Genomic DNA, 72,089 nt, shown 5'->3' on the forward strand with positions numbered 1-72,089 from the left:
ATGAACTTTAGTAAATTGTCATCAAACACATGGTGCCAGATGGCATGTGTACAACAGAGAAAAGATTAGAACCATGAGCAATAATCTGTCCTGGTTTCATTTTGGCCAAAATGCTTTTTGGCATGAAGATTTTTTTGTTAGCTAAATGCTCATCTCACTTTATAGGATTTTCAGCAATGAATTTAAAATAAAATCTGATATGCATCAACAATGCCTGGGAAGTTGTTACTCATTTTTAGTTTCCCCCACTGATCACTCTTCCTGACCTGTTTTCCATATATAAATTCTTGAGTCTGTTTGGGCTCAGAGCAGCTATCTACATGCTTAGCTTCAAATAATCCTATCAAAAGATGAAGTAAAACACGAAACCCCTAAAGATGACAGAAACAATACGTGATCATATTTCCATTTTTCTCTCTCCATTCCACCACTCAAACATAACATTCCCCATCTACACCCCTAATGCGGTACATCTCTCTACACCCCCACCGCCAATGCAAATTCACTCCACAGTCCCACCTCTAGTGGAGCATCTCTCCATTCATAGCTCCAGTACAGCATCCCTCTTCACAACTCCACAGTGCAGCATCCCTCTTCACACCACAGTGCAGCATCCCTCTTCACACCACAGTACAGCATCCCTCTTCACAACTCCACAGTACAGCATCCCTCTTCACACCACAGTGCAGCATCCCTCTTCACACACCCAGTGCAGCATCCCTCTTCACAACTCCACAGTACAGCATCCATCTTCACACCACAGTACAGCATCCCTCTTCACAACTCCACAGTACAGCATCCATCTTCACACCACAGTACAGCATCCCTCTTCACAACTCCACAGTACAGCATCCCTCTTCACACACCCAGTGCAGCATCCCTCTTCACACACCCAATACAGCATCCCTCTTCACACACCCAATACAGCATCCCTCTTCACACACCCAGTGCAGCATCCCTCTTCACACACCCAATACAGCATCCATCTTCACACACCCAATACAGCATCCCTCTTCACACACCCAGTGCAGCATCCCTCTTCACACACCCAATACAGCATCCCTCTTCACACACCCAATACAGCATCCCTCTTCACACACCCAATACAGCATCCCTCTTCACACACCCAATACAGCATCCCTCTTCACACACCCAATACAGCATCCCTCTTCACACACCACAGTGCAGCATCCCTCTTCACACACCCAATACAGCATCCCTCTTCACACACCCAATACAGCATCCCTCTTCACACACCCAATGCAGCATCCCTCTTCACACCACAGTGCAGCATCCCTCTTCACACACCCAATGCAGCATCCCTCTTCACACCACAGTGCAGCATCCCTCTTCACACCACAGTGCAGCATCCCTCTTCACACCACAGTACAGCATCCCTCTTCACACCACAGTGCAGCATCCCTCTTCACACACCCAGTGCAGCATCTCTCTTCACACACCCAGTGCAGCATCCCACTTCCCACTCCTAGTGCAGCATCTCTCTTCACACCCCAGTGCAGCATCTCTCTTCACACCCCAGTGCAGCATCCCTCTTCACAACCACAATGTGGTATCCTCTGCACATCCCATTGCAGCACCCTCTGCACACACCCAGTGCAGCACCCTCTGCACACACCCAGTGCAGCACCCTCTCCACACTCCCAATGCAGCATCCTCATCACACCCCCAGTGCAGCATCCTCTTCACATGTCCAGTGCAGCATTCCTCTTCATAACCCCAGTGCAGCATCCCCTGCAACTCCCTAGTGCAGCATCCTCTGCACACGCCTAGTGCAGCACCCTCTTCACACTCCCAGTGCAGCACCCTCTTCACACCCCCAGTGCAGCATCCTCTTCACATCCACAGTGTAGTATCTCTCCCTTCAACCCAAATTGCAGCATCCCTCTTCACACCCTCGGTGCAGCATTCTCTTCACAAGTCCAATACAGCATCCTCTTCACACCCCCAGTGCAGCATCCCTCTTTATTCTCCCAGTGCAGTATCTGTATTCACCCCAGTGCAGAATCCCTCTACTCACCCCCAGTGCAACATCCCTCTACACATCTCCAGTGCAGCATCTCTCTATACATCTCCAGTGCAGCATCCCTCTACACACCCCCAGTGCAGCATCCCTCTACTCACCCCCAGTGCAGCATCCCTCTACACATCTCCAGTGCAGCATTTCTCTACACATCCCCAGTGCAGCATCCTCTTCACCCGCCCAGGGCAGCATCCTCTGCACATCCCCAGTGCAGCATCCTCTGCACATTCCCAGTGCAGTGTCCTCTGCATACACCCAGTGCAGAATCCTCTTAACACCCACAGTGCAGGATCGCTCCCTTCACACCCCCAGTGCATCACCTCTGCACACCCCCAGTGCAGCATCCTCTGCACACTCCCAGTGCTGCATCCTCTGCACACCCCGAGCACAGCATCCTCTGCACACCCGCAGCGTAGCATTCTCTGCACACCCCCAGTGCTGTATCCTCTGCACACCCTGAGCACAACATCCTCTGCACACCCCCAGCGCAGCATCATCTGCATACCCCCAGTGCAGCATCCTCCGCACACCCCCAGTGCAGGATTCTCTCAGCCCTTAGTGCAGAATCCTTTGCACACCCCCAGTGCTGAATCCTCTGCACGTCCCGAGCACAGCATCCTCTGCACACCCCCAGTGCAGGATCCCTCTACAGACCCAGAGTGAAATACAGCCCCATTGCAACATCCTCATAACACCCCACAGTGCAGCTTCCACGGCACACCCCCATTGCAGCTTCCCCTGCACACCCCCAGTGCAGCATACTCTGCACACTCGCAGTGCTGCATCCTCTGCACGCCCCGAGTGCAGCATCCTCTGCACACCCGCAGCGCAGCATCCTCTGCACACCCCCAGTGCAGAATCCTCTGCACACCCCCAGTGCTGCATCCTCTGCACACCTCCAGTGCAGCATCATCTGCACACCCCCAGTGCAGCATCCCTCTGCACAACCCCAGTGCAAGATCCCTCTACACATCCAGAGTGCAGCACAGCCCCATTGCAGCATCCTCATAACAGCCCACAGTGCAGCTTCCACTGCACACCCCCAGTGCAGCATCCTCTGCACACCCCCAGTGCAGCACCTTCTGCACACCCCCAGTGCAGCATCCTCTGCACACCTCCAGTGCGACATCCTCTGCACACCCCCAGTGCGGCATCCTCTGCACACCCCCAGTACGGCATCTTCTGCACAAGCCAAGTGCGGCACCCTCTTCACACCCCAATGCAGCACCTTATGCTCATCCCCAGTGCAGAATCCTCTCAACATCCTCTGTGCAGGATCGTTCCCTTCACACCCCCAGTGCAGCACCTCTGCACACCCCCAGTGAGGCATTCTCTTCACGCTCCCAGTGCAGCATCCTCTGCACTCCCCCATTGCAGCATCCTCTTCACACTGCCAGTGCGGCATCCTCTGCACACCCCCAGTGCAGCATCCTAAGCACACCCCCAGTGCGGCATCATCTGCACACCCCCATTGCAGCATCCTCTTCACACCTCCAGTGCGGCATCCTCTGCACACATCCAGTGCAGCATCCTCTGCACACCTCCAGTGCGACATCCTCTGCACACCCCCAGTGCGGCATCTTCTGCACAAGCCCAGTCCGGCACCCTCTTCACACCCCAATGCAGCACCTTATGATCACCCCCAGTGCAGAATCCTCTCAACACCCTCTGTGCAGGATCGCTCCCTTCACACCCCCAGTGCAGCACCTCTGCACACCCCCAGTGAGGCATTCTCTTCACGCTCTCAGTGCAGCACCCTCTCCACACCCCCAGTGCAGCATCCTCTGGACAAACCCAGCAGCATCCTCATAACACTCTCAGTGCAGCACCCTCTTCATACCCCCAGTGCAGAATCCTCTCAACACCCTCAGTGCAGGATCACTCCATTCACACCCCCAGTGCAGCATCCTCTGCACACCCCAAGTGCAGCATTATCTCCACACCCCCCAGTGCAGCATCCTCTCCACACCCCAATGCAGCATCGTATGCACACCCGCAGCGCAGAATGCTTCTCGACACCATCTGTGCAGGGTCACTCCCTTCACACCCCCAGTGCGACATCCTCTTCACACACTCAATGCAGAATCCTCTCGACACTCTCGGTGCAGTTTCGCTCCCTCCAACCCCCAGTGCAGCATCTCTCACCACAACACTTACACAAACAGGGTGCAGAATCTCTTCGCACGTCTGCAACCTCACCCCTCCTCGCCCTCACATTCGCCTTCCTTCTCCTTTTCACCTTATTTACAAATGCCACGGTACAAATGGAATTGGGAAAAACCACAAATATGTAACGTGATCCTCTACAAACAACGTGGTGACTGCAAAGCAGCTTCCTCGGCTTTATGTCCCGCACGATTTGCAAAGGGTCTGTTACAAAGTAGATGATTTTAGAAAAATCAGCGATCAAGTTGAGACAATTCCTTTATTTTAAAGGCGGGTGCCCTGAACAGCATTGAGAAGAAACATGTCTCTTGTATTGAAACACTGACGAGACAGACGGTTGTGATTTATTTAAGGAAGCCTGTTATTGAGAGGGGGGGGGGAATGAAAGCGGGAAAAGGGCCATAATCACCCCACCCCACCCCTCAACACCACAGATCAATGAAAGTTTTCTTAAAGTGAGATATGTGCGGACAAAATAAATTTTGTCTAAAAAGGAAATATTTTTTTCGCTGCCTCTCTCTGGGACAGTGTGAGGAGGGCGGGGAATCCTAAAGCGTTGTCATGACAGAGGGCAGCGGTGGGAAATCTGTATCTGAACCCGCAAAGCTCCTTCTCCCAATAAGGAACGAGTCAGCCGTAGTCACAAAATATTTTAAAGCGAGACCCCTTAAAGCGGATTCACTATTTAGACCGATTCATCCAAGCTGCAAACATCTGCAGTACTATTCTTGGGTTGATTCGGATCATTTTAAATGTGACTTTTTGTTTGCGATCCACAGTATGCCCCTTTCACCAAAAGAAAAGTGTCGAAGAGTTGAATGTAGGAGGCAATTACTCAGGATAACATGTTCTTATTTTCTAAGAGTAATGTGCAAATTCAGAATGTTATAAAACCGGGGGGAAATACAAATATTTGCTTGCAATATTTTTTCAAATGTTTTTGTCACTTAAATGTACTGTGATTTTATAGACGGATGTTATAAGCAGATGTAGAGGGTTACATTGCATATAAAACCGTGATTTATCTGCACTTGAGATTCATTCAGGGTGTATATACTCCGCTTTAAAAATCTTTACATCTCAGTGTCCCTGATGGACAAGGGGAATAACAGCGGTTAAAAAGAGACAACAGAATATGTGTATGCTTGCAAAGCGAAGAGTATGTTATAAGGAGATTTCTGTGTACTTAGATCCGAAAGGCGTCCCCAGAACGGGACGCCCCGTCCCTTCTCAAAATAAACTCATCCTCCAGAATGCTTCCGCTCGGTCCTAACGCCCGCACACCTGAGGATGTCGAGTCAATCAATGGTCGTGGAAAAGTCATGATGTCCCAATACGAGCTGCAAACCCCTCAGTTTTAATGTGGGTACAAAATGTGACGAGATTAAAGACACTTTACTTTCATATTATCCAACAAATGAATAATATTAAGGGATTGTCATAAATTGGCATCATATACAAGCAACATCACCCAAGGGCATGTTTATTTATGTTAAAAAAAATCTTCTCTATGGATCAGAAGGGTGTCCCCTCCCCCCCACAACGAATCCATTCTCTTTTTTTTCGGAGAGCTGGAATATTGAATCCGCCTATTTCTCGCTAGATCGAATCGAACGGATTAATACAATATTCTGCAGTGACCCCAATGAAAATGGATGGGCTGAAGGGAGAACTGTTCGTTTCTCTACTAACTGTGCGTGGAATGCCCTGAATAACACTGCTCCGATTTAGCGACATGTGACTGAAAGTGGGCCAGTTGTGGAGGAGAAGCGGCCAGTGTGGACTGCACGGGCTCCGACTCAACATGGATCGCATCAAGTTGACGCTGGTGGAGAGTTTCAGAGGGTGGCAGAATAGCAAAAACCGCTCGATTGGGAAACAATTAGACATTGGCTGGACTGGAACCGGGTTGTCGGACTCAGGTCTTGACAGGATTGTCTGGACAGGATTTCCACGCCCTTCCTGACTGATGGTATACGGAGTGAGGCTGAATCAATTCTGTCTGGGGTGGGAGGGGGGTTGCAATGTCGTGTACAAACTGGAATCAAAAAAGTGCTCTGCACCGTTCCAGATTGGACTGGAGCCCGAAGTGAAAGTGAAGCGATTTGCCCAACGGAACGGCGACCAAAGGAAAGCCGCTGACACCTTGATGTAGGGAGGAGCGCTGTGAAGCTCTGGACCTGGCTGTTAATACTGTTATGGTTTATGTAAGAAGCCTGAGCGCAGCAGTTTACCTGAATCTATCCCTCTGATTGCACGTGGACTGGAACCAGAGTAGCTTGCCTGCTCTTACTTTAATCGGATTACATTGGGAGCGGTGCTGGAGCAGTCTGTCTGACATTCTGCCGCTCCGAATGTATGGGGTTGAGCTGCCAACCTCTGATCCGATTGTGAATTCTTTAATCTCATCGAGATCTGCTGTCCCCGCTTCTCAGCTCCAATAACACTAATGGATAGCTCTTATTGGCTGCATTAGACAGATGTCTCCTCTCAAATCGGATTGCTAGTAATACTTTCACTCGTATTAAATGCAAACACCTCAATTTTCTCTCCCCGCCCCCTCCCCAGTATCATCCACACAGTGGCACAACCACTTGGATGTTGGTTTTTATTAAAGTGCGGAGAGCAGTTCCATACAGCTGACTCCCTAGGTCCAGTTCATAATACCGCAACTGCTAAACATCCACACGCTGCGATAGTTGTGTTTTTTAAACCACTATGGATTTATTGGTAGGATAATCGTTCAACCTTTCAAATCTAAACTTTTTTCTTCATTGGGTTCCACGGCATATTCTATGAATTATTTGGCTCTCATATGCATTGTTTTGTATAAAATTTATGATCGAAAAATTGTCAAACCTGTTATATTTTAACCGGACCTAATCTAAATTTACTCCAATACAAACAGGTTTACATTAAACTAATATCTATAGTAAATCGTAAACGGACTCGGCACCGACTAAGCAAGCGGACGATTCAGGAATGGTTTTATTCAGCTAAAGTCTTCCCGGGTTTTGTCAGTTTTAGTACACGGGTAACTAGATATTTCAAACATGATTTTCTTTCTCTTGTCCTTTCCTGTTGTTACGTTTGATGGAATCGTTTTCTGAAACGCACACATGTACCAGAAGAATGATGACAAGAATAATGAACTGCCCTCAGTTAGACATTCTGCGCTGCACGGTGACTCTTTGTGTGTTGCCCCTTTCCAAACCGCGCCCGTTAATGATCATCCAGAACTCTCCCAGTTCAATCACCAGTGTCTTTCCCTCTTTTAAAGTCCATCACACGTTACACATTACACATTGCACATACAGACCAGCAAATCCCTTTTATCTCCCCATTGGGCTGCAAAATGTCCAATTAAAATGAGATGACAATAAACTGAGATATCTTTTTTTTTGAATTTCAATTGATTACATTTCATCAGCAATTAGTTATTTAGCATGTACTGCAAAGAAAGCTTCAGGCATTTAATGGATACAGAGAATGGGGGATCCGGTAAACCAGCGGGGATTGTGTTTCTTTACATCTTTTTTCTCTAACTAGAAGTTAGTAAGGTTTCATTTATCATTTCCATGTGAATAGTTAACAGGGTGAAATCAATATCAAACGAATCCATAAATCACCCATTATGTCAGCACAGATCAAAATATCGCGTCTGTTATTACAATCAATAAACTATTTTCAAACAACAGAAAATATGACAAACACACTGTAACCGATTGGGATTTTTACAAGTTCATTCCCTTCCGCCAGTTACAAACAAACCACAATCTGTACAATGACCTGTTAGAATTATCAGTAATAACAACGGTATCTCAGATAAAATAACAGCGTCTACAACAGCCTAATGCCAGTTACTTCTATTCATAATACTGTCGTGTTTTCTGCCTGTTCGGATTTGTAAGTAAAATATACCTAAAAATTATAATTATAATTATTATTCACAAATACATTCGTTAAATAGAATGTCCTCTTCTTTGTTTCTGGTTGTACTTTATAACCGAGTATCTGATTCCATCACTAATGTGGAATATACCACATGTACAATACAGAAGCAAAATATTAAAGGTAAATTTTAATCTTCATAGATATAAACGCGAGCCATCTTAGATCTGGCGAATTTACAGCAGAGAAGTGACAGATATTAACAAGGGAAAAAAAAGGTCAGTGCAGGACAATACAACTTATATACACAAATGCATTTTCCATCTATTCTTAAAGGAGTAGACACGCGTCTTGCACGTGGACGAGTGTATATGTGTGTTTGTGAGGGTGTGTGTGAATGTGCATGTGTCTGTTTGAGTGTGTATGTATGTGCAAGTGTGTGTGTGGGGAGGCAGGTGGGCTGTGTTTCTGTGCATGTGTGAGGTTGTGTATGTATGGGCGCGAGTGTATGTATGTGTGTATGTATATATGTATGTGTGTGTATATGTATGTGCACGTATGCATGTGTGTGTGTGCATGTATGTGTGCGTGCATGTGTGATATGTGTAAATGCATATATGTGTGTCTGTGATATGTATATGTGTGTGTGAATATGTATGTGTATGTGTGTGAGAGAGAGATTGTGTATATTTGGGGGCGGGTGATGGGGGTTGATATTCCTGCTCTAGATATCTGCAAACAATCTGAATAACTCCCCAGTATTCCGTGATCACATACACCCTGATAAACATTCCTGATATATCTTCAGATTAAATCGTTCCGGCATGAGTTACTCTTAATCGTGTATTATGCGTGTCGCCTTATTTCGGATTATTGAAATTCGCCTTTTATTTAATATTTGGCATTCGTTCTAATGCTCTCCGTCTTTTAAACAAGCTCCATACAAAGCTCTTGAAATTGAAATTACCCCGAATCTTTCATCATGACGCAAACCTGTCGTACGTCTGAACATAAATACATCTTACTGAACATCTCATCTTGACCTTGCAACATTTAAAATATATTTTGCTGAAATTGTCTGTTGGAACACGGATGGGGCTCTGACAAGTTTTGTTGTGAGGAGGCTGCCAACCCTCCCGAGTATTTCCATCATTTTCTGTTCTGTTTTGTCCTTGTTTTGTTAGAGCGGGGAACTGTAAACATCAGCCTAAACCCGCCCGCCATAAGATCTGATAAAGACAGTAGAACTGAAATTAAGTATTATGATAAATCTAATCCCTCCCTTTATTATCAGCTAATTAAAAATCTACTGTCCATCAATAATTGATAAGGGACTGAAAATAACAGGTTTGAAGGCTGCTGAACAATGACTTTACGCTATGGACAATGTATAGATTCGCTCAGTGTTTCCCTGGCCACACCAATAAAGCGAAATGCTGACGCATTACCTCAGCACGGCTAGTATTAGATCGGAATCATTTTACCTTGTAATGTTTATGTTTCTTCATTAGATTAATTCCAATAGTGGCTGTACTTTTCTGTTTTGAGTTCACTACGACATGTAAACAACGGCGACTTGTGCAGTTTCACAAACAACACTGGTATGTAGGTTCATTTAAAGAATAACATCAGATTAAGTGCCGTAAATATTTCACAAACTCTATAAGTTTTTGTTTAGACTTTCCCCCTGATATTTATAGCGATATCAAAAATACAATTTATAATCTAAGGGCTCTGGGATTTTGACTAATCGATGTTTACTTTCTGCTTTAAATAACAGTCTATAGTGGGAAATTTACCATGAAGAAACCGTTTCGTGACAAAATCGCAAGGAGTACAGCCATGTTTAAATTCTATTTGATTTCAGGTGAAAAGAAACAGAAAAAATTTCCAACTACATAAAATCCCCCCAAATTCCCCCAATTGCTTCCACAGTTCTGTTACTTAAGAGGGAAGGGATTTGTGTGACCCTGGATATTAATTTTAAAAGCCGTATGTAAAACACGTTTGAAAAATGTACTCAGTGTAATCTATCCTGTGACATTTGAGATTAGGTTCTACAGTATTTTATTCCATTTATGTGACCAGGACGGTAAAATAGCGCTCAAACGAGTTATTTCCCGTCCTTTCTATTAATATAGTATTAATAACCCGCAAAGCTTCTCCTCATGTTTAAAGCCAACGGTTTTTTTTTCCCCTCAGAGTTCCCTTGTAGCTCTTTTGGTGGAGGTTTGAAAAATTGCTTTCAGATTAGCCAATTATCTGTCATTAATCACTGATATATCCAGGTATAAATCACACAAAATGCTGTAACTCGTATATCCTCCTATAACTATCTAAACTAGCGATTGTTACTGTTTCTGTTACCATGTAGCGGATCATCTTACCGTCAGATCTGAAGAGTTTAGATTAAATGAGCACGATAAGGATGAAGAAGATTTAAATTATAAAGACAGATCATTTCCCATATTATAATACTTCAGCGGAATTTTTTAAAAATCTGAAAAATCTATTCTTAAAATCATATATTATATAGATGACGCACAGTTTGTATATTCTATTTATTAAAAATAATACACTGATTTGCTTTTAGTATGGAACAGTTAAATTGAGAGTGCAGATTTTTGCCACAAATTCCATTAAAGGTGGATTTTTAACAGCTATTGAAATGATCTAGATTCTGCTCCTTCCTTTTCTCTCACCACCCTCACCACCCCCCACAACTTCCATTTTATGATATTCCTCTCTGAGCGACTCATTCGTTCAGTCCTTCAAATTCTGATTGGCATCTGTTAATCTTCTTATCAAAAGTGGAAATGAGAGCAAGTTAGAGTGATCACAAACTGAAGTTGCATACCGCGGTTAAAATCTGGGGAAGAATACAACGAACTGTACGGCTTTGTCGAAACTGTTATTGCAGCCAATGACTTTTCATTAACGGGCACTGGTGAAAAAGAAGTTTCACCAATCATTTGGTAACACCAACGCCATGCAAACGATAACTTCGCCTGATTACAATTTGTTCTGGTTATGTTGAGTCAGCACCTTAATTAAAATTAAATCCGAATTAAAAGAGAGTTTTAACAGCACACTTTAAATCCAATCACAATATATAATCATATCGTACATTGTAAAAATAGTATTAGATTGAAAATTAAAACACTATGGAGTTTGTAACGCTTGAATGATAAAGGACCGAATTTTATAGATTCCTAATTGCATATAGAAACCGCAGCAGTTTCATATCATGAAATATTACTACAACATATATTTGCTGTTCATTACAATGTTGACAAAAAATCGAAAAGTAGATGCAGTGAAAAAACAGGGGAATTTAACCTCCCACATATACTCGCATTTCTAATATTTACATTCTATTCGAGGCAAAAAGATTTATTTACATTGTTTCCTTGTCCGACTGTTATTTGCGCCATAAGAATTATAAGGCTCATTGAAAAAGGCTGTTTGTAGCAAAGCTATCGGTTACTAATTCAGATATACAGCATACCTTCTGTGCAAAAAAAGCATTCCCTTCATAGCTCCAGCCCGTTCCTCCGGCCCAGATATTTCCCAACATTTTGGGAGATGGGGGAAAATGCTCGACCTTCCCATGATTAAGAAACCTTCGGCAATTTATTCTATTCTTTTCTGTCTAATGCAGCCCAGTGCAGGTGGCCGGCTCCAACAACACTGAGTCTTTTCAATAGCACGGCCTTCCTCCTAGTCAAGTACCATATAATTAATTTTAAGTTACTCTACGCACCATATTATTAAGATCAAAATCAAAAAGCAGTGTCAAAAAGAACTGATTTACATACAGTTTTTTCTCCCTTTTGTTGTCGCAGAGTTGCCAAGGGTTATAGCGTTAATTGCATAATATAAATATTCAGGTTAATGTGCATGTGCTACTAAGACTATATTTAACAATAAAAAGTGCCTAAAATCTTGCAAGTATCCACATCTAAAATGAAAGCAATCGCGCTCTTTGCCAGGCAAGCTGTAGAACCTAAAAGTTTAATGAAAATAGACTCCACTCTCAGGATTATAGCAACATTCGCTTATCTTTAGAACTACACTGTTGCCGCTTGCTTATAAAATCTTATTCCAAAGGCTGAATATTAAAACGCACTTATGCTATGCTTATCTTTCCCTTCAGCAAGAGGGCGAGAGTTAGAATAGACAATCCGTCACAAAACACTGCTGTATTTCAACTTTGCCTTGCAGCATAGAAACACGTTGGGAAAGAGCGTCAGCTCCGGAGCAATCCCGCCATCTAGTGGACCGGACGGGACAAGCACAATTATGTTCAATCGAAAGAGAAATTCTGCAGTCTAATGTTGCCCCCTAACGATGCAATGTTACAAATTTAAGAAAACGCCTGTATTTTTTTCCCTTTACGCGGGTACTCTGAAAATATTCTGTGATCTATATTGTGAATCCCTAACAAATAATAATCTCTTGGGGAACTATGTAATTTGCTGACTCAAAGATTTAGTGTAGATCTCGCAATTTTTATTAAAAAATCAAATTAAATTTGACTACATTTAATCTAGCAAACATAATCAATTTCTAAGTGTTTTCCTATATCACTATCGTTTATTTTCTTAAATTACTTTGTTTAAATCATTTATAAATGAGCTTCGTTTACAGTTTAATGTGAGAGGGATATCCTTGGACTCCAATTATGTGTTTGAGTTCCTTCTACTGGACAAGTACAGTATAGCAGCTCGGTTAAAGGAGGCAGTTTCACACCCGAGAAAATTACAGCCTGCGGGAAAGCGTCCAACAGTAGAGAACCGCTGAACTCTTAAAGGTTGTGAAAGCATTTTCGTCACAGAATCTAAATATTTACTGTTGTTACATTTGAATAGTTGGATTTGATGTTTTATGAGGACCTGGACTACACCCTTAGTATCAATTGACGATGGCACTTTTAAAATATGGCTTTCCAGTGGCCTGGAATTATAATTATCGTAGTGTACTGACGTAGATTGAAACTATTCAATATAGGGAGGTCTCACAAACTCAGGAGTCAGATTGTCAACCTGATTCCCAAGCTGTACTGTGACTTAGACAAGTTACCCTAAACCAATGTGACTAAAACAGACCATCTACTCGTTTATCACACCACTTTGTGGGACATTGTTATGCACAAATTGGTTGTTGTGTTTCCCAACTTTCCAGCAGTGATTACACTTCCAAAGTATTTCACTGCTTGTGAAGCATATTGGGACATCTTGAGGTCATGAAAGGTAGAATATAAAAGTTGAGATATTTATTGAAAGGCCCTGCACAGTGCCAACCTAATATATATGAATGTCCAAAAGAGGACTGCACTTAGTTCAGAACTAATTGGCAAGTTTAGTCAGAAAGGCAGCAGATAAAGCTGTATTGGGAGACAGAAGCAGCACGGTGATAGAATTGGGGTTTACATAGGCTGGAAGATGACCAGTTAAAGGGCTGCGTCAAATCTATATTAGTGATGATGGCTTAAGCTGAAAACTTCAAGGCAATGTGCGATTTTGAGAATTAACAATGGGAAGCATTTCAGCTACACAACACCATTTAAGTTTTTCATTATACTTATGTGATGACTTACTTGGGATGATTTACCACGTTAAAGCCATTTAAATGCAAGTTGTTGTTGTTCATCAAGTGGAAGGCTGTAATGGTTATAGATTTAATCAGCTATATACAATGCATAGACCAAATGAGAAAATATAGATTTGTATTTGCAGCATTTAGAATTGCACAGCTGTGGCAGCAATTTAATTTAATGGAAATTAAACCAGTTTTGGGTGAAGATTTTCTACATGTAATGAAATCATCAACCTATTTTTAAAAATGTATTTCCGATCTTTCTACATAAAGCTCACAGAGAAAGTCTTCTCTCATTTAAGAATATGTTCAAGCTAGTTAATTGGCCCCATTCAAGCAATATCACAGGACTGTGCTACAATTTTGTGTAGTTCCAATAAAAGCCTTTATGATGAAAGCCTTTTTTCCCCAGTTTCCCAGTTGTAGATATGTGTACACTTGCCACAATGCATGGCTGTTCTGATTGACCCTTAATATGTTAATTTAATGCTACAAACCTGTATCTAGATCTTTCCTCGTCTGAAGCTGGAACATAATAAATGCAATATTCATGGGGTGTTACTATTAAATGTTAGGTTTAATATTGTTCAAGATTGCACTGTTTTTAGAGTATGGGCTCTAGCACATTGAGGACTTGGAGACAAATTTCAGACTGTTGGAGGCAAAATCTGCCTCAGAGCCCTGAGAATAATAATGCTGTTTGGCTTCATATATTCACAACATTACATTTGTATTCTCAGAATCTCCTTTTCCTATTAGAAGCACATTCTATCTGCTACTTTAATTCCCAACATAACCTTGAATATCAGGAGAGAAAAGGGGTTCAGAAAATTCTTTTATTTGCCTTCCATTCTTTCTGGAAACACGCAGTCTAACCCTATCCAGAAAGAAACTGAAAAACAAACAGGCAGAAAAAATTGGGTGGGCACTTAAAGGAAATAAACTTGTAGGGTAATGGGGATAGGGTGAGGCATTGGAACTGAGTGGATTACCCCAGATGCTTAGACTCAACGTGCCAAATAGCCTCCTTCGATGACATATAAGACTCCATGAGCTGAATTTAATGGAAGTGACGGGGTCTTGCCCGCTGGCTGGAGAGCTCCTCTTTTAGGGGAAGACCATCTGTACTTTGTGCCACTCAGGCGCTTAAGTGAACACCTTCCCTGGGGAAGGCCTGCCCATCAAAAAGCTGCCTTCTGTTAAACGGTGTCACCATGGGGGAGGTTGTGGCTGGTGCCAGTAGTTCACCCACCCGAGGCCTAGGATCATGGATCTCAAGCTACAGGTGAGTGATGGCAGAAGGAGCGGTTGCAGGGTGAGGGTCACAAGGGCGGGGAAGGGTCAGCAGTAAGGGCAGAGGAGTAGTTCTCAGTGGCCTGCACTTCTGGAAGCCATGTCCCTCGATCAGTCTTTAAACGAGTGACCACCCACTGGGAGCCTCCCAGAAGTCCTGCACAGGTTTCCTTGTCATGCTCCCCACATGGCGAGCCACCCACTCACTGCTGGGTTAATACAAGCGGCACTGGGATGAGGCCCTTAAGTGGATATTAATTGGAATCCTATGTGTCCCTTGAAGACACCACAAGCTCAGGCTTAAGGGCTGAGATAACCCAGTTTGCTCATTTAATCTCTAAGTTTGATGAGGCAGAGATGGAAGCCTTCTTTATCTCTTTCGTGGGGTAAACACATCAGTTAAAGTGGCCAGTCCAACATTACTGCAGAGTAAGCTTTCAGGGAAGGTTCAAGAGGTTTACTGCCTCTTACCTGAGGAAAGTGCCACTGACTTTGAGGCATCAAAAAGGGTTATTTTAAGTGCGCACCACTTAGTGCGAGAGGTGTACCATCAGAAATTCAGTATCCTTAGGAAATGGCCTGACCAGATGTACTTGAAATTTGAAAGGCTTAAGTAACTTTATTTTGACCACCAAGTGCGGACACAGAAGCCACTTACAATGAAATAATTCCTCTTGAGCAATTTAAAAACTCCATGCCCTCCTCAATAAGAAGATACCTTGAGGAGCAGAGGGTAATGGGCCAGGCAGCCACACTGGCTGATGATTCTGAGTTGATCCACAAACCCTTATCCCAGAAGAGACCCTCCCCTGGTCAGCCCCAACCAGCTGGAAAGGATAGAGTTGGAGAGAGTGATAGGAAACTGAGCACCCATGGGAGAGAGGGAAATGCTGGGGGTCCTCCTCAGGACATAAAGGGTGGCGCTGGGATGAAAAGTGAGGCCAAGAAGCCTGTGTGTTTTAACTGCCAAAAGGTAGGGCTCCTCCAGGCCAACTGCTAGAGGGTACAGGAAAAACCAGTGGGATTTATCGGGGCACATACACTGTGCAGAGAATGGGAGTCAGTCAGACTGCATAGCAGTCCAGGCTATGCTCTGACTGTGGCTGCGAATCCCTGTAGATGCACTTCTGAGATTGTGGGTGAAGGCAAACAAATTCCTGAGAGTTACAGGGATTTTATATCTGAAGGAAGGGTGGCCACATTTCCCCAGAGTGAGGCGAGTAAGCCTGTAGTAATACTGAGGGATTTAGGGGCCAGCCAGACTCTACTGCTGGGAAAAGGCATGACCTTCCCACCAGAGAGTGCAATAAGTGCCAAGGTGCTGGCCAAGAGGATTGAAGGATGGTACATACCTATCCCCATATACCGGGTGCATCTGGAGTGTGACTTTGTGTCAGGACCAGTGATTGCAGGAGTCATCCCCAGTTTGCCTGTGGATGGGGTCGACCTGCTCCTCAGCAATGATCAGCAATGATCAAAGGTAATAGCATCCCCAGTGGTCTCAGAGAAGCCCACTGAAGTCAGGGAGACAGAACAGCTGCAGGAGAAAGTGCCTGGCATGGGTAACCTGGGTATGACCCAGCTGAAGTCTTCAGTGTATCACCTGCAGTCACAGGGGGCGCTAGGATGGTACCACCAGACCCTAAAAACAATGATCATGGCATACTGCCATGAGTATCCCTATGACTGGGATAAAGGACGAGGTTTTCTTCTGTTCACTGCCAGAGACTCACTCAATGAGTCCACCGATTTTACTACGTTTGAAAAAGTTTATGGGCACCAAGTGCGAGGGCCTCTGAAACTAATCAAGGAGAGGTTTTTTGAACAGAAGGAGGAAGTCTCCATGTAGACTATGTAACTGTTCCGGGAGTGACTCATGAGAGCCAGTGAACATGTGAAAATCTCCCAGACGTCTGTGAAAAAACAGGCAGATAAACATTCTAGGGCACAAATCTTTCAGGAGACTATGTGTTAGTGCTCCTACCAATATCAGGTGAACCCTTAAAAGCCCGGTTCAGTAGCCCGTACAGAGTAGCAATGAAGCTAGGGGAAGTAAACTATCTAACTGACACCCCAGATCAGGGGAAAAAAGCAATGGCTGTGTCATGTTAACATGATAAATCTATATTACAGCCCAGAAGGAAATAAGCAGGTAACAGTCTGTCCAAATGCCAAGGGTGGCAGTGGGGATGAATTGGAGGGGGACATAGGTGAGGCCCACATTGAACTCCCCCTACTACCCGACCAACCAACACCGAGATACTAGCGAACATAGACTCCTTATTCACCAATCTAAGTGCAGAACAGTGAGAAGACTCGATGAGGCTGCTCACTGCATTTAACGGCTTATGCAGAGACAAGCCAGGCTGCACTACACTAGCTCTACATGATGTGGATGTGGGCGAGATCCCTCCCATAATCCAACATGCCTATCGTCTAGGCCCGAAAAGTTGGCCTAGGTTTGGAAGGAGATTAACTACATGCTGGAGCAACAACTAAAAGAGCCTAGCAGCACTAGCTGGAGACCCTCAGTGTGCCCCAGCTACCTTTCAAAGGCTGATGAGCCAGGTAGTGGCAGGCTTATCCAATTGTGTAGTGTACCTAGATGACCCCCTAGTATACAGCAACACCTGGGAAACTCACTTAACAACTGGAAGCCCTCTTCCAGAAAGAACAGTCAGCTGACCTAGTGGTCAATCTTGCAAAGAGTGAGTTCGCTAAGGCTCAGGTGACCTATCTAGGACACCTAGTGTGTCAAGGACAAACACTGTCCAGAGCTGCAAAGGTACAAGCAGTGGCACAGTCCCCCATTCCCACAAAGAAACTGGAAATCATGAGGTTCTTGGGTATGTGTGGGTTCTACCACAAGTTTGTCCCAAACTTCAGCACAGTAGCCACCCCGCTGACAGACCAACTACAGAAAAAAGCAAAGGTAGTATGCACTGAGAAATGCCAGACAGCTTTCGAAAAGCTGAAATTCATTTTAATAGGCGAGCCTGTTCTTGCAGCTCTGAAATTTAACCAAGCATTTAAAGTAGCCATTGATGCGAGTAACATTCGGCTATAGGCTGGCCCCCTCCAGGAAGACGAATCAGGGATAGAGACATCAATCGGGTACTTCTCCAAAAAACTAAACACGTATCAGAAACAGTATTACATTGGAGAAGGAAACCGTCGGTGTGTTACTGGTTCTCAAGCAACTTGAGCTATATGTCCAAAATAGATACAGAGAGATCACAGTCTATACTGACCACAACCTGTTAACTGTTGTGGAAAAGTTTAAGACCCAGAATGCCTGTTTATTCCATTGGGGTTTGTTTCTCCAACTGTACCACCTAAAAATCACTCACGTTGCCGGGAAATCAAATATGAATGCAGATGCCCTGTCCAGAACTTAAAGAGACCCAGTTAGACCTGAAAAGATAATATTGACCAAGGCTAGGAGAATGGAGAATGAATGAGTGTGTATGCGTGTGTGCATGTGCATGTGCGCCTGTTCAGTTCATTCGTGATGCAGGGCAAGTGTCATGAAAATCCAATTACTGCCACAAATTATCTATTGGCGTATTGAATTTTTTTAAGGAAGACTTGTGTGTTTTTAGAGAAATACAAGCAAGGACACTGAGCAAAACAAAAATAAAAATACCTGGAAAAACTCAGCAGGTCTGACAGCATCTGCGGAGAGGAACACAGTTAACATTTTGAGTCCATATGACTCTTCAACAGAACTAAGGAAAAATAGAAGAGAGGTGAAATATAAGCTGGTTAATGGGGGGGTGGGTGGGACAAGTAGAGCTGGATAGAGGGCCAGTGATAGGTGGAGATTGCCAAAAGATGTCATAGACAAAAGGACAAAGAGGTGTTGACGGTGGTGATATTAGCTAAGGAATGTGCTAATAGGTGACATTAAGAGTAGAAAGCAGGATGAGCAAGGTACAGATAGCCCTAGCGGGGGTGCGGTGGGGTGGGGGGAAGGGATCAAAATAGGCTAAAAGGTAGAGGTAAAACAATGGATGGAAATACATTTAAAAATAATGGAAATAGGTGGGAAAAGAAAAATCTATATAAATTATTGGAAAAAAGAGGGATCGGAAAGGGGGTGGGGATGGAGGAGAGAGTTCATGATCTAAAATTGTTGAACTCAATATTCAGTCCGGAAGGCTGTAAAGTGCCTAGTTGGAAGATGAGGTGCTGTTCCTCCAGTTTGCGTTGAGCTTCACTGGAACATTGCAGAAGGCCAAGGACAGACATGTGGGCATGAGAGCAAGGTGGAGTGTTGAAGTGGCAAGCGACAGGGAGGTCTGGGTCATGCTTGCGGACAGACCGAAGGTGTTCCGCAAAGCGGGCACCCAGTCTGCGTTTGGTCTCTCCAGTGTAGAGGAAACTGCATTGGGAGCAACGAATGCAGTAGACTAAATCGAGCGAAGTGCAAGTGAAATGCTGCTTCACTTGAAAGGAGTGTTTGGGCCCTTGGATGGTGAGGAGAGGGGAAGTAAGGGGGCAGGTGTTGCACCTTCTGCGGTTGCATGGGAAGGTGCCGTGGGAGTGGGTTGAGGAGTAGGGGGTAATGGAGGAGTGGACCAGGGTGTCCCGGAGGGAACGATCCCTGCGAAATGCCACCGGGGGGGTGAAGGGAAGATGTGTTTGGTGGTGGCATCATGCTGGAGTTGGCGGAAATGGCAGAGGATGATCCTTTGAATGCGGAGGCTGGTGGGGTGATAATTGAGGACAAGGGGGACCCTATTATGGTTCTGGGAGGGAGAGGAAGGTGTGAGGTCGGATGCGCGGGAGATGGGCCGGTCACGGTTCAGGGCCCTATCAACCACCATGGGTGGAAAACCTTGGTTAAGGAAGAAGGAAGAGATGTCAGAGGAACTGTTTTTGAAAGTGCCATCATCAGAATAGATGCGATGGAGGTGAAGGAACTGAGAGAATGGGATGGAGTCCTCACAGGAAGCGGGGTGTGAGGAGCTGTAGTCGAGGTAGCTGTGGGAGTCGGTAGGCTTGTAATGAATATTGGTGGACAGTCTAACACCAGAAATTGAGACAGAGAGTTCAAGGAAGGGAAGGGAAGTGTCAGAGATGGACCATGAGAAAATGATGGAGGGGTTGAAATTGGAAGCAAAATTAATACATTTTTCCATGTCCAGACGAGAGCATGAAGCAGCACCGAAGTAATCATCGATGTACCGGAGAAAGAGTTGTGGGAGGGGGTCGGAGTTGGACTGGAACAAGGAATGTTCCACATACCCCATAAAGAGACAGGCATAACTGGGGCCCATGCGGATACCCATAGCCACACCTTTTATTTGGAGGAAGTGAGAGGAGTTTAAGGAGAAATTGTTCAGTGTAAGAACAAGTTCAGCCAGACGGAGGAGAGTAGTGGAGGATGGGGATTGTTCGGGCTTCTGTTCGAGGAAGAAGCGGAGAGCCCTCAGACCATCCTGGTGGGGGATGGAGGTGTAGAGGGATTGGACGTCCATGGTGAAGAGGAGGTGGTTGGGGCCAGGGAACTGGAAATTGTTGATATGATGTAGGGCGTCAGAGGAATCACGGATATAGGTAGGAAGGGACTGGACAAGGGGAGAGAGAATGGAGTCAAGATAGCGAGAAATGAGTTCCGTGGGGCAGGAACAGGCTGACACGATCGGTCTGCCGGGACAGTCCTGTTTGTGGATTTTGGGTAGGAGGTAGAAGCGGGCCGTCCGAGGTTGGGAGACTATCAGGTTGGAAGGAAGATCTCCAGAGGAGATGAGGTCAGTAACAGTCCTGAAAACAATGGCTTGATGTTCAGTGGTGGGGTCATGGTCCAGGAGGAGGTAGGAGGAAGTGTCTGCGAGTTGACACTCAGCTTCTGCGAGGTAGATGTCAGTGTGCCAGACAACAAAAGCACCACCCTTGTCAGCAGGTTTGATGACAATGTCAGGTTTAGACCTGAGAGAACGGAGTGCAGCAAGTTCAGAGAGAGACAGGTTAGAGTGGGTGAGAGGAGCAGAGAAATTGAGACGACTGATGTCACACCGACAGTTTTCAATGAAAAGATCAAGAGAAGGTAAGAATCCAGAGGGAGGGGTCCAGGTGGAGGGAGAATATTGGAGGTGGGTAAAAGGATCTATTGAACGGGGAGAGGACTGCTGCCCAAAGAAGTGAGCACGGAGACGAAGGTGGCGGATGAAGAGATCAGCATCGTGCTGAGCCCAAAATTCATTGAGATGAGGGCGTAAGGGTATGAAACTGAGCCCTTTGCTGGGCACTGAACGTTCAGCATCAGAGAGGGGAAGGTCAGAGGATCTGGGAATACACGGCCGGGGATGGGATTGGAAGATGGGATGGAGGGTCCCGGATGGGCGTTGGTTTCGATGAGTTGTTGGAGCTTGCGTTCTTTGCACCTGAAAGAAAAAGACAAAGTTTCTTGTTGAGGCGTCGGATGAGACGAAGAATAAAATGAAACTGGGGGCACGGGCAGCTTAGAGATAGGGTGCGTCGGTGCTGCTGGAAAGAGAGGTTGAGCGTGTTCATATGGTGGTGCATGGCACTGAGTGTGGATCTCAAGATGCGACGAGAACAGCAGTCCGAGGAGCGTTGTAAGTCCCAGAGATACCTGTAATCCTGGGTGGGTTGGAAACACGAGGGATGGAACTTCAGTTGAAATCCACATGGGGTAAGTCAGAGACGGAGACAGTCACTAAGGAAGGAAATATGGCTGTGAAAGTGAATTTTAGTAAACACTTTGTCAAACACCAGGAGAGAATTGGAAAGCAATGAAGGTAAACAGGGCAAAAGAGAGAGATGGAAAACCTGTCGGAGAGAAGAGCAATACTTCTTCAAGGTAGGCATCCCTTGAAGAAAAGTGGCAGTCAATTAAACACTAAGATAAAAGCAAAAAACTGCGGATGCTGGAAATCCAAAACAAAAATAAAAATACCTGGAAAAACTCAGCAGGTCTGACAGCATCTGCGGAGAGGAATACAGTTAACGTTTCGAGTCCATATGACTCTTCAACAGAACTAAGGAAAAATAGAAGAGAGGTGAAATATAAGCTGGTTTAAGGAGGGGTGGGACAGATAGAGCTGGATAAAGGGCCAGCGATAGGTGGAGATTGCCAAAAGATGTCATAGACAAAAGGACAAAGAGGTGTTGACACTGAGCAAAAGATGGCTGATAATGTAAAGTGACCACTTTCTGGAAAATTCCAATGTGGATTATACTGACAGACCCGTCCTGCGGGAACATGGAATGTCACACCTGAAAAGGTGTCAGGCCTTCTTCAAGCAGAGACACTTAAAAGGGAGATAGAAAAGATTGAAAAGACAACTTTAATCTCCTGTCGTTGCGGAGACAAAAGACTTATTTTCACATCTCAGCAGTCACCTAAAAATCAATCTCCTGTTGAATTATATCTGAGGATGTGTAAATAGTTCTGAGATGGATGGAAAACGACAATTTCCTCTCACTGAATACGCAGGGGAAATGGGTTAAAAAGCTCGCTGCAGAGCAGTGCAGGGTGTGCTGGTGTGCTTTGAGAATGACAGCACATGAAGACCAATTAGTCACCCCTGCTATTGCAGGCAAAATCCCTCTCTCTCTCTTGCTAGAGAAGCCACAATCAAAAAGGAAATAGGACAGCCTCTTCAGCTATCCTGCAGAACCAAGTGTCTCCAAAGCAATTGCAAAACTGCCAAAACCAACTCTCCCGGGATCACCCAACTTAACAGATGCAATATACCGCCATCTATGCCTCATGAACAAGCCAAAAACTGATTCTCATTTCTTTAAAAACTTTTATTTGGACTCTTAACTTCTCATTTCTGATCTGTATGTATGCGTGTTGCATTTTTAAATTATTTTTCTCAGGTTTTAGTAATTAATAAACTTACCCTTTCTTTGAATCAAAAAAGCCTGGTTAATTTGGCTCCCTTTAAAAATTAAATACATTTGGACTGGGAAAAGATACCCATGCGGGAAGGGATCCCTTTTAAATTAACCTTGTTGCAACAAACTGAGGGGATTGAATAAAGAAGGGGAGCCAGTTTATTCCTCCTCATCCAGGAGCATGACAAAATTGGGGTCTCATTCTGGAAGTTAACAGATTGGGGGAGCTTTCTCAGGGTCTGGTTGAAGACAGTCCTTGCGAAGACAATTTATATAGATTTTTCTTTTCCCACCTATTTCCATTATTTTTAAATGTATTTCCATCCATTGTTTTATCTCTACCTTTTAGCCTTTTTCGATTCCTTCACCGCACCCCACCCCCACTAGGGCTATCTGTACCTTGCCTGTCCTGCTTTCCCTTAATTAGCACATTCCTTTAGATAATATCACCACCTTCAACACCTCTTTGTCCCTTTGTCTGTGACATTTTTTGGTTATCGCCACCTATCACTGGCCCTCTACCTAGCTCTTCTTGTCCCAACACCGCCCCCCACCCCACCCCTCTTAAACCAGCTTATATTTCACCCCTTTTCTATTTTTACTTAGTTCTGTTGAAGGGTCATGAGGACTCAAAACATTAACTGTGCTTCTCTCCACCGATGCTGCCAGACCTGCTGAGTTTTTCCAGGTATTTTTGTTTTTGTTTCTGCCTTGTGAAGACAGTGTCCCTCCATCATGTTGTGTGGCACTACCACTGTGCCAAATGGAATAGATTCAGAACAGAAGTAGCAGCTCAAAACCAGGCATCCATACTGCAAAAGCTCTGGGACCTGATACCATTCCGGCAATAGTTCTGAAGGCTTGTGCCCCAGAATTAGTTGTGGCCCAAGCCAAGCTGTTTCAGTGTGGCTACATCACTGGCATCTACCTGACAATTTAGAAAATTGCCCAGGTATGCACTATGGGCTATCAAAAGCAGCAGGATTGTATTCGACCCCAATCTGAAACCTCGTGGCTCTGCATATCCCCCACTCTACCAAAACCATCAAGCCAAGAGATCAACCCTGGTTCAATGTAGAGTGCAGGAGGGCATGCCAGGAGCTGCATCAGGCATACCGAAAAATGAGGTGTCAACTTGGTGAAGCAACAACACAGGACTACTAAATGCCAAACAGCAGAAGCAGCATGAGATAGACAGAGCTAAGCAATTCCACAACCAACAGATTAGACAAAGCTCTGCGGTCCTCCTGCATCCAGTCGTGAATGGTGGTGGACAATTAAACAACTAACTGGGGAAGGAGACTCCACAAATATCCCCATCCACAATGATAGGGGAGCCAAGCACATCAGCACAAAAGGCAAGGCTGAAGCATTTGTAGCCATCTTCAGCCAGAAGTGCTGAGTGGGTGATCTATCATGGCCTCCTCCGGCCCCCAGCATTACAGATGCCAGTGTTCAGCCAATTCAACTCACTCCATGCGATATGAAGAAACGGCTGAAGACACTGGATACTGCAAAAACTATGGACCCTGATAACATTCTGGCAATAGTTCTGAAGACTTGTGCCCCAGAATTAACTGCAGCCCAAGCCAAGCTGTTCCAGTACCACTGCAACACTGGCATCTACCCGACAATGTAGAAAATTGTCCAGGTATGCACTGTCCACAAAAAACGGGAGAAATCAACCCAGCCAATTACCGCCCCATCAGCCTCCTCATGATCAGCAGCAAAGTGCTGTAAGGTGTCATTGACAGCGCTACCAAGCATCAGTTACACTGGGATAACATGCCACTGATGCCATTTAGCTCCTGGCCTCAATACAGCTTTGGTTCAAACATGGACTAAAGACTCAAGTGGGGAGGTGGGAGTGACTGACCTTGACATCAAGGCAGCATTTGACCCAGTGTGGTGTCAAGGGTCACTGGCAAAATTGAAGCCAGCATGAATCAGGGGGAGAAATCTCCACTGGTTTGTGTCATACCTTACGCAAATGAAGATTATTGTGGTTGCTAGAGGTCAATCATCTCAGTCTCAGGACAATGCTGCAGGAGTTTCTCAGGATAGTGTCGTAAGCCCAACCATCTTCAGCTGCTTCATCAATGACTTTTCCTTCATCACAAGGTCAGAAGTGGAAATGTTCACTGATGGTTGCACAGTGTTCTCTACCATTTGCAACTCCTCAGATATTGAGGCAGTGCATATCCATATGCAGTAAGATCTGGGCAACATTCAGGCTTGAGCTGATAAGTGACGAGTAATATTCAGCCATGATCTTATTGAATGGTAGAGCAGGCTGCTCCTGCTCCTATGTTTCTATATTCCTATTTGCTTCACACAAGTGCAAGACAATTACTATCTCCAACAATAGAGAGAATCTAACCATTTCCCCTTGACATATGGCACTACAAAAACTCACCATGGGTCCTTCAACAGCACCATCCAAACCCACAACCTCCACCAACTAGAAGGTGACAGTGGCTGTAAGAACAGGTCAGAGGCTGGGAATTCTGAGGTGAGTAACTCACTTCCTGACTCCCCAAGGCCAATCCACCATCTCCAAGGCACAAGTGAGGATTGTAATGGAATATTCTCCACTTATCTAGATGTGTGCAGCTCCAACAACACTTAAGAAACTCAACACCATCCAGGACAAAGCAGCTGCTATATTTGCATCCCATCTAACAACTTAAACACTCACTCCCTCCACCACTGATTCACAGTAGCAGCAGTGTGTACCATATACAAGATGCACTGCAACAACTCACCAAGCCTCCTTCGAGAGCACCTTCCAAACCTTTGATCTCTACCACCTAGAAGGACAAGGGCAGCAGATGCATGGAAACACCACTGCCTGCACATTCTACTCCAAGCCACAGATCATCCTGACTTGGAACTATATTGCTGTTCCCTCACTGTTGCTGGATTAAAATCCTGGAATTCTCTTCCTATCAACACTGTCGGTGTACCTACACCAGATGGACTGCAATGGTTCAAGAAAGTGGCTCACCATCACCTTCTCAAGGACAATTAGGGATGGGCAATAAATGTTAACCTTGCTAGCGACACCCACATCCCATGAAAGAATAAAAAAACTCACATGTGGCCTGGGATCCAGTGACTATCGTGAGCCTTGGGTGGGTGTAGTACTGGCAGCAGCCATCTTCTACCCTGTGGCGCTGCTGCTTAATAAAGCTGCTGGCCTCTGATTAGCCATCAGCTCTCAATGGGCAGGAAGTCCAACCCCAGGGTCCTTGATCCCTGGGAAGGTCCACCACTGTCTTGCCAAGTGCCTGAGTAGCACTCACTTTAGTGGGCCTTCCCTTACAGAGTTGGTGCTGGATTCCTGTAGGCTCTCTAGTTGGTGGCTGAGACCCCTGTCAGCTCCATTAAATCCATCCCTATGGCCTGAATCTTCTGGATGGTGTGTGGGGGCAGGCCCCGCTTGCCAATGTGTAAAATGATGCACGGTGACGTCGGGTGTATGTCCTGACGTCACCGCGCGTCATTCCAATCTTCAGTTCAGCGGGCGCATACCGGAGTTTTCTGCGCGCCCGTTGAACTGTCAAAGGCCTGTTAACTCCATTAAAGTCATTGTCAGGGCTGCACATCCAACCTTAAGGTTGGCGGGCAGGCGAAAAGCCCAGACGGCCTTGGCATTTTTCATGGAACCTCATCCACGGGCAGGATGAGGTTTCATGAAGGGTTAATAAGTTTAATAAAAACTTTTATTAAAATTCATTGACATGTCCCAGCTCATGCGACACTGTTTTCTGTTAATACAGTTAGGTCTTCAAACATAAAATTGTGTCATAAGTTTACCATTAAACAATACTAAGAATTTATTTGTATATGTTGAAACCTCTTTCAAGTTATCAATTGTCACAGACTGTAACTCTTTCGAGTACATTCACAGTTCTTGGTTTCCGGGAGTGGGACATGAACCCACAACCTTCTGATTCAAAGGCGAGGGTGCTATGAACTGAGCCACAGCTGACACCTCCTTGCATAAGTTGAAGCTGTACTATCCTGCATTTGGAGATAATTTCATGTGGCCAATTAAAGCCCGCCCACATAAAATGGCGGCGCGCAGCCGATCGTGGGCGGCGAACAGCTGCGCGCCCATCCCCACCCAGCCCGCCCGACGGGGAGAAAATTCTCCCCTATGATTCTATAACAGATAGATTTACACGTGAAGTGAGCCAGTCTGATGCTTTACAACCAGGCAATTCATCTAAAGCAAAAACAGAATTACCTGGAAAAACTCAGCAAGTCTGGCAGCATCGGCGGAGAAGAAATCAGTTAACGTTTCGAGCCTTCAAGGGCCATGAAGGCTCGAAACGTTAATTGATTTCTTCTCCGCCGATGCTGCCAGACTTGCTGAGTTTTTCCAGGTAATTCTGTTTTTGTTTTGGATTTCCAGCATCCGCAGTAGCTTTTAGCTTTTTGTTTTTATATTCATCTAAAGAGCTACTTAAAGGGCATTTCGTATTCACAAAACAACTATAATCAGCCAAAGTAAGGCAACCCCATAGAAAAAATGTGAAGTGTAGAGTTAGTCATATTTACATATTGTTTAAGTCTCACCATGCCCTTTACAATTAGCCATTAGAAATTTGGAGGATCTCTTGTATACAGCATTCAAAAAAGTTGCCAGGAACAATAATTACCAAGGCATTCATTTATTTTCTGAGCAGGAGATGACTCTGGCATTTGTTTTCTGTTAATACAATTAGCTCTTCAAACATAAAATTGTGTCATAAGTTTAACAGTAAACAATACCAAGAATTTATTTGCAAAAGTTGAAGCTGTACTATCCTGCATTTGGAGATAATTTCATGTGTCCAACCAATTATGGTGACTCAGTTCTGTGAGGTTATGTGGTGTTTTGAAGAGCAACATTTAGCATGACAGCATCAGTCTCAGTGCCATCTGTAAACAACACATACATTCCTCTTAGGGAAATACAAGTATCTCAAGACTAGATGGGATGTCAATGTCAAATTTGACAAGTCAGTTATCTTAATTTGAATTTCTATGTATCATCACTTTAAAAAGGACTTTCCATCTTATGCTTATGCTTTTGATTCCAGATAGTTATCCTGATAACCATGTGTGGCTAACAAGTGAAGACTGAGTCTACTGTAAAGTACGTTTCATTAAACAAGCTATCAGTACTCAATGTCTTGGCTCATACATAGCGATTGTGGGAAAATATGAGGTTGTCCACTTTGGTGGGAAGAATAGAATAGAAAAACAGAATATTATTTAATATTATTAAATGGAGAGTGGCTGCAGCTTTCTACAGTACAGAAGGATGCCCTTGTACATGAATCACAAAAGTTAGCATGCAGTTCCAGCAAGAAATTGGGAAGGTAAATGGAATGCTGACCTTTATTACAAGAGGGGGTGGAGTATAAAAGTATAAGACATGTATTGTTTCAATTGTTCAGGGCATTGCTGAGTACTCACCTGGAATATTATGTACAGTTTTGGTCTTCTTATTTAAGGAGGATATACTTTCAATGGAGGCAGTTCAAAGAAGTTCGATTAGGTTGATTCCTGCAATGAGAGAGTTGTCTTATGAAGAAAGGTTGAGCCACGTGGGCCTATACTCATTGGAGTTTAGAAGAATGGGAAGTGGCCTTATTGAAATGTATAAGATTCTGTCAGGGCTTGACAGGGTAGATGGTGGTAGGATGTTTCCCCTCATGAAGGAATCTAGAACTAGGGGACACAATTTAAAAATAAGGGGCAACCCAATTAAGATGGAAATGAAGAAGACTTTCTTCTCTCTGAGGGTCATTAATCTAAAGAAATCGCTATCCCAGAGAGCAGTAGAGACTGGGTTACTGAAGATGACAGATTTTTGATCTACAAGGGAGTCAAGGGCTGTAGGGGGCAGGCAGGAAGTTAAGGCCAAAATCAGATAAGCCATGATTTTATTGAATGGTGAAGCAGGCTCAAGAGGCCAAATGGCCTAGTTCTACACCTATTTCTTATATTCTTATGTTCGTATGGTCCACTGTTCTACTTAAGGCTTTCTTTTCCTAATTTCCTCTTTAACACTATTACTCTCCTGATGATACATTTTATTGTGTCCTCCCATACCATTGATTTGATTCCATCTGCCCATTCCTTGATTATGGCATTTCTGATTCATTTCTATCTAATATAATTACCTTTGGATGTTCATATTAAATTTCCATATTATATTAGGTTGTTTTGTCAGACCAATTTTAAACACACTGCCAAAAGTCCCATATAGTTTGACTGAATTGAAACTTGCTCCAGTGGTGTCTGCATCAAGCTATGCTCATGTTGGTAGAACAATTGTGGAATAATTTCTTTTTGGGAGGGGGTGGTTAATTCAACAAGAACATAAATCAATGAATCAATTCAGTAATCCATGATTCAATGCACCTCATGATATCACAGTCACCACTTTACATACTTAGAGGGATGAGTCAGATTCCCAGGTCAAAAGATAAATCCAATACAAGTAAGTTACATTATAACCATTGCACATACTGTGCATTCTGACTTCCTCCAAAGTTGAATGCAATTCTACACATGAACAGGCCTATATTATACTTCATCCAGCTCATAAGTGGTATCACGATGATGTGACTTGTGCATGAGTGATTTTAGTCTGTAATTTCATTGGCTAATCAAACATATATTAAAATGTTTAAAAAGGACATTTAAAAAGCAAGCAAAGACACTGACTTAAGATGGCTGCCACAAGTCACCTGATGTCTGATATTACCAATTGATCAGTTTTCTGGAAGGCTCCAAGGTGGAATACAATTAAGACATGCTCAGGCATCCTCATGGAATTTCTGCTGATGTGAAGAACAACTTCAAAAGGTTTACTGAACTGTACTGTACCTCACAACAAAAACAAAAATAGCTAAAAAAACTCAGCAGGTCTGATAGCATCTGCGGAGAGGAACACAGTTGACGTTTCGACTCATAACATCAACTGTGTTCCTCTCCGCAGATGCTGTCAGACCTGCTGGGTTTTTCCAGCTACCTTTGTTTTTGTTTCGGATTTCCAGCATCCGCAGTGTTTTGCTTTTATCTTACTGTACTATACCTCGTATTTGTATTTCTATCAGGCAACCTCTCAAGTAGAGACAGAAGGTCTACCTAGACTATAGCTCTATGGAAAGGTGTTTTTCCTATCCAGTCAAGATGGATAATGGATCATTCAGAAGCTAATGGCTAGGACATTATAAGCCTAGGGACAATAGACACAGTCTGTTCAGGCATCAGCTAAGCAAATACCTTCTGAAATCATTATGGAGAGAGAGGTCATGTGACTAGAATAACCATTTTTGAAATCTCTTTTATTCCGGCATGCAAGCATCTAGGGAGAACCTGCCAGTCAGGCAGTAAAACTCTCCTTCTCCCCTCCTCCTTCAAGCTCAAGGCCCTGTTTCTATTCTAGTTTAAAATTCAGCACAGAGATAGAGGGCAGAATTTTCCCCCCGTTGGGGGGGAAATTGATGGGCGGGCGTGTGCGCGGCGCCATTTTAGATAAGCGGGCCAATTAAGGACCGCCCAGCGTGATGTCTGCAGGGAAGCGCTATGCGCTCCCTGTGCGGGCAGGGGAGAATGCCTAAAATTGAGAGTGCGGTCTTTCGCGCATGTGCATGAAAGAGCGCACTCATCTCCCTGAAGCTAAGTGCTGCCTCATGGGAGATCGCCACTACTTTCAAAAATATTAAAAATAGAAAAAAAATTCCCTTACATGTCCCCTCATGTGACATGTTCATAATTTCCAAAAGAACTTGATTAAAATTTTTAAAACCCTACATGAAACCTCATCCCACCTGTGGATGAGGTTTCATGATTTTTCTACTTCCCGCTGGGGCTCCTGGCCTGCCCGCCAACCTTAAGGTTGGATAGGCAGGCCCACTAATTACTTTAATTGCTCTGTCAATGGCTTCAATTGGCCAATAACAGGTTGGCGGGTGCGCAGCTGATTTTGCTGCGCCCCCGCCTTCCTGAAAATGGGGTGCGGTGATGTTGGGAGTTCTGCCCGATGTCACCACGCGTCATTTTACACGTTGGTGAGTGGGCCCTGCCCCCGCTCGCCAACGGTAAAATCCAGCCCAGAGAATCTTCATTGAAAGGAACCTCAGGTGCAAAAATCATTGACTTCTGGAAAAGATGATTACTTCTTAAAAAAAAAATTGTCTCTGGCAATCACAGTTTCACATGGGCCTCATCTCCAAGAATCTCAAGACCTCTATGGAGAAAAATCTTCCACAACCACAGATACCAGCAAAGGACTCATAAGCAGTGAACACTCATTTTTTTACCTATTGGCATTAAACTTTAATTTGGCTAAGAAAGTAACTTCCTACTGTATAACTTGTAAATTTGCGTGCTTGTGTGTGTGTATGGTGTGTTGCGAAGGTCGGGTGTGGATTTACCTTTTCAAATATTATTATATCTTTACTTGGGTGGATTTTTTGCTCAATAAAAACTAACCTCTTTTTGTTTTTCACTTAAAAAATCTGCCAGACAAGTTTCTTTGCAATCAGCACATAAATGGTTCAACAGAAACTTGAGTAAATACCGTCATCCTTTCAAATTCACAGAAAACCCTGTTACAATCAGTTTGGGCCAGGGTTTTTGGTACTCGCTGGTGTCGGGCGTATTTGATGGCACGAGTGGACAATATGGCGAACAGGCCAAAAATCGGTTTCATGGCGTCATGAAACCAGTTTCTGATCGTCTGCTCTGCCCGCCAATGGTGGAGACCTCATTGTAATACATCAGCATATCATTATAAGGCCAGCCTGCCGGGCTCATCATCCCCCCGCTGGGTCGTCCGCTCATGTCGGTGGGAAAACTTACCGGTGCAGAATACGTCTTCACAAGTGTGACATGCAAAAGTCAGGACTTACCGCCAGGGCCTGGCTCACATCGCGGATATCTGAGAACCAGAACATGCTAGAGCCCAACAGCAACGGGGTCCTGGAAGAATGTCTATGGCATACTGGGTGGATTCTCATGGAGATGGCTCACAGAAGTTGGACAGTCACCGTTGATGCTCTCAATGGATGGTGGTCGAGGGAGTGGGAGAGGAAAGTCTAGAGTTGACTGGGAGAGGAAGGGGGTGCGACAGTAGCAGTAGAAGGGAAGGCGAGGGTGGTTGGTGGGGACTTGGAGGCAGACACGGACCTTGGGGGTGGGAAGGAGGAAGTCAGGGAGGTGAATGGGCTGGGAGTGCGTTCACCTGGACATCCCCAGAGGAAAAGGGTTGTGGCTGGTAGGACATGGAGGGGAGGTGGAAGGTGATGCCAGGGGGGTCAGTGATGGGGGAAAGGAAATGGGTGACTATGGAGGGGAAAGATGGGGGTGCGGGGAGCGCACAAAAAACCAAATCCAAACCATGCTGTCCAAATCGAAAATGAAACGACAGTTGTGGTGGGCGAGATCAGGCGCTGCATATGAGTGTGATCAGTGGGTAGACAGAGATGCAGGTCAGCTCAGATGGACAACTGAAAGCGAACCCCAGCAGTCAGCATTCAAAATGCTCAGGACATTGAGGTGAGTGAGATACGCGAACCATCCACGTGCGTGGGAGAGTGCTTGCACAAGGCTCCAAAAGGCCCTGCCACATACAAACTTCTCCCTCCAGAATCACTCGTTGGCCAGCTGCTCTCTCTGTGGTGACAGAGGATGAGATTGAGGGGATCACAGGCAAAGGGGACTCGGAGGGAGAGGACAGTCTCTGAGATCCTTGAGTGGATGACCCAGGGGTGTCCAGCTGCAGCTCCCGGCCTGACTCTTTGAGGCAGAGGAGCTCCTGCAGTGACATTGAGGTGCCCCGTTTCCCTCTCGCATTGCCACTGCAGGAACTCACCCATGGCTTCCTCGATGGAGTACAGGTCTGCACACATCTCCGCGTTCTGCTGGACCAGGGTCTCCATGGCATCCTCTATGCTCCCCATGGAGACCTCCACACGCGCACATGTGGGTATCACTTCATCAGAGTGCAGGCAATGCGCTCCTTTGACTCGTGTGCCACTCTGTTGAGGGCTTCCGACTGCTCTGCATGATGTTCCCATGTCTTCAACTCACTCTCCAGGATGTGTTGAAAGGCCAAATCCAGAGGTTCACCATCTGACTCGGACCTCATGGATGCCTCTTCCCCAGCAGTCCTCCAAGTGCCAGGGAGCTTGGCAGAACCTGCCTCCTCCTGCTGCAGTTATCTGTCCGTGTGGTGACCACCAGATTGTGAACCTGAGCCTGCTCTAGATGTAGGTCCCACAGTGTCTCTGCACTGGTGGAGAGTGTGGGTTAGTGCTGTGATGGGTCTTCCAGGCTACTTATTTCCAGCTCTTCAATGGAGGAGGTGTCCTCTTGGCTGGAGGTGAGGACCTAGATGGAGCTGAGGGACTGGCTGGCTGAGGGTATCGGTCACTTGGCAGAGCTCCCTGTGAGCCAAAGTAGAAATAATTAGTGCATGGTGGCAGAGTCAAAAGCAGGGGAGAGAGAGCTCACATTTGTATTGACAGAGGCATGATGTGGTGCAGGATCCTTATGAAGTATTCGCTACCGACCTCACCGTCACCGCAGGCATGGTCCATGTCCTCACCAGTCAGCACAAAGGCACACTCCTCAAAGTGATTGAGGGACCGCTCCACCCCCTGGTCTGGGACATCTCCCTGCTTATGTGAGCCAGCTTCTCCTGCATGAAAAGAGATGGAGAGAGTGTGAGCAGGACACATGGCACAGCACGGAATGTTTATGTAGTGAGCGGCGACGTGGACAGGATGAGGACGTGAGCTCGAGAGAATATGAGCCTAATAGAATTGTGAGGGTGTGTGTGAGAGTTAGCAGTATTGTCCCTTGAGGTCTGAGATCCCTGTGAATGTATGATGGGTTTGAGAGTGTGTGAGTTGAGAGTGATGAGAAGAGTGACTTATCCTGGCGGAACGGATGTGACCATTAATCCTGTAGTGGCACTGGGTGGCTGTCCTCTTTTGCAGGGCATTGGCACCAACCACTACTGCCACCGCCTCCCAAGCAGGATTACTGCCCATCCTGCGGCCAGAGTGGGGGTAGATGACATCACAGCAAGCCTCCACTGCATTCAAAAGACGCTCGAGGGACATGTAATTGAACCTGGGGGCTGCAGTCTTTTTAACTTTCGGGGCCATATCTTCATTGCAGCAGTCGTGGGCTGGAAGCACTGAGAGGTGTGTGCACGGCTGCACTTTAAATATGGCACCCGGCATGATGATGTGGCAAGGTGATGGCATGGAGGGCGAATGAGAGCCCGCCCACCATGGAAATGGTGTGTTCCCCGGGAATGCATAATTAATGAGGTAGGTTTGGGACAGTACGTTTTACCCACCCCCTACCACACTTAGTGCAAATCTGGGACAATTCAGCCCTTGGAGTGGGATAATAGGGGAGTTATTTTTACCCCCTCCCCCCCACCCATCCTGCTTCACATGGTCATAACAGCAGTTACCTAGGCAGTGGTGCTTGAAATTACAGAGCCAGCTGCAACATTCAGTGTTTGCGAGTTGGTCCCTGTTCTTGCACTCCATCTAAAATTGTATCATTTAATTTATATTGCCTCCTCAGTTCTCCTTTGAAAGTGCATTACTTCACTCTGCATTATGTTTCATCTGTTATGTATCCCTTCATTCAACCAGTGTTTCTACAACCTGGAGCCTGTGACTATCACCCTCACTGGAGACTACATTTTCAAGCCCTGCAACATCTGCAAACTTTGAAATTACACCCTATATCCCCAAGTCCAGGTTATCAATGTATACCAATAAGTGTTCCTAATGCTGAACCCTGGGGCACAGCCCTGTACACTCCCTGCCAGGCAGATAAATCACCATATGCCACCACTCTCTACTTTCTGTCCCTTACCCAGTTTTGTATCCAAATGTTGGTACCACAGATTTTTCATCAAAGTTACAGTTGGCAGAGGGAAAACCTCTGTGGAAACATCAAAAATGCAAACTACATCCTGTTCATATTTGACAATCTGCATGTTTTCAAAAAAAGAAACTTGTAAATTGCAGAAACTCTTTAGAAAATGGAATAAATATTTCTCATCTCAGGTAAAATTAAATTTTAACTCCATTTCCGTTCAATGCTTTGATAACAAACATGGAAGCAGATTTCCTATTCGAAATAATATTGGCCCTTACTGGAACTGAACCAGTTCAGATGTGGACTTTGTAACAATAGCAAATCAAATAGGAAAGAACAATTTGCCTCTCATTGAATGGGCTTGTTGGAGAGCTGATGCTAGAATGTTCCCATTATCGTGCATCAAAGTGAACCCCATGATACGAGCCAAGCACTAATTTTTTTTAATTACATATCATCTATTTTATAAAGTCTCCATCACATCCATATAGATTGACCTTTAACAGAAAAGTGTATATGAATTTCCAGAGCTTTTACAGCTGTGGAAGAAGTGAAGTGACCTGAAATAGACTAAGCCAGCACATGAGATAATGGATATGCTAAGATAAATACAGAGACTGGCAAGAAGGCTTCAGAAAACTAACGGTTGTTCTGATAGGAAAGTGCTTCACCTGCTGAAAATACCTCAAGACTGATGTACGTGCTTGTGACTAATGTTATAGCTTTGGAGCTGTTTCTGTGATATAGCACATCTGCAGATAACCAGTTGAAGCTGAAATGAAGTGCTACACATTCTGTTAAAGTATTAACTTTTTATTTTACACAGGTTCTGCTTGTAATTTACAGGACTGATTCTAAGATATTAGATGTAGAACCTGTGTGAAAATGCTTCATTTATGGTCCTAATTTCTCTCTTTCAATCCATATGTAGCAAACCATGTTGTTGATTAATGTGAAGCCATCCATCTGCTGCCCATATCACCATCCTGTGTTACTGATATCTACCTGTATGAACAAAATATTGTTCAACAAGATGGAAGCTGGAAATTCCATGTTAGCCTGTTCTTGGAGTATAAACTATTTGTGGCTAAACAGTAACATGAGCATGATATACATCACATAGTTAACTGATTTCATATATTGAGTTTATTGACCATTTTTACAGCAGAAATGATTTGGGTACAGAATCGCTTTAAATGTGTTGATTCATGACACACTGTATTCATACAATTTAAAAAACACTGAGATGATGAATGGTTAATATAGTAATGGAGTTGCTATTCGTAAAATTATAAACAACAATATTTCATTAGCTTGTCTCAGTAATTGCTAATTACCTCAGTACTCATTGTATTGGGAGATCTTTGATCCATTTTTGGTTCAGAGGAAGATAACACAGAGTGGTAAATTTTCACTTCCCGCTACTGTTAATGAGGTGGTAAGAGCCTCAAAAGAAGCAAGTGCGATGCGAGAAAAAACTTTTTCACACAACAAGTGATTCAGGTCTGGAATGCGCTGCCTGGAAGTGTGGTGGAGGCAGGTTTAATTGAGGCATTCAAGAGGACCTTAGATGATTATTTGAATAGAAACAATGTGCAAGGGTACAAAGAAAAGGCAGGGCATAATGCTCATTAGGAGGGCTGGTGCAGACATGATGGGCCGAATGACCTCTTTCTGTGCCATTAAGATTCTGTGATTCTGTGAAAAGGTGTTTGTCACCTTACTGTCATGTTAGCACCAACAAACAAGCCAGTGACATTTTCAAAGGGGCCTACCACTGGGTATTTATAGTATCCATCAGTATTAGCCTGTACACCCCTGCTCCAATTGGCTCCTCAGGCGATGGAATCAAGGAGGTGCAGCCAAGGAGCATTTGGAATTACTTTTGGGTGGCCCAGAAGATCCTTCAGGCCTCACAAAAAAATCTGAGCCAGCCTATCCTGGGACATCTACTTTCTGCAATTGCAGCCTCTATCCTCCACCCTCCCACCTTCCCCCTCCCCCATCCCACAACTCCCACCGTCAGCTTGCTGGCAGCCGGGCAAGCCCAGTATTGCAAATCGTCAATCTGAAAAGATACATCCGGATACCCGTTTAGTGCCCTGCAGTTTGCCAGCCAATGTTGATGACGTCAGTGCCTCAAAGTTATGGTCGTTGCGAGTCCTGGACAACAGACTCTACTGGCCCGTCATTCACAAATCAGAATTGACCCCGGAGACAGAGAAAGGACTGCATTTTCCCCCAGGCCTTGGGATCCCACCTCAGAACCACATGGAGACCAGCTCAGCAATCTTCCAAAAGGCAGCTTCCTAATTGGCCACCTCTGAGCTTGCCATTCCATCAAAGATGGCAGTCAGTCTCTCGATGCTGTCAATCAATTCAACTACAGTAACAACTTGACACTGAGTCGCCGAAGGAGATAGTAGAACAGATAATTAAAGCTTGGTCAATGACCTGGGTTTTAAGGAATATCTTACAGAAGGAAAGACAGATAGAGAGGTGGCCAGATTAGCCAAAGGAATTCCCGAGTTTGGGCCTTGCCAGTGAAAAGCACGGCTACTAATGATAGAGTAATTAAAATCGACATTTCCCCACAGGGCAGAATTAGAGGAACACATATCTTGGAATGTCGTGGAGCTAGAGGAGATTACAGAGAGAAGAAGGGATTTAAAATTAGGATGAGAATTTTAAAATCAAGGCTATGCTTAATCAGGAGCTAAGGCAGGTCAGTGAGCATGGAGGTGATGAGTGAATAGAACTTAGTTCAAGTTAGGACATGGGAAGCAGTGTTTTGGGTGTTCTCAGGTTTACAGAGGGTAGCACCTGCAAGGCCGGCTAGGAATGCATGAGAATAGTCAAACTAAGAGGTAGCAAAGGCATAAATGAGGTCTTCAGCTGCAGATGAGCTGAAGGGGGAAATAGGCAGTCTTAGTGCTGGCAGGGAAATGCGGTCAGAAACTGATCTCAGAGTCAAATATGACAACAAGACTGCAAATCGGTTGTCTCAGACAGTTGCCAAGGAAAAGGGAGAGAGTGTGGAAAGAAGTTTGAGGAAGGAACTGAAGACAATGATCAGGAAATTCTCAGAAGGAGCTAAGTTCCAATGACAGGACCATGTACAGATTTGAAGCCCACATGAACAATCTTCCCAGCAGCAGCCTCTTAATTGGCCACTGTTGGGCCTTCAATTAAGGACAGTGGACTGGATCTCCATGCTTCCGGCCCTATTAGAGGGTGGCAGCTCTGCAGTATTGACAGTGCCACCGAGAGAGGTGGCCGCTGCTGAGGCTATAAGGAGAACAAAGCAGCACCTCCATTTTGAGGCTCCATGGCATAAGAGTCAGGAAGTCTCTCTCTCTGTTAGGGCCAAGTAGGCAGGTAGGCTCTGCTGAGCAGAGAGGTAGCTCCTCCTGTGGCAACGTCAGGGCTGTGGGGGCAGCTTTTGCCATTGGCGAGCTCCTTTGCAGACTATGAAACTTCCAGCTTCGTTGGCTCCACCCACCAGGGAAGTCATAGCAACGCAGGGGCCACTCTGCCCCTGGCAATATACTGGCAGCCTGGAAAGATGGCTCTCAATTGAACCTTTAATTGCTTGAGCCTTTGCCTTTCCCTTCACTGGAAAAATGGCCCAGCGGTGGGATCGCATCAAGGAGCCATCCTGATGTGGCACCCCCACATCTTACCAGCCCCTCCACCTCCTAACCCACCAGCCATGGACCAGTAAAATCTTGCTCAATGGCTTTGGTTTTCTCAGTATTTGGATGGAGGAAATGTCTCTTCATCCGTTACTTCATGACAGACAAGTTCTGTGATCCTAACATGTGAACAGATGAAATAGGTGCAGAAGTAGGCCATTCGGCCCCTCGAGTCTGCTCCACCATTCAATAAGATCATGGCTGAACTGTTTGAGCTTCAAGTTCCACATTCCTGTCTACACCCGATAACCTTTGATTCCCTTGCCTAACAGGAATCTATCTACCTCTGCCTTAAAAATACTCAATGACCCTGCTACCACTGCCTTCTGAGGCAGAGAGTTCCAAAGTCACACAACTCTCTGAGAGAAAAAAATTCTTGTCATCTCTCTCCCAGCAAGGCGATCCCTAATTTTAAAATAGTGCCCCCTAGTTGTGGACTCATCCACAAGAGGAAACATCCTTTCCACGTCCGCCTTGTCAAGGTTATTCAGGATCTTATAGACTTCAATCAAATCGCCCTTCAGTCATCTAAACTCCAGTCTGTCTAATCTCTCCTCATAAGACAGCCCACTCATTCGGGGTATCAACCTAGTAAACCTCCCTTGTACCACCTCCAACACATTTACATCCTTCCTTAAAAAAGAAGACCAAAACTGCACATAGGTATTTGAGATGTGGTCTCACCAATGCCCTGTATAACTGAAGCATAAAATCCTTACTTTTGTGTTCAATTCCTCTCAGGATAAAGAATATCATTCCATTAGCCTTCTTGATTACATGCTGCATCTGCATACTAACTTTTTGTGACTCATGCACTCGAACACCTAGATCCCTCTACACCTTGGAACTCTGCAGTCATTCTCCGTTTAAGTAATACTCTGCTTTTTTATTCTTCCTGACAAAGTGAACAGCTTCACATTTTCCCACGTTATACTTCATCTGCCAGATTTTTGCCCATTCACTTAACCTATCTATATCTGTCTCCATCTTTCTTATGTCAGCTTCACAACATACTTTCCTACCTATCTTTGTGTCATCTGCAAATTTAGCTACCATGCCTTCTCTCCCCTCATCTAAGTCACTGATATAAATCATAAAAAATTGAGGCCCCAGCAAAGATCCCTGCGGGACTCCACTCATCACATCCTGCCAATCAGAAAAAGACCTATTTATGCATACTCTCTGTTTTCTGACAGCCAGCCAATCTTCCATCCACACTAATATGTTACCCCCTAAACCATGAGCTTTTATTTTCTGCAATAATATTTGACGTGACAACTTATCAAATGCCTTCTGGAAATCCAAGAACAGTATGTTGTAGAATTGGAATCCCCTCCAGCTGGACTTTATTAAATGTAAAAACCCCAAAGACTCACTTCATGGACATAAACACTGCAAAACAAAATAAGCCAAACCTCAACACGGAGGCAGGCTGTATTGCAAGCGGTTGATCTTCAAACACGTCAATACAAAAACCAAATCGATACTGTGTAAAGATGAGAGGACATTATCAACAAACATTGACAACAGCTAAGGAGAAATGGATCTTATCACATGCGCATTACCTTGAGATCCAGAGACAGCACACTGGGATGGGATCCATTGTTTTGGTCAGAGAAACAACATTGCAATGAATGGGTTATGTGAACCAAGGCAGTAACCAAACTAAAGAGATTAAGGGTGCTAAGCACTGACCATCCAAACAGAATATGCTCCAGGAAATGTACTTTGATACCATAAACAAGATTTGTAATAAAAAGGCCAAGGCCATGGGATCTGGCAATGCAGTCACCAGGGAGGATCAGGAATGGTCAACCTGATTCACAGACCTACGGCTTGCACCGGAATGACCAACCGTGTGGACAGTTGTAAGTGTCAGCCAGGTCCACAGATTTTGTGGCTGAGAATTAGGGATAGCTTTAAGGTTAGTAGCTAAATCCTGAAAGGGGGTTTGAGTTGGACTGAGTAAGTTTTGGGGCAGAAACGTGGGGTTTTGCCCATGGTTCTACTTTTCAGTGGGGTTTTATAAATGAGCTTGTGGTTTAGAGTGCTGTGCAGTGTCATTGCACTAGTTTAGAGCTCTTGTATTAGGGGCAGTGGAGGTGTTCTGTCAATAAATAAGTTTGTGGTTGAGCCTAAACCCCTGTGTCCCTGTGAGCTTGTACTTTATAAAACCTAAAGTCAAAAAGCAACAGTAAGGGTAAACGAGTGCTGATTGAACCCCTTACGATGTCTACAGGCTCTCCTTTATCCACAGTGCATGTTACTCCTTCAAATAACTCCAATAAATTGATTAAACATGATTTCTCTTACATAAAACCATGTTGTCTCTTCCCGATTGCCTTGAGTTTTTCTAAGTACTCAGCTATAACCTCTTTAATGATCGAATCTAACACCTTCCCCATGACAGACATCAAGCTATGTGGCTTATAGTTTCCTGCTTTCTGCCTCCCTCAATTCTTGAATAGAGGGATTATGTTTGCTACTTTCTAGTCTGATGGAACCTTTACAGAATCTAGCAGGTTTTGGAAAATCAATACCAACGCATCTACTCCCTGATTAGCCACCTCTTTTAAGACCATAGGATGAAGTCCATCAGGGCCCGGAGACTTGTCAGCCCGTAGCTCCATCAGGTTGCTTAGTACTGCTTCCCTAGTGGTTGTAATTTCACCAAGTTTCCCTCTCCCTTCCACCTCTTGATTTACAGCTATTACTGGAATATTTTTTGTGTCTTCTATAGTGAAGACAGAAGTAAAATATTTGTTCATTTCTTCCACTATTTCCTTATTATCTACTATTAACTCCCCATTCTCACTGTCTAGAGGACCAACACTCACTTTACTTACTCTTTTCCTTTTAAAATACCTGTAGAAACTCTTGCTATCTGTTTTTACATTTCTAGCTAGCTTCCTCCCATATTCTAATTTGTTTCTCCTGATTAACCTTTTAATCTGCCGTTCTTTATATCCTGACCAATCATCTAACCTGCCACTCATCCTTGTGTGGTTATATGCTTTTTCCTTAAGTTTGATGCTTTCCTTAACTTCTTTAGTTAACCACAGATGGTGGGTCCTCCCCTTAGATTTTTCTTTATAATAGGAATGTACTTATTCTGAGTATTTTGAAATATCCCCTTAAATGCCTACCACTACTTCTGTATTGATCTATCCCCTAGCCTACTATCCCAGTTCACTTCAGCTAGCTCAGCTTTCGTCCCTACATAGTTGCCCTTATTTGAGTTTAAAATACTATTCTTGGACCCACTCTTCTCCCTTTTAAACTGGATGTAAAATTTAATCATATTGTGGTCGCTGATACTAGGGTTGCCTTTAATCTGAGGTCATTAATTTATCCTGTCACATTATACAGTACCAAGTTTAATATAAAACGTTCTCTGGTTGGTTCCAGAACATGCTGCTTTAAGGAACTATCTCGAAAGCATTCTGAGAACTCCTCATCCAGACTACTACTATCAATCTGATTTTTCCAATTTATATGTAGATTACCATCACCCATGATTATTGCCATCTCTTTATCATAAGCACCCAATATTTCTTCTTGTATACTTTTTCCTACATTGTGATTACTGTTAGGAGGCCTGTAAACCATTCCCATTAGTGACTTCTTTCCCCTACTATTCTTCATTTCCACCCAAACTGATTCTACATCCTGAGCTCCTGAATCAAGATCATCTCTAACTATTGCACCAATGCCATCCTTGATTAACAGTGCTATCCCTCCACCTTTACGTAGCTTCCTATTCTTCTTGAATGTCATATGCCCCTCAATATTCAGGACCCAATCCTTGTCATCCTGCAACCATGCCTCCATAATGGCTATTGGATCATATTTATTTACTTCAATGTCCGTTAACAATTCATTTACTTTGTTATGAATGCTACATGCATTCAAATAGAGCCTTTAGTTTTGCCTTTTTGTTATCTTTGTAAAATCTAGTCTTGACTGATGGTGTTTTCTTAGCTTTTTTCTCTCTCCCTGCCCCTTCCTGCGATTCTCTGTCATTTCCCATATTATTATTTTGCTCTCCTACCTTGACTCTACCCCGTGACTTACTACATCTACCCAAGCTTGATCCCTCACCTCCGCTTGTTCAGTTTAAAGCCCTCTCTACTTCCCTAGTTATGCAACTTGTTAGAACACTGGTCCCAGCACGGTTCAGGTGTAAACCGTCCCAACGGTACAGCCCCCACTTTCCCCAGTACTGATGCCAGTGCCCCACAAACTGGAACCCACTTCTCCCACACCAGTCTTTGAGCCATGCATTCATGTCTCTAATCTGATTTGCCCTGTGCCAATATGCACATGATTCAGGTAATTTTCCAGAGATTATTATCTTTGAGGTTCTGCTTCTTAACTTGGTACCTAGCTCCTCAAACTGACTATGCAGAACATCTTTCCTTGTCCTGCCTATGCAGATGGATCATAACAACTGGACCCACCCCCTCCCACTGCAAGTCCTCTCCAGCCCTGAGCAGTTGTCCTGTACCCTGGCACCGGACAGGCAACAGAGTCTTCTGGACTCCTGCTCTTTGCTGCAGAGAACAGTGTCAATCCCCCTCACTGTACTGTCCTCTACTACCATGACATTCTTGTTTGCTCTCCCCACTTGACAGCTTCCTGCACCTTGGCTCCATGGCCAGCCTGCTCATCCACCTTGCAGACCTCGCTTTTATCCACACAGGTTGTGAGCACCTCAGAACTGTTTGACAATTGCAGAAGCTCCTCCACTACTGTCTGCTCCATCCTATTACCTGCCCGACTCATGGTCACATCCTCCTGTTGCTCACTGCTGACCAAAATAGGTGACCCTATTCTAAGGGGTGTGACCATCTTCTGGAACCAAGATCGAGGTATTTCTGTCTCTCCATTATGTTGTGCAGGGTCTGCAGTTCAGCTTCCAGATCAATAATCCTGATCCAAAATTCCCCTAGCTGCTTACTCTTTCTGCAGACGTGTTTGCCATGGATCGCCTTGGCGTCTAAAAGCTCCTACATTCCACAGCTGTAGTATAACATCTGTCCTGCCATTGTTACTTATGTTATTTAGTTAACCTAATTTAATTACTGTTGTATCCTGGTCACTAGTTTAGTTGGACTAATGGACCCATGTTGCAAACTTGTTTTGGGATGGCCGAGTTGATACCATAGACAGAGTAGATCAGCAGACAATTCTTATGTAGAACACATTCTATTTATTTACAAAGGAACTCAGCAGCTACACTTGTGTGCTTACAACTCAAACCCTAGCTCTACATTACAGACTCTAACTTTAGACTAATGACTATTGACTACTGATTATTGACTGCTAAGGTAGCTCACACCACTCTGCTATTGGATACTAAGATCATGTGATCTTCTTAAAGGTATATTACACATCAGACTACCACATTCCTCCCCCTTTGCTCAGAAATATATTTTACAGTTACAATTACAATTTTTCTCAAAATATCAAATTATTTGCACAGGTAAGTAATTTACAAATTCAGTCTTTCAGGGGGTTTCCTTACGCATGTAGAATGTTTCAGCTTTACAGCTTCAGATGCTTTGTCAGGAAACTTCTTTTCTGATGTTGTCAGAACATTCAGTTCTTCGGGGGGCACCTGCAAATCTGTCTCCTCAACTCTTGCAGGTACAGCCGATCCTTCAGACACATCTGTACTCAGTTGAGTTCTTTCAACAGGAGGCATTGACGCAGTTGTGAACACTGGATGAATCATTTCCTGATACTTTGTTTCTCTCCTTCTTATATGATCTATATTTGTCCGTATGACTCAGTCTTCCACTTTCACAGGGTAAGAAAGAGGTCCAGTCACTGCACTTATTTCACCTGATAACCACTTGGGCCCTTCTCCAAAATTGTTCGCATTTACCATCTCTCCCACGGTAAACTTTCTGTCACAGCCATGCCAGTCATGTCCAGTTTTCTGACTTCCCTGACTCCTTTCCACCTTCCCTCTTAAATTTGGCGTTATTAAGCTCAATCTCGTTCTGAGACGGCATTTTATCAACAATTCCGTAGGTGTGACACCTGTTGTCATATGAGGGGTAGTCATATAATGGAAAAGAAAATGTGGTAGCTTGGTTGCTATGGAGTCTACAGTTAATTTCTTCACGCCAGTTTTGAATGTTTGAACCACTCTCTCAGCCAGTCCATTCGATGAAGGCTGGTACTGTGAAGTTTTTACATGGGTGATACCATTGAGGCTGATAAGCCATTGAAACTCAGCACTCGTAAATACCAGGTGTTTATCTGTTACAACCGCTTCTGGTAGTCCGTTGATGGCTTATGTAGCTTGTCAGTTGTAGGAGGAGATGTTGGTGACTTCACCTTATATATGTCCATCCATTTTGAGTGAGCATCAACAATAAGGAGAAATATTGTTCCCAGAAAAGGTCCCATATAGTCAATATGTAATCGCATCCATGGCCTTCCTGGTCACCCCCAAGGGTGTAATGGAGCTCTTGGAGATAACTTTTGCACCTGCTGACAATGTATACAGCTTCTCATTAGGCTCTCTATTCCTCTATCCATTCCAGGCCACCATAGGTAGCTGCGTGCTATGGCCTTCATTCGGGAAATACCTGGATGCGCACTATGTAATTCAGTTATCAATGGCTTTTGTCCTTTTGGAGAAACAATCACTCTAGCTCCCCACAATAAGATACCATCCTGGCTAGTTACCTCATAGCTTCTGTGAAAATACAGTTTTATTTTGTCAAATTCCTGTTCTTGTGACCAACCCTGAAGAACTTGTTCTCGTACTTTGGGTAAGACTGGGTCTCGACTTGTCCGAGCTCTGATCTGTCCAGCACATACCGGTGATGAATCTAAGAAGTTCAATAATAAAACGAGTTATTGGGGAACTGGAACATCCTCATCATTTTCTTTCAAAGGAACATGACTAAGTGCATCAGCATTTGCAATTTGATTTCCAGGCCTGTGGATGAAAGTATACTCATACCCTGCCAGAATCAGAATCTGTGCTGAATGTTCTTGATATATATCCAATAGGCCGTTCTGAGCCATCATCCATTCGATGGGAGAGCACTGCTCCCACTCCATAGGGAGATGCGTCACATGTCAAAACTAATTCTTTTCTTTGTTCAAATGTACTAAGAGTAGATGAGTGTAACAGTTATTTCACCTTTGTGAAAGTTTCTTTCTGTGGGTATTTGCCAAGACCAGTGTTGGTTTTTCTTGAGTAGGTGATACAGGGGTGCCAGCTCTGTCAACAAATTAGGCAAGAAGCACCCATGGTAATTGATCATCCCCAAGAATGATTTGAGCTCAGAGGTGTTCTTTGGCACTGATGTCTCTCTAATGGCTCTCACTTTTTCCTCAACCAAGTGGATGCCCTGTGAGTCTACCCTTGACCTAAATAAATTACCTCTTCCACTTGGAATGTGCACTTTTCCTTTTTTAAACACATTCCCACCTGTGAGAAAAGGTCCTGTGTCAATTTTTTTAAACTTCCATTCATTACAAGGCTACCTGCTTCCACCTCTGTTACCATTATTCCATGTTTTCGTTGTTAAGTCATTTATTTTTATTTGGCTGCAAACAGTGGCTGCTTCCCACTTCTCATCAGAGCTGTGAATATTCGCGCCTTTTTTGGTTGGGGCTCCCCGCCCAACATGGAGGACGGTGCCATTTTGCACTCCCTGTGTGGCATTCAAGTCCCTCACTGTGCTTTCCATGGCCAGTGCTATTTCTAGCACCTTCTGAAATTCCAATTTGTTTCAGACAGAAATCTCTTCTGAATCGTATCTTCATTTATACTGCACACCAAACAATCTCTGAGTATATCATTTATAAATGTACCAAGCTTGCAATATCCTGTTAACTGTTTCAGACTTGTCAAATAACAAGCAACTGTCTTCCCTGGGGCTCTATTTCTTGAGTTAAATTTGAACCGTTGCATCGTTATCGAGGGCCTGGGCTGGTAATGACTTTTCACAAGGTTCACTAAATTATCAAAACTTTTTGAATCTAGGGCACTGGGTCCGTCAAACTTCGAATCAATTCATAGGTCTTACTCCCACACGTGGATAAGAGGATCGCTCGCCTCTTCTCCTCCCCTGCAATGTCGTTAGCTTGGAAAAAGAATGTGAGGTGTTCAACATAATGAGACGAATCGTCCACGGTTGGGTCGAAAGAATCAACTCTTCCAAGCTGTGGGATGCTTTGAGGGGACTGCATTGATGATTAGGACAGAAATTCTACTTACAATTACTATGCGAGGTACTGCCTGATTTCGGTTCACTTGATTTCCTTCCTTGCATTTTCATCCTTCTTTGCTTTATTTCTTCATGGGATATGGGCATCACTGGCTAAGCCAGCATTTATTGCCCTTGTTCAGGGGGCATTTTTTGTTTTTAAAGAGTCACATGTAGGCCAGGCAAGCAGATTTCCTTCCTTCCCTAAAGGGCATTAGTGAACCAGATGGGTTTTTGCAACAATCAGCAGTGGTTTCATGGTCATTAGACTTTTAATTCTAGATTTTTATTGAATTCAAACTTCACCATCTGCCATGGTGGGATTTGAACCCTGGTCTCCTAGAGCATTACCCTGGGTTTCTAGAATACTAGTCCAGTCACAATGCCACTACACCACTGCCTCCTCAGTAGTGAGTAATCCAGACTCAGAGTCTGTAATGTAAAGACAGGGTATGAGTTATAAGCACACAAGTGTAGCTTCTAAGTTCCTTTGCAAATATATAGAATGTGTTCTACATAAGAAGTGTCTGCTGATCTACTCTGTCTATGGTACCAACTCAGCCATCCTGAAACAAACGCGCAACACGGATCCATTAGTCCAACTAAACTAGTAACCAGGATCCAACAAACTGGCGTTGAGGAAAAGGCAAGAAAAAGCAAAGAAGGATTAAAAAAAGCAAGAATTTAACCATCTCCCCTTGACACTCAATGGCCGAATACCATTGCCGAATCCCCTACCATCAATATTCTGGGGTTACCATCAACCAGAAACTGAACTGGACTAGCCATATCAATACTGTGGCTACAAGAGCAGTCCAGAGGTTGGAGAATAGCTCTCCTCTTGACACCCCAAAGGAGTCCACCATCTACAAGGCACAAGCCAAGAGTGTGATGGAATACTCCCCACTAGCCTGGATAATTGAAGCTCCAACAACACACAAAAAGCTTGACACCATCCTGAACAAAGCAGCCTGCTTGATTGGCACCCCATCCACAAACATTCACTCGCTCCACCACCGACACAGAGTAGCAGCAGTGTGTACCATCTACAAGATGCACTGCCGCAACTTACCAAGGCTCCTTCGACAGCACCTTCCAAACCAAAGGTCTTTACCAGTTAGAAGAACAAGGGCAGCAGATAAATGGGAACACCACCTGCAAGTTGCCCTTCAAGTCGCACACCATCCTGACTTGGAAATATATTGCTCTTCCATCACTGTCACTGGGTCAAAATCCTGGAACTCCCTTCCTAACAACACTGTGGGTGTACCTACACCACATGGACTGCAGCAGTTTCAAAAAGGCAGCTCACCACCACCTTCTCAAGGACAATTAGGGATGGGCAATAAATGCTGGCCTAGCCAACGATGCCTACATCCCATGAAGGAATATAAAAAAATAACACCATTGATCCTTGGATAGTCGGCATGATCCATTCTCAATACCTTCAACACACATATACTTGTTCATATTTCTGGTGCTCTCCTATGCTTGAGATATACTTAATAAACCAGAACAAATGAAAAACCCATCCAATTCCATACATGGCAAGATTGGTGTCCAGGCACAGGCCTTGGGCTTCCTTATCTACATGTTAGTCTCAGTGCATGATTTTTCTGTTCTTGTTCTCTGCTTCTTCCATTGATTATGCACCCCATGGACCTTGAAGACAACCAAAAAACCTAACTATAATTAAGACCTAGGGCAGAATGGCAGAATTCTCCCCCCGTTGTTTTGGGGGGGGGGGGGGGGGGGAGTTCAGGAGCAGGCGCATGGAGGCGCGCCTCCGATCGGCGTCCCCAATTGAGGGCGTGCCGCCATTTTACGTGGGTGGGCAAAACCTACATGAAATCTCATCCTGCCCGTGGATGCATGATGGCTTCATGCTTTCTCTGAAGCCCGCCAGGGCTTCCGGCCTACCCGCCAATCTTAAGGTTGGACGGGCAGGCCCTTTAGCTCAATTATTTTGTCAATGGCCTCAATTGGCCAATGACAGGTCGGCGGGCGCACAGCTGATTTGGCTGAGCCCCCGCTGACCTGAAAATTGAAATGGCATGGGGTGACATCGGGAGTTCCGCCCAACGTCTACCGCGTCATTTTACACGCCGGCAAGCGGGCCCCGCCCCCTGCTCACCGACCGGGAAATCCTGCCCCTAATTTCAGGATTTCCTATAACCTAATTCTGACAGAAGCGAGATAAAACTATTGTAATAAAACCATAGACTAGCAAACTTAATATAAAAACTGCAATCTAGCAAAGCTTAATACTAAAAAATAGTACATAGGTCATATTTGATTATATTTCAAAGAATTACCAAAATTCTCAGTACGCTCCTGCATCCAAGTAAGAGAGATGAGATACTATGCTGTAGACAGCTTCAAGTCTCAAATTATTTTTCCCTTTTTTCTAGCAATAACAGTTAGATTTTGCAATAAAAAGAATACTTGTGATCATACACCATTCTACACCTACCAAATTCAAACAGTCCAAAAACAGATATAAAAACAAAAAACTACTGCGGATGCTGGAAATCCAAAACAAAAACAGAATTACCTGGAAAAACTCAGCAGGTCTGGCAGCATCGGCGGAGAAGATAAGAGTCGACGTTTCGAGTCCATGAGTTCAAGGGTCATGAGGACTCGAAACGTCGACTCTTCTTCTCCGCCGATGCTGCCAGACCTGCTGAGTTTTTCCAGGTAATTCAGTCCAAAAACAGTGTGTTTTATGAAACAGAAGTGCTAGCAAAAAGCTTAGAGTCAATTGACTCTCGCAATACTTAATCCCTCCAAAAACCCTCATTAACCTAGATTTTTACAAAGTCTAAGTGAGAATAACGAATTTAAAGTCAAATTAGGAACTGAAATTAAAATAGAGGCAAAGAAAGATTGGATTAAGCGAGAGAGAGAAAAAGCAACGAAAAGAATAAAATGCTGTCATCACTACTTTGTGAATCCTGGGCTCTTAAAGACTTTTCCTTCCAATTAAAATGATGATTTACAGCTTTGTATTGCTTATGTAGATAGAATTTGTTTAAAAAATCATTATGAATTGATTAAAATGGTCCTGATGATAACACTTAATTCAGTCAGATTGAGATTCCAATATTAATGTTTTTGAAAATATAAGGATATACTTTCCAGTTCTAGTGCTGAAGTGACAAGTTTGGAATGTAGCCTACTGGAATCAAACACATTCAGCATTGCAGCAATTTTCTGAGTTTGTCCAAATAAAATATTCAGAGCAAGTGCTAGCTGGCTTGGGCCCTTTAGTAGGAGCTTGCTGTCAACTGAAGTTGGAACACTGCAGCTTTAAAGGCTGTAGCTGCTTTTTCTTGCAGTCAAATGAAGAATTACCTGAGGGATGGTTAGTGGACATTACAGAGCAACTTCAGTAAGTGTGGAAAAGAAAGTTGCCCTAATTGGATCTCCAGAACAGCCTCCCCACAGGGGAATTGTTGCTCAGCTTGGAAATAGGTGGTGCAGAGTTTAAAGTTATACACAGCATCAAAAGGACAAGGGAGCAGATAACAAAAAGACTGACTATTCTTTCCCTAAATAAATGGATGGGAAATGTATGTAGGCTACAATGTATTTCTTTTCATGTAATGTTATGCCAAGATTGCAATTTCATGCTAAACTTTCAGATAACAATTGTTTTTTCATTCCAATGTTTACATAATGCAGCAGACTAGACCACCAAGAACAAGCCTGAAAGAGATCAGCCATTCTCTGATTCACTATTGATGATACATCTGGGCATTTGCGGAGGTTACGTCAGGCAAATCAAAGACCATGGCCAGGATTTTACGGCCCCACTGCAGCATGTCTCCCCCTGGAGGATGCAGCGAGCCATTTAAATCTCCATTCAGCTCGGCGGGACCATAATATCCCGTCGTGCAGGAAGGGCCATAAAATCCTGGCCCATGAGTAGCACAGCCAGAAGCCTGACATTTTTTTTTAAACTTAATTTTGAAATGCGTGTAATACATCCAGGGGAGATGGTGGCACAGTAGTAATGTCACTGGACTAATAATCTAGAGGCATAGGTCAATGCGCTGGGGACACGGGTTCAAATCCCACTGCTGCAGCTGGTGGAATTTAAATTTAATTAGTAAAATCTCTGTAATGGTGAACATTGATTGCCATAAAAAACCATCTGGCCCACTAAGGTTCCTTTAGGGAAGAAAATCAGCTGTCCTTACCAGGCCTGACCCACGGCAACGTGGTTGACTCTTAACTGCCCTCTAAAATGGCCTAGCAACAAATGCTGGCTTTGACACAGATGCCCACATGCCATGAAAGAATTTTTTAAAATGGTATTTAGTTGCCCTAAGTCAAAATGGTATTTAGTTGCCCTAAGGACTGGAGTCAGGTGTCGGCCATTCCAGGTAGAGGTGGTAGGTTTCTGCCAACTCCAGCATGATGCCACCACCAAACACATCTTCCCTTCACCCCCCCTGGTGGCATTCCGTAGGGATTGTTCCCTCCGTGACACCCTGGTCCACTCCTCCATCACCCCCTACACCTCAACCCCCTCCCACGGCACCTTCCCATGCAACTGCAGAAGATGCAACACCTGCCCCTTTACTTACCCTCTCCTCACCGTCCAAGGGCCCAAACATTCATTTCAAGTGAAGCAGCATTTCACTTGCACTTCCCTCAACTTAGTCTACCGCATTCATTGCTCCCAATGCGGTTTCCTCTACATTGGAGAGACCAAACGCAAACTGGGTGACCGCTTTTCAGAACACTTTCGGTCTGTCCGCAAGCATGACCCAGACCTCCCTGACGCTTGCCATTTCAACACTCCACCCTGCTCTCAAGCCCACATGTCCATCCTTGGCTTGCTGCATTATTCCAGTGAAGCTCAACGCAAACTGGAGGAACAGCACCTCATCTTCCGACTAGGCACTTTACAGCCTTCCGGACTGAATATTGAGTTCAACAATTTTAGATCATGAACTCTCTCCTCCACCCCCACCCCCTTTCCGATTTCCCCCCTCCTGTTTGTTTTTTCCAATAATTTATATTGATTTTTCTTTTCCCACCTATTTCCATTATTTTTAAATGTATTTCCATCCATTGTTTTATCTTTACCTTTTAGCCTTTTTCCATTCTTCACCCCACCCCACCCCCACTAGGGCTATCTGTACCTTGCTTGTCCTGCTTTCTACCCTGAATTAGCACATTCCTTTAGATAATATCACCACCTCTTTACCTTTTGTCTGTGACATCTTATGGATATCTCCACCTATCACTGGCCTTCTATCCAGCTCTACTTGTGTGTGTCCGCCCCCCACCTTAAACCAGCCTATATTTCACCCCTTTTCTATTTTTCCTTAGTTCTGTTGAAGAGTCATGCGGACTCAAAACGTTAACTGTGCTCCTCTCCACAGATGCTGCCAGACCTTCTGAGTTTTTCCAGGTATCTTTGTTTTTGTTTTGGATTTCCAGCATCCGCAGTTTTTTGCTTTTATATCAGAGGTGGTAGGTTCCCTTTCCTGAACACAGTGAAACACCGAGGCTTTTACAACAATCTGTCGTGATCTTTTTCTGGTGCTGGTCTACAAATTATCAAGTATATTAAATTCAATTGGTAGCATTTGAGCTCATGACCTCTAGGTTGCTAGTTGAAGATCAGCACCAGTAGACTAATGTACCAGCTGGCATCTTTCCTCAACTACAAAGTCCTGGAATTCAGACCCCACACAGCCGACATTTAAAATTATGTCATCTGAGCTCCAACATCTTTTGTTGGCATTACAGAGTGTGTCAAGCAAACTGCAAGATATGGTGGTGACTGTGAAGGAGCCCATTTATGTGTGCCTGCTTATCTGAAATACTGTCTGTCATTGGTAATGTGACAATTTGAGGGGCATCTGTATCAGGCCCTTTGCAATGTGGTAAAATCACTCATGCACGTTCAAATTATTGTTATGAAGTCCATATGCATCATTATCCCAGAAGCTGTTCCGTGAGCTTTCAACATCCTGAGAGATTGAATGGAAAGATCTTTTTCATGGGACGTAATTGCCTCCTTGCTGGCTAGAAGCCAGCTGGAGATAAAGGTATTGAAAATGGGCAGAATGTGGATTTGCTTTGATTCCACACCATGGAAAGCCAGCTGGGAAATTCCAGTGAGGGTAAAGTTTGAACCTTCTATCTACCCTTCCCACATCAATGAAAATGTTGCCCACTACACAATCTGATAGATCCACAAGAACATAAGAAAAAGGAACAGAAGTAGATCATTCAGCCCTTTAGCCTGCTCTGTCATTCAAAAAAGATCATGGCTGATTTTCTACCTCAACTGGTAAAAGGCAAGAACAGGAGCACCGTGACATGAGAAAGACAAGGGGCGGAATTTTAAATTGGCGGGTCCCACTGAAGTTAATGGAGTTTTGAATGGTTTGCTGCATTTTACAGCCCTGCCCCCTCTGCAATGGGGCTATAAAATTGTACCCAAGGATAGGTGTGAAGCAGTGAAAAAGGCAAGGCTGGAGTGAAGCCGATCAGTGCAAAAGACAAGGCAGAGAGCAAAGCGGTGTAAAGGGTGAACCCGGGAATGGAACAGAGCAGGTGAATGCTGAGGCCGGGAGTGGAGCAGTGCAAATGGCGAGGCTAAGGGCAACTGCCTCTATGCTTTTATAGTGAATGGGGCAATAAAAATCACAAAGTGGCATTACAGCTCAAAGGGTCAAGCAGGGTGAGTATACTGATGAACCTTTAATTTCAATTTAATTTAATTTAAATTAATCAGCTGTAAGGGCAAGACTAGATGAATTACTTAATATGACAACTAAAGCTAATTTGATAATTTATCATATAACTACAATTAATGTTCAATCATATCTAAGGGATAAAGTTAAAATTAAATAACACAGGATAGCATCACCAAAGAGTTTGAATATGCTGAAAAGAGAGGCATGTTGCTGAACCTTCTCTGTCTTGCACTCATCAGTACAAATGCAAGAATGATAAATTACAAACAAACACAGCAATTTATACTACAGAAGAAAAGGGTGCTGATTGGTCGGCTAGTCAGTTCTGATTAACTGAGGCATTGCCATGAAGAAAGTAATGGGTAACTATAGGCTTGCTAAGCTCCCTAGTAATTCAAAAAAGGTGCTAGGCTTGAACTTATTCCTTATGTTCGCAGAGAACAGGTCCCTGTGTATGAATATATGTCACTTCTCGCAAGGGAAAATGAGCCACATTACATGCTCAACTGATTTTCTTAAATTGGCTGCTGGTGTAGCTATCAGCGCACTCAGGATTGCTCAGCAAGTGCCACCCAGTCACAGAATCACATCTAACAGTAGAAGTTTTGTTTTGAGTTTTGTGAGTGTGGGCTGGCTGAGCATGGGTTGTACCCTGCCTAATAACAACAATCAAAGGAATATGCTGTTTGATTCGATCTGCCAAATGCTAGGACATACATCCTACATACCTGGTATCACACCAGCACTAAAATTCATACACAATGTTGCGCAATTGTGTTGTAGGCAAAACAGAGTGACAGCAGCATCCTGTTAATAGAAAATTCCACTCGATTAACCACAGCATAGTAACAGCATGAAATGATTTGCTTAACCTGCTGTTCAAATTTTTGAGACTCTTTGCCTTTCCAGAGCAGTTTGAGATAGATCAGGCACTTTTCAGGTCCGAAGTTGGTGGCCTTTGGCCTGTTTGCAAATTTACGCAATACGCAGGGAACATTGGCTGATCAGGATAGCCATTGTCCCGCAGGATAGCTTTGATGTGCTCTATTTCTGCATCAAGCTTGTGAGGTGAGCAATGGCTAGGGCCCCATTTTCAAGATTGCTAATAAAGCCAATCTTACAGTGCATTGAGCTATACGAATCTCAACGTGTATATTGACCAATGAAGGCGGGCTTGAGGAAGACAGTAGTGAAGAACCGATTAGCGGATTTCCCAATTAGCATGTCGAGAAAAGGGTGTGCATTAGACTACGAGTACTACTGTGAGCTTTTTATTTAAGATAAGACTATATGCAGATAATGTTCATTGGGAGACTGTGAAGCAAACTTCTGACCTCAACCACTGCTTCTGTGAACTAGTGATGGGACAAAAACATCGCATCCTGTCGAGGTAGGTAATGATTGACAGCAGTTTAAGATACCTCCTCTTAAAGGTGCATGCACCTCATATCACAACATGAGCGACCAGCACGGCAGCGTCACCATGGAGGAGTTCTCTGATTAAAACATGTTGTATTTTTATCTTTGCTTTTAGAATGGACAGATTGTATATCTTGCCATCTGACCTAGTATGCAAGTAAGGCATATCTCATGTAAGGCAAAGGCCAGGAGCATAGGAAAGTAAATACCAAACTAAGTGGGGGCTAGGACACAGCCATAATTCACTCCATTCTTCACTCTGAAATTGTTGGAAGCAGTGCCATTAAACTGTACAATACAGTGCATGTTATCTTGAAAGAAGCAGATGAGACTAAGGAACTTTGGCAGACAGCCAAGTTTCTTCAAAATTTTGCAGAGTCTTGCCCTGCCAATGCTGTTCAATCCTTTAGTGAGATTTACAAAAGCAAGGTAAAGAGGTATATCCTGTTCCTTACACTTCTCTTGTAACTGAAGAAGTATGGAGACAGTCTGGAATACTTAATTCTCATTCACCCTGCAGTCTTTGCTTTCACCCACATAGGCAGAAAAAAAGCTTGTACCTGTTGGGTAAGGACAAGGGCTGGGTTCTCCTTATTTGTCTGTTTTGCAGTCACATTCTCTTGTCACTGACCACTAGCCAGATTTGTACCACTACCACCCTAATGGGTGGGAGGGTGTGGCTGTCTCCTGGATCAAAGAGTCCAAGTATCTCCTCCTCCCTGATGCTCCACAATGTCTGCACCTCAGTTTGCAGCACAACAACTCTGAGCTGAAGTTCCTTGAGTTGCAGACACTTACGGTATGCATTGCAGATATGGTTGCGCAGGATTGCAATGCTCTCCACAAACTTCCACGTGCTGCAGTTGTGGCACACCATTTACACTGCCTTCCTTAAATGCCATTGTTTTATTTATTTAATTCAAATTAAATTAAAATTAGGTGCTCTTTTTAAACTTCTTTAGTTCTTGATCTTTCAGTCTGCTCTGAATTTTGCCCTTTTATTTTATTCTTTATTTAACTTTTGCTTATTATTTATGTCAGATTTTAAATTCATAAACATTCAGAACCCTTTACTGCTAATACCCTCTAGTTAGCTTTAATTTAATCCTCCTAGATCTCATTAATCAATTAAACATCAGCCAATGAATTCTTAATATATGAAATTAGCCACAACAAAATTGCCATCTTTAAAATCAACAATATATCAAGACTTTGTAAAAATAATTGGATTCTTTTGTTAAAATAACCAAGAGAGTTTCATATGAACATATCAACCCATTACTTTCTAATATGACACAGCAAGATTTCAACCCAATAGAGAGCATATGGTGGTTTTTGTAAGAAGTGGCTGAATGCTCAACCAAGCTTGAGGCTATGGTATCTTGTTGGAGCAAAGTATTAAAACTTAATTGTGTTTACATGTATAACTGTGTTCTATCCCACATACTGGAGTGCTTCATTCTGACCTTTGCTTTTGAAAGAGGAATATTCTACCGAGCAACATGCACACTCAAGAACCCCATTCGTATCCTTCAAATTGGTAGAGGAAAAATACACACAAAAAAGTTTAAAGAAATATAGAAAATCAGTTAGAGCCAAAAGACAAATGCCTTATATTCCCAGTCAATATTCTTTTCTTTCTTAGTTCCTTTCATTTTGTGCACAATATTAAAGTTGCAGTTTATCCCTTCAGTCCTGATTGATATAATGCACAGTGAAAGGACTGTGATTTATAACATCAGTTGTAGGATTATGCCTTTCAGTAATAGTGCTCATTAGCCAACAACAACAGAATTTAGTTTCCCACAATGGAACATTCTGCTCTATCAGGTAATGCTCTCGGCATGCTGGTCAATCACTGAGTAGTTCCATTCTACTCATCAGGCTACTATTCTTTGATGCTACTTTGTGGTCATCTAAATTAAGGAAAAAGAAGCTTCCATAGCCAGCTTAATACTAGGAATACTTTCATATTCCAATTCTTCAGTGGAACATCAGAACTCAAGGGATGATATTGTGACTAGGGAACAGTACTAGGATGAATGATGGACAATATAGCTGACCTGAAATTTTGCTATTGATGACCACTTTATCTACTTTCACCTCATGTTATCACCAAACTATGAACCTTGCAGGAGACTGTTAAGAACAGCATTCAAATGATTTTTGAACAACAATCTGAACAGAAACTGAACTAAATAACATATTCAGTGAAGATCAGAGTTTTAAACTGCAGCACAGTCTTTGAAATCTAGGTATTGATACAGCTGAGCAATGTTGAGTGCACAGTTTAACAAAATAATTTGCATATGGTATTTAAATAAATGATTCAGTATGTTTATTTTGACAGTCAATAGGGTAAACATTTTAGAGTTCATTTGATATAATCAATTACACTTATTTTATAGAATTATTTTTATTAATACAAAAATGCCATTGTCCAGTCCCCAGTTGCTTCAACTCATCACCCTCACCAAGAACTATCTATTCCTCTGTCTCTGAGCTTTTGTACAATTCGCCCTCCCTTTGCCTCATGGTTAAAGGCTGCACATTCAGCCACCTATTGTGATATGACGTGCATGCGCCTTTAAGGCACAATTTCTTAAACTGGTGTCAATCATTACATACCTTGACAGGATGTGATGTATTAATCCCATGACTTGTAGTCAGTCAATGAGCAGTAGTGGTAGAAGTCAGAAGTGCTATACTTAGCTCCCAGTGAATGTTACCTGTACATAGGAACGTAGGAAATAGGAACAGGAGTAGGCCATTTGGCCAATTGAGCTTGCTCCACCATTCAAACAAATTTACCTCTTACATCACTTTTCTCACTATCCCCAAATCCCTTGATGTCATTAGCATCCAGGAATCTATTGATTTCTGTCCTGAACATGCTAAATTATTGAGCTTCCAGAGTCCTTTGGGGTAGAAAATTCCAAGATTCTTCCAATATGTTACCCCTTACACCATGAGCTTTTAATTTTTCACAATGACCTTTGATCTGGCACCTTATTAAATGCCTTCTGGAAATCTAAATACAGTATGTCCAGCAGTTCCCCTTTATCCACAGTATTTGTTACTTTTTCTTATTCATTCATGGAATGTGGACTTCACTGGCTAGGCCAGCATTTATTGCCCATCCCTAGTTGCCCTTGAGACGGTGGTGGTGAGCTGCCTTCTTGAACTGCTTCAGTCCATGTGGTGTAGGTATACCCACCGTGCTGTTAGGAAGAGAGTTCCAGGATTTTGACCTAGCGACAGTGAAGGAACGGTGATATATTTCCCAGTCAGGATGGTGAGTAACTCCAATAAATTGGTTAAACATGATTTCCTTTTTACACAGCCATATTGACTCTGCCTGATTACACTGAATTTTTCCAAATGCCCTGCTCTAATATCTTTAATAATAGCTTCTAATATTTTCCCTAAGATAGGTGTTAAGCTAACTGGCTTGCAGTGTTCTGCTTTCTGTCTCCCTCCTTTTATTGAATAAAGGAGTTACATTCACTATTTTCCAATCTAATGGAACCTTTCTTGAATCTAGTGAATTATGGAAAATTAATACCAATGCATCAACTATCTCACAAGCCACTTCTTTTAAGACCCTAGGATGAGATTCATGAGTACACAGGCACTTGTCAGCCCACAGGTCCAACAATTTTTTCAGTACCATTTCCCCAGTGCTTGTAATTTTCCCCAAGTTCCTCCTTCCCTTCCATTTCCTGATTTACAGTTATTTCTGGGATGTTACTTGTTTCCTCTATAGGGAAGGCCGACGCAAAATACTGGTTCAATGCATCAGCTATCTCCTGATTTTCCATTATTAATTCCCCGGACTCACTGTTTATAGGACTAAAGCTCACTTTAATCCTTTCTTTTTTAAATATCTATAGAAACTCTCACTATCTGTCTTTATATTTCTAGCTAGCTATCTTTCATGCTCTAATTTTTCCTTCCTTATCAAACTTTCAGGCATTCTTTGCTGTTTTTTACATTCTGTCCAATCTTCTGACCTGCCATCCATCTTTGCGCAATTATTCTATCTTTATAGTATCTTTATACTATCTTGAATTTCTTTTAGTTCACCATGGATGGTGGGTCCTCCCCTTGGATTTTCCTTTCTCATTTCCCCTAGCTGATCAAGGTGAAGATCAGATGCACAGTAGCAGCAGTGTGTACCATCTACAAGATGCACTGCAAGAAGTCACCAAGGATCCTTCGACATCACCTTCCAAAACCATGACCACTACCATCTAGAAGGACAAGGGCAGCAGATAGATGGGAATACCACCACCTGGAAGTTCCCATCCAAGCCACTCACCATTCTGACTTGGAAATATATCACCGTTCCTTCACTGTTGCTGGGTTAAAATCCTAGAACTCCCTTCCTAACAACACTGTAGGTGTACCTACACCACATGGACTGCAGCAGTTCAAGAAGGCAGCTCACCACCACCTTCTCAAGGCCAACTAGGGATGGGCAATAAATGCTGGCCCTGCCAGCGAAGCACATCCCGTGAACAATTTTTTTTTTTAAATGAGTCTAGAACCAGGGGACACAGTGTCAGAATAAGGAGAAGGCCATTTAAGACTGAATTGAGGAGGAAGTTTTTCACTCAGAGGAGAAATCATGTTTAACCATTTTATTGGAGTTCTTTGAAGAAGTAACATGTGCTGTGGATAAAGGGGAACTGGTGAATGTATTGTATTTAGATTTCTACAAGGCATTTGATAAGGTGCCACATCAAAGGTGATTGCAAAAAATAAAAGCTTATGGTGTAAGGGGTAACAAATTGCATGGATGAAAAATTGACTAACTAACAGGAAACAGAAGGTAGCCATTAATGGGTCTTTTTCTACATGGCAAGATGTAACAAATATTTTTTTTTATTCATTCACGGGAGGTGAACATGGCTAGCTAGGCAGCATTATTGCCCAACCCTAATTGCCCTTGAGTAGGTGGTGATAAAATGCCTTCTTGAACCGCTACAATCTATGGGGTATAGGTACACCAACAGCACTATGGGGGAGGGATTCCTAGGATTTTGACCCAGCAACAGTGAAAGAACAGCAATTTATTTCCAAGTCAGGATGGTGACTGGCTTGGAGGAGAAATTCCATGTGGTGGTCTTCCAATGCTTCTGCTGCCCCTACCCTTCTAGATGGTAGCGGTCACCAGTTTGGGAGGTGCTGTCAAAGGAGGCTTGGTGAATTCCTGCTGTGAATCTTGTAGATGGTACACACTGCTGCTACTGTGCATTGGTGGTGGAGGGAGTAAGTATTGATGGATGGGTGCCAATCAAGCTAGCTGCTTTGTCCTGGATAGTGTCAAGCTTCTTGAGTATTGTTGGAGCTGCACTCATCCCGGCAAGTGGAGAGTATTCCATCACACCCCTAACTTGTGCCTTGTAGATGGTGGACAGGCTTTGGGGAGTCAGGAGGTGAATTACTCGCCACAGGATTCCTAGCCTCTGACCTGCTCTTGTAGCTACAGTATTTATATGGCTAGTCCAGTTCAGTTTCTGGTCAATGGTAACCCCCAGGATGTTGATAGTGGGGGATTCAATGATGGTAATGCCATTGAATGTCAAGGACAATGATTAAATTCTCTCTTGTTGGAGAAGGTCATTGTCTGGCACTTGTGTGGCACAAATGTTACTTGCCACGTGTCAGCCCAAGCCTGAATATCATCCAGGTCTTGCTGCATTTTTCTTGGACTGCTTCAGTATAGGAGAAGTCGCAAATGGTGCTGAACATTATGCAACCATCAGTGAACACCCCCACTTCTGACCTTATGATGGAAGGAAGGCCATTGATGAAGCAGCTCAAGATGGTTGGGCCTAGGAGACTACCTTGAGGAACTCCTATCATCATGTCCTGGAACTACATTCCACAGAGATCAGTACTAGGGCCTTAACTTTTTATAGTTTATATAAATGACTTTGATGAAGGGACCAAAGTTATGTTTGCTAAATTTTCTGATGATACAAAGATAGGTAGGAAAGTAAGCTGTGAAGAGGACATGTGTAGGCTACAAGGGGACATAGATTAATAGGAGACAGGATGCCTGGCGGGTTCAAAACATGAAAAGGATAGAGGTGTTAGGTTTGAAGTACAAGTGAACATTTGCATTTTTAGATAAGTTGAGAGTTTGGTTGAATATCAGAGGGAAGTCAGAGGTAGCAAGAGACATGTTGGCATCTTTCAGGAGTTCTATAGGTAAACAGAAGTGGGGATATTTTATTTTATTGTCCTGAAAGAAAAAACAGATTAGAGACATGAACGATTTTATATTTGTAAGGATTTGAGTTTCAAAGAGGTGTGAGAACAATGGAATCTGAGATGAAAGGGGAAAAACGGTATTTTAGAGGTACTGTAGCTGGGAGCTATAGCTGTTGAGCTGGGGCTGTGACTTGTAGCTATTTGAGCTACAACTGGAGCTGCTGTTGAGCTGGAGCTGCTGAAGCTGATAGCTCTGGACTGACGGAAGATGCAGGTTTGAATCAGCCATCCAGTCAAGCCAGAAAAGTATTAGGCTGCAAAAAGCAGTTTTATTTTGAAGTTTGGGTTTCCACAGCAGAATGGATGGGAGTTACAGGTCATGTGGTATGCCTTTATTAATGCTACAGCTGTTTGCCTTGAGTAATATTACTGGATTTTTATAGTTATACATCTTTAAGGGAGTGCTGCCTGGAAGGTGTTTACTTGTTTACCAAGTAGAGAGTATTTTTGGAAGAATATGTTGTAAGGCTAATCTCAATTGTGCAACTGTAATCTTGTGTGCTTAAGTTTTCTTTTATTCTTGTTAATAAAACTTTTACTTTTAATTTTTAAAATCCCAAAAATGTTGCTGGACTTTTTGCTGCTGAGATCAGTGCGTGTTCTTTTCATTTTCAGATTACAAAAATGGATATGGCCCATAAGCCAAGTTTCCCTCTCAGATTTAGTTTGTGCAGAAATTAACATTAGCTATGGTCATAACACCTTATAATTATATTTTTGTAGGGAGAAGAGGGGAAGCAATGAAGGGATGACAGCAGGTCGGTCTGCACTAGACAATATTACAATAATTTAATGGTAGCTTTTAATGTGTATTTAACCCATGTCTTTTAGGATATCCAGCTCTTCCTGGAAGAAGGCTTTGGGACCCCACATCCAGGTCAATGCAATTGGGTGTTTTTGACCTCCACTACAATTCCAATTATATTGTACCACTTGAGGACATCAGTGTTGGCACCCTATCCTGTCACTTGATGCTAATGATAAATGGATATTAAAAGTACAAATTGTCAAGTCATGGTAGCAGATTCACAACTCCAATCCATATGATGGCTGGTGAAGACAATAATTTAGTATATAGCAACATTTTTTGACAGACTAACCCATCATTTCTACTTGCAGCTGCACTCAAAATTGCCAAAGGCAAATTGGCCCGCCAATCTGGTGAGTGGTGTCATTAGCAATTGTGGTGTTCTGCAAGAGAACACTACTTAAGTAACAGAACATGTCTGTGACTTTAAGTGCTATGTTATTACTCGTAATCAGAGTACATGTGACTGGATAACCATTTATAAACAGGTTTATAACTTCAGCCTTTTCTGTAGAACTATAAAAATGTGAATGGTTGCAGCACAGAAGGAGGTGATTCAGTCCGTTGTGCCTGTGCTGTCTCTTGGCAAGAGCAACTCACCTAGTCCCACTCTCCTGCTTTTTCCCTGTAGTCCTGCAAATTTTTAACTTTTAATTTTTGCTGTATTTCAGCAAAGCAGTTAAGATATTAATTGGACATGTATAGAAGAACACCTGAATCTCTGATTGTTTTTTTTGACAAATGCATTCACTGCTGTGAAAGATAATGTACTGTGGCAAATTCTTCTAAAGTTCAAAAACCCTGCCAAATTTTTAAATATTGTCCAGCATTTACATATCGGTGTGATGGCTGATCTGATAGACCATGTTGTGTGCAACCAGTCACTAATGCCATAAAAGAAAATTATGACCGGGAATTTCTGCTCCTGATTGAGGTGGGGGTCATGGTGTGTGTGTTAGCAAAATCTCGTGAGAGGGCATGAGGCGCAATATCCAATGACGTAAAAGCAGTGCACTCGCCCGTCAATGGTGGGCCATGTTTCCCACCATCGAACGTGGCGAACATCATTATCATATATTTGCATCTCATTATGACACCTACTCACCAGGATCATCTCCCCACATTGTACTTAAACCCCATGTCGGCATGAAATCAGAACGTTGTGTTTTACAACAGCATTTAAACGGCATGCAGCTCGCGACCTGCACTTCGTTGGGCACTCTGAGGTTAGTTTTCACAACTTAGTACAGTGCTAAGGATCAGCACAAGGCTTCAAAGTAAGCACTGGCACAGATTCATGTGGGTCTTTCAGGCAAGTCTACACAGTGACCAGACCAGGGTTAAGGCGTAGCTAGCTTTTACTGTGCTGCAGGGCAAAGGCTTCATTCTGGAAGGGGCAAGGCAGCACTGAGTAAAGGGAAGGGGCCTTGGGGTAAGGGCTCCACTGGGAGCGAAGAGTGGGAAAGGTTGTACACAAAGACATGACTAGGGTGGGGAGGACCAGGGAGTAAGCGGTCACCCAACTCGAAAATAAGTTCAAAAAATAAGGGCACTGCCACAGCTTAGACACTTTATCATCAGCTCAATTGATATGCATGGAACCATGCAATTGAAGCAATTATGTCCACTCAAGCAACACTGGTTCCTCAAAGTGGCAATGATTACTCCCCTAGCTTTAACCTCTCGTGCTCAGCCTTCAAAATCAACAGAGTCTTATGGAACAGCAGAACTATTGGGCAATTGGACAAGCTTGAGGACCCCCTGTGGAGAAGTGGCCGTGGGACATTCACAGAGGGGAACGCTCCTAACCCCGTAAATTATTGTAAGGTAGACACTGAACAATCACCCCCATGGTCATACAAACTGCACAGTCTTGGAGTACAAGTTAGGATGATGCCAGCGCCTGAGATGAGAGCAGGACATCCAGCACAATGGCTGAAGCTGTCAGCAGTCGGTCACGTGGGTTGGGACATGGTTGGGGGTGGTTGTGGTCAACCTTCATGTGCACCCCAGTTGGGCCTCATTTCAGGAGACAGGACTCTCCAGCATGAGTAAATGGGCTTTGAGGCCACAATTGACCAAAAATGGAACTTAGGAAACAGATGCTGTTTCTTGCATCTTTCATTGATACTGCAGTGAGGAGGTCATCATGAAGATGGAGCCTGGTGATCTCACTGCCTGCATTATTGCTTATAGGGCAGGGGAGAAGAAGGAGAAGAATGTGATGGAGGTGCCTGGCTCACCAAAGGGAGAAGCAGAACCCTGAATATTAAGCGTTAGCAGGGCATTCTCCGGATGCAGAGGATGATCCCCAGAGAGCCATCATGCATAGGTGCCTCACTAGACCCAAGATCTATAGATGTCGCATGTGCAACCTACAGATGAGCGAGAACCAACGACGCCAATGCCTACACATGTCAAGAGAACTGGTCACGCACATATGCCATCTTCTGCATGATTTGGCGCACTGAGAATTGGAGGGCATCCGCTGCCAGTGGCAGTCAACTTCCCAGCCTATGTACTGGCTCCAACCTTGTGCTGTTTGCTGTGGTATTGCTTGAGGTATTCAAAAATTGTGGCAGGGGCATCTATACTTGATACCCCACAGATAGTGTCATCCTCAACATCTGTCAGCTGGTTCGATTCTTTTTGGCAGGGGGTTGGGGGTAATTTCTTTGAAAAGCCTGTGACATGAGGGAGAACAACCAGCAGTTGTGGTGCACATCAGTGCCAATGACATAGAAAGACAGATGAGGTCCTGCAGGCAGATTTTAAGCAGATAGGAATCAAGACCTCAAAGGTAGCAATTTCTCGAATACTACCTCGGTGGGCTCATGCAGCGAGGCAATATGGGTAGAGCTCCGGAATAGGAAGGGTGCAGTCACAATGTTGGGGGTTTACTATAGGCCTCCCAATTGCCAGCAGGAGATTGAGGAACAGTTATGTAGCCAGATTTTGGAAAGATGTAAAAGCAATAGGGTTGTTGTGGTGGGTGATTTTAACTTTCCCTATATTGACTTATATTGAATCACTTAGTGCTAGGGGTTTGGATGGTGCAGAATTTGTAAGGTGCATCCAGGAGGGCTTCCTGAGACAATAGTCCAACTAGGGAAGGGGCAATACTGGACCTGGTATTAGGGAATGAACCCGACCAGGTAGTCGAAGTTTCAGTAGGGGAGCATTTCGGGAAAAGTGACCATAATTCAGTAAGTTTCAAGGTACTGGTGGATAAGGATAAGAGGATTCCTCGGGTTAAGGTGCTTAATTGGGGGAAGGCTAATTATAACAATATTAGGCAGGAACTGAGGAATCCAGACTGGAGGCAGACTTTGAGGGCAAATCAACAACTGACATGTGGGGGGCTTTCAAACGTCAGTTGATAAGAATTCAGGACTGGCATGTTCCTGCTAGGATGAAGGATAAGCATGGCAAGTTTCAGGAACCTTGGATAACGAAGGATATTGTGAGATTAATCAAAGAGAAAAGGGAAACATTCGTAAGGGCTAGAAGGCTGGGAACAGATGAAGCCTGTGGAGAATAGAAAGAAAGTAGGAAGAAACTTAAGCAAGGAGTCAGGAGGGCTAAAAGGGGTTATGAAAAGTCACTGGCAACCAGGATTAAGGAAAATCCCAAGGCCTTTTATACATATGTAAAAAGCAAGAGGGTAGCCAGGGAAAGGGTAAGCCCACTCAGGGACAGAGGTGGGAATCTGTGTGTGGAGCCAGAAGAAATGGGAGAGATACTAAATGAATACTTCTCATCAGTATTCACCAAAGAGAAGGACTTAGCGGTCGATTTGTCTAGGGAAGAGTGTGTAGATAGCCTGGATCATGTTGAGATCAAAAAAGAGGAGGTGTTAGGCGTCTTGAAGAATATTAAGGTGGATAAGTCCCCTGGGCCAGATGGGATCTACCCCAGAGTACTGAGGGAGGCAAGGGAGGAGATTGCTGGGGCCTTGACAGAAATCTTTGCATCCTCACTGGCTACGGGTGAGGTCCCAGAGGACTAGAGAATGGCCAATGTTGTTCCATTGTTTAAGAAGGGTAGCAGGGATAATCCAGGAAATTATAAACCGGTGAGCCTTATGTCGGTGGTAGGGAAATTATAGGAGAAGATTCTTCATGACAGGATTTACTACCATTTGGAAGCAAATGGGCGTATTAGTGAGAGGCAGCATGGTTTTGTGAAGGGGAGGTCATATCTCACTAACTTGATCGAGGAAGTGACAAAGATGATCGACAATGGAAGGCCCATGGATGTTATATACATGGATTTCAGTAAGGCCTTTGACAAGGTCCATCATGGCAGACTGGTACAGAAGGTAAAGTCGCACAGGATCAGAGGTGAGCTGGCAAGATGGATACAGAATTGGCTTGCTCATAGAAGACAGAGGGTAACAGTGAAAGCGTGCTTTTCTGAATGGAGAGCTGTGACTAGTGGAGTTCCGCAGGGATCAGTGCCTGGACTTTTGCTGTTTGTAGTATACATAAATGATTTGGAGGAAAATGTAACTAGGCTAATTAGTAAGTTTGCAGACGACACTAAGGTTGGAGGAGTTGCAGATAGTGAAGAGGATTGTCAAAGGATACAACGGGATATAGATCGGTTGGAGACTTGGGCGGAGAAATGGCAGATGGAGTTTAATCTGGACAAATGCGAGGTAATGCATTTTGGAAGGTCTAATACAGACAGGAATTATACAGTAAATGGCAGAACCCTTAAGTGCATCGACTGGCAGAGGGATCTGGATGTACAGGTCCACAGGTCACTGAAAGTGGCAACGCAGGTGGATAAGGTAGTCAGGAAGGCATATGGCATGCTTGCCTTCATTGGCAGGGGTATTGAGTATAAAAGCTGGGAAGTCATGCTGCAGCTGTATAGAACCTTGGTTAGGCCACACTTGGAATATTGCATGCAATTCTGGTCTCCACATTACCAGAAGGATATGGAGGCGTTGGAGAGGGTGCAGAGGAGGTTTACCAGGATGCTGCCTGGTCTGGAGGTTATTAGCTATGAGGAGAGGTTGGAGAAACTTGGATTGTTCTCACTAGAGCAACGGAGATTGAGGGGCGACTTGATAGAAGTTTACAAAATTATGAGTGGCATGGACAGAGTAGATAGTCAGAAGCTTTTTCCTAGGGTCAAAGAGGCAATTACTAGGGGACATAGATTTAAGGTGAGAGGAGAAAACTATAGAGGAGATGTGCGGGGCAAGTTTTTTACACAGAGGGTAGTGAGTGTCTGGAATTCGCTGCCATAGGAGGTGGTGGAAGCAGGTACGATAGTGGTGTTTAAGAGGCAGCTTGACAAATACATGAATAGGATGGGAATAGAGGGATAGGGACCCCGGAAGTGCAAAATGTTTTAGTTGACAGGCAATATGATCGGCGCAGGCTTGGAGGGCCGAAGGGCCTGTTCCTGTGCTGTACTTTTCTTTGTTCTTTGTTCTACCTGGACTATATACTAGTGAGTGTAGAAATAGGAAGATAGAGATGAATGAATGGCTAAAGAAATGATGGAGGGAGGGCTTTAGATTTCTGGGGCATTGGTACCGGTTCTGAGAAAAATGGGATCTGTACAGGCCAGATGGGTTGCACCTGAACAGAGTCAGGACCAATTTCCTTATGGGATAATTTGCGAGTGCTATTGGGGAAGGTTTAACCAACATGGTAGGAGGATGGAACCAGAAAGTAACAGAGAGGGAAACAAGGTGCACAAATAACTGGGAGTAAGAAATGGAAAGGTTTGAGGTAGGATCAGTGTAAGAGGGAATGCAATAAGGCCTAAATAGCTTTTGCCATGCATGTATGTGAATGCACAGAGTGTGGTAAATAAGGTTGGTGAGCTGCAGGGACAGGTAGCCATGTGGAAATCTGATGTTGTGGTGATAACAGAGGCCTGGTTCAAAAAAGGGTAGAGCAAGGTATTAAATCTACCTGGATAGAAAGTGTTCAAGAAAGGTAGGGAAAGAAATAAATGAGGGGAGGTGGCAGTATTGATTGTTATCAATAGCGTTCTGGTTGAAGAGAGGATGTCCGAGAGAGGTCAAGGGCGAATCTATTCAGTTAGAGCTAGGAAACAATAAAAGTTACCATTCCAGTCTAAGTGTATTCCATAGACTATCATTTATTAGGAAATAAATAGAGGAACAAATTTGCAATGAAATGACAGAAAGGTGTAAAAATGATGCAGTAGATATAATGGGAGACTTTAATTATCATAATTTAGACTGGGAGAGGAATAGTGTAACGGGCAGAGAAGGAAGAGTTTCCAAAATGTCTTCAGAAGAATTTTCCACACGATTATGTTTCTGACTCAATGAAGAAGGAGGCATTGCTAGGTTTGATTCTGGGGAATAAGGTGGAACAAGTGGATCAAGTGTCACTTGGGGAACATTTATGAGGCAGTGACCATAGCATCATAAGTTTTATGCTAGTTATGGAAAAAGACAAGGAGCAACCCGGAGTAAAAATAATTAATTGGGGTAGACCAATTTCATTGGGGTGAAAAAGAATTCAGCTCAGGTGTGACGACTTTTGACCTGGGAGCAATACAGTAAGGAAAATTTGTATAAAAGCAAAAAACTGCGGATGCTGGAAATCCAAGACAAAAATAAAAATACCTGGAAAAACTTAGCAGGTCTGACAGCATCTGCGGAGACGAATACAGTTAACGTTTCGAGTCCGTATGACTCTTCAACAGAACTAAGGAAAAATAGAAAAGAGGTGAAATATAAGCTGGTTTAAAGGGGGTGGGACAGGTAGAGCTGGATATAGGGCCAGTGATAGGTGGAGATAGCCAAAAGATGTCAAAGAAAAAAAGGACAAAGAGGTGTTGAAGGTGGTGATATTAAGGGTGGAAAGCAGGACGAGCAAGTGACAGATAGCCCTGGTGGGGGTGGGGTGGGGGGAAGTGATCGAAATAGGCTAAATGTAGAGATAAATCAATGGATGGAAATACATTTAAAAATAATGGAAATAGGTGGGGAAAGAAAAATCTATATAAATTATTCGAAAAAAGGGGGATCGGAAAGGGGGTGGGGATAGAGAATTGTTGAACTCAATATTCAGTCCGGAAGGCTGTAAAGGAAAATTTGTCATTTCTTTGAAAAGCCTGTGGAATCTTGCAAAATGTTTAAAATGAACTTTAAAAAGTTTTCATCAATTGTAAAGGGATCAATTGTCATTTCCTTGGATGATAATAAATACTAGCCCATGTGACCTGGCAACCCTTCTCTTGGAAGCAATCCCAACAGGAAGTTAAGAAATAAACCATGTGGCTGGTAGGTACAATGGATAGCTGCATGCATAAAGGAGAGCTACAAGCAGAGGAGCCGGAGGGTGAAGGTGACCAGTGCATCGATGCAGACACAAGAGTAGGCAAACTGAGACAGAGAGGGGAACACAGAGAATTCCTGTGAGGAGAAGAAGCAAATCACTCTCAGGAAGAGGTCAGTCTTTCTGTTTGGCAGGAAAGGAGACAGGAGTTCTTGGAGGTACTGTACAAGCTGCCTAAAAAGGCCTAAAACCTGGAAAGCTGTGTGAATAGCTCAGAAACACTGCTGGGTGTTTTGCCAGAAGTGGTGAAACTATGAACTGGGATGTTATTGGCTGGTCAGTTGAAAAGAGAGAGGAAAATCCTTTTTATGCAGTGAATGATTAGGATCTGTGATGTACTGGTTGAGAGCATGGTGGAAGCAGATTCAACCCTGGTTCTCACAGAATCACAGAATCACACAGTGCAGAAGAGGCCCTTCGGCCCATCGAGTCTGCACCAACACCTGAAGAAACACCTGACCTACCTACCTAACCCCATTTACCAGCACTTGGCCCATAGCCTTGAATGTTATGACGTGCCAAGTGCTCAAGTGGGAATTGGATAATTATCAGAAGAGAAGACGACTTGCAGAACCATGGGAAAATGGAGGGGGAGTGGGACTGGCTGAGTTGCTCTTGTAAATAGCAGGCATAGATACGACAAGCCGAATGGCCTCCTTCTGCGTTGCAACCATTTTGCGATTTTATGATTCTGTTATTATCCAGGATCACTTCAAATATCTTCTCTTCTAACTCCTGCACCATTACCTCTCTTGTTCTGCAAGGATCTAATCTTGATACCCTCCTATTTCTCATCTATGCGCTGCCCCTTGGAGCCGACATCCAAAAATACAGCATTAGTTTCACATGTGCACTGAAGACACTCAGCTCTACCTTATCACCAGCTCTTTTGAATTCTCTGCTGTCCTAAATTGGTATGCAGCTTGTCCGACATCCAGTACTGAATGAACCAAAATTTCCTCCCACTAAATATAGGGAAAGCCAAAGACATTGGCCTGATTTTCACCTAGTCGGACCAACTCAGGAGCTGCTTAAAAATGGTGAGAGGAACCCGATTCCGGGATTTTTTTAAAGAAATCATTCATGGGATGTGGGCTTCGCTGGCTGGGCGAGCATTTATTGCCCATCCCTGGTTATCCTTGAGAAGTTGATGATGAGCTGCCTTTTTGAACTGCTGCAGTTCCTGCCACCATTCCTGCTTCAAGCAATTTTAGGTGGTATATGGTTTGGGTGTGGGTAGCCAGCCCACCCGCAGCACTCCTAGCCTCACCACCATTGTTGGGATGATCAGTCCAATTCCCCCACACAATTTTTGTGGCATCAGGCCCCATCCATAAGAATATGTGGTACATGGCATCTCAGAGGAGTTGTGAACCATGGGGATTCCCAGTCCCAGGTGGAAAAGCAAAATAAGAGTCACCTGCTCCTGGAATAGTTTGATTGACAGGCTTTGAAATACGAAAAAAAAGCTTTCAATTTATAGTTAGATGCTATATTGTAAGATACATGTATTTTACGGCAGTGATTGATTATAGGCTCTGCCCTGCAAAGACATGTTGAGCATTACATTCACCAGCATTGTGTAGATTTTGAGATGCATTATAGTACTCTTCCCATTGGGATAAGTATTATTATGCATTTAAAACTGCTGAACATGCTGTTTGGGATGCTAAGTGCCATGATCTGAAGTAATATCAATGTTCACAGCCCTTTAACTTTGAAAAAAAAACTGAATGCAGCTTTCACCTGGAGAGACACATGCCCTGGAGTGCTTTGATTGACTATCTGGCGTAGCTTAAGAAAAAAACCACAGTCATCTGTTTTGCAATTTCAATAGGCTTCATTGTTTTTGAGGGATAATGGTTTGATCTGCTATCTGAGGTCACTATGAATGTTTGGCTGAGTTTCAAAAGCTACAGAACCACTTATCTCAACAGGAGCTGTGTAAACAGTTTTATTAACAGCTTTAAGAGGTTATTAAAGGACTATTTGACTTTGATATGGGGCAGAATCGTTCTTGCCCGTTGGCGTCAGGTGTGTCCAGTGGAGTGAGCAGACAACATGGCGAGAAACCAATTTGCGATCACCCGCTCCACCTACCAATGGCAGGCCGTCTTTCCCATCATTGACATCGGGAATCTCATTGTAATACATCTGCATATCATTATAAGACAAGCCCACCAGAATCGACCCCTCCATTGGATCGTCCACCCACGTTGGCATGATTGCATGGCAACGTGTTGCGCAACAGCATATAAAAGGTGTGCACTTAGCAGACTGCAATTTGAGGAGAACTTGGAGGTGAATACACAGTAACATTGCAGAGCGCTCACTTGGGTCGCCTGTTGGACTTCAAGGTTGAGGCATATTGTGGATGGGGGGGCAAGGGCTGCCCTGCAGTTGAGATGCATTGGTGGGGGCAAGGGCTTCCCTGTGGTTGAGGCACATTGGGGGTGGGGGCAAGGGCTGCCCTGTGGTTGAAGGTAGCGCACAAGCATGTGTGGGATGGGGGTGTGGGCAAGGTAAGCGTCCACACAGTAAGGAAACCTTGTATAAAGTGACCATCCCTCTGAAGTTGAGACAGTTCAGTCACGGCCGCATTGACATGATTGGAGTTGGGCCTCTAGCTTCTCTGCCCACTCAAGCAACGCAGAAACATCAAAGTGCCACTAAGTGCTCCAGAGCTTTTCACCCCTCGGGCACAGACTGCAAAGTAATAAGCATTTTAGTGGACTGCAGAGCAGTTGGACAACTGGGCACGTTGTACAATCTCCTTGCTAAAGCTGACCATAGTGTAGGCGCTCACAGTCAT

At 43.8% G+C, this 72,089-nt stretch overlaps 1 long non-coding RNA gene across 1 annotated transcript; it reads left to right on the top strand.

Annotated features, from left to right (window-relative positions):
* Positions 1-5,855: 5,855 nt before the first annotated feature.
* On the top strand, positions 5,856-12,631 carry LOC144685487 (uncharacterized). Its single transcript, XR_013577738.1, has 2 exons — positions 5,856-6,179; positions 12,255-12,631. It is a non-coding gene; the product is annotated as an uncharacterized LOC144685487 (long non-coding RNA).
* The last annotated feature ends 59,458 nt before the right edge of the window (positions 12,632-72,089 follow it).

This window comes from Cetorhinus maximus, chromosome 1 (genome assembly GCF_964194155.1).
Source record: "Cetorhinus maximus chromosome 1, sCetMax3.hap1.1, whole genome shotgun sequence".
NCBI lineage: Eukaryota > Metazoa > Chordata > Chondrichthyes > Lamniformes > Cetorhinidae > Cetorhinus > Cetorhinus maximus.